The sequence below is a fragment of the Lathyrus oleraceus genome, chromosome 4 (assembly GCF_024323335.1).
Source record: "Lathyrus oleraceus cultivar Zhongwan6 chromosome 4, CAAS_Psat_ZW6_1.0, whole genome shotgun sequence".
In the NCBI taxonomy this organism is placed as follows: Eukaryota; Viridiplantae; Streptophyta; class Magnoliopsida; order Fabales; family Fabaceae; genus Lathyrus; species Lathyrus oleraceus.
The window spans coordinates 253,513,161-253,585,249 of NC_066582.1; the positions used below are offsets into that span (position 1 = coordinate 253,513,161).

Below are 72,089 nucleotides of genomic sequence, written 5' to 3' on the forward strand. Positions count from 1 at the left end.
CTCCATGTACCAATCCAAAGATGCCCCAGATAGGCTATCTTGGAAAAAATACATCCACATTTTCTCGTCATCTGTATATGCCGAGATCTTCCGATAATAAGCCTGCACATGAGTGCGAGGGCAAGAAGTACCGTTGTACTTGTCAAAGGTGGGTGCCTTGAATTTATGGGGAATTCTCAGACCCTCAACCAGCCCCATATTTGTGACGTCGAACCCAAGAGAGTTCTGGCATTCCATCGCTCTTATCTTTTCAGCCAGGGCATCGACCTTTCGATCCATGTCCTCCATTCTACCAACATCACCATCATCCTCACTCAGCATTGTGAACATGTCCTCCTGTCTGTCGACGAGAGGAGCTGGATGACGCACCGGGGCCCGGGTGGCTCTAGCATTAACCTCTGGAGCAAGAGGCTGACCATCAACTCTTATACCCCTGAGTTCTTCTCTTGTAGCATAACCATGAACGAGAGCAGCAGCAACGTTAACAGTCTCAAAACCAGGTGGAGCAACAGGTGAACCACGGTTAGACGCCTGAATAACCGTCTCCTGTCTCTGAACCAAAGCACGGAGCTCCTCCTGACCCTGAGCAACCCCTTGCATCATCGTCATGAATTGGGCCATGTTCGCCCTCATCTCAGCTAATTCAGTCTGAACCTGATCCATGCTTCTTCGCTGATTTAGTCTTGTAGAATACCGGTGTGGTCGCTGATCAGCTATCCTGCCTGACATAGGAACCAGAGTAAGAAGTCGGCACAAGAACACCTGTTATGCAAATGTTATGATTATGATGCTAATGCATATGATGCACATGAAATGTTCATTCCTCAGGCATTCAAAGAGCCTGATTCACCTCAAGAAATGACAACCTGCAACAACACAAAGCAACAGGGAGATACAAAAACATCATACAACTGAGCGAAGAATACAGAGAAAATCTCATCTATAAATGAGCAACTGGATCATGCAACAAAGATCCAAATACCCACAAAGTACAACCAAAAGAATCCCACCCAACAAGCCTGGGGGTGATTCATAACATAAACATCAGGAAATACAAGCTAAGACAAGTTACTTCCAGGAATGAGCGTCTTCAAGTAGTGACACTGGTCTATCAACAGCTCACACTCTGAACATTCTGGTAAGGGAGTGATCTTCTCCTTCAACTGTCTTCTAAGCTCGACAACCTCTGACCCAAGTCGGTCTTCTGATGCAAGTCTCTGGTCGACTTCCTTCTTCAACTGGATATCTTTGTCTCTGAGTTGCTTCTCCAAGTCTCTGATCTTCTTCAGATAACTGGCTTCAGCTCTCTGCAATCTCAAACACTCTCTATGCTCTGCATCTAGCAAGGTCTCCATCTCTGAATAAGATCTCTTCTTGCTCCTCCCCCCACCAACACCTGCACTCTGGGCATCTCTGAGTTGATGAGTCAGATTCAATCTATCGGCTTTAGCTTGATACAATTCCATCTGGGCATCTTGCTCTTTCTCCTTCAGGCGGCGATTCTCCATCAGGGCTTGTTTATACTGCTCAGCTGGCACAGTATCAGCAAGAATCAAGGGTGGTTGCACTTGCAACGGATTCATCCGATCATAGGGCAACAGCAAAGTTTCCACTCTCTTCTTCACCCAATCAGTGTAATCAGGCATAGCAATGGCAAACTTCTTCCCTAAGACAGATCCATCTCTAACACCAATAGACTTCCAAGCTCTCCCAATCTGCTCCAATCTAACAGGGTCAGTACGCTTCTCAAAGTACACACTCTCAGCTATCTCAGCTTCAAGTGGTCTTCTACTCATCACGAACCCTAACTGTCGAAGAGAAAGAACCGGGTTATAATTGATGCAACCCTTGGTTCCCACAAGTGGCACGTTCCGGAATTCTCCACAACTCATACTAACATCTCGCACGTCCATCCGGTATGACTGCCATCTGATATCATATGAAGTGAGAGACATCACCCTCTGAGTCCATCTATAAGTGCTCTGAGCATCAACAAACGGCCCACTGGCTGGTAAGAGAGACATGAACCACCTGAGCAAAAGTGGGAGACAACATCTGATAGCTCCCCCCTTACCATGCCTACTGTGAATGGCATAGTAAGTGTCAGCTAACAGAGTAGGGACTGGATTCCCTCCCATGAAGATGCAGATTGCAGCATAGTCAACAAAATTAGGCATACTGGGAAACAGAACGATCCCATAGATCATGACAGCGAGCTGGGCATGAAAAGCTTCCCACTTCCCCTTCGCTGCTTCCTCTCTAGCAACCCTTAACAGAAACTTCAAAGGTAGACCCACAACATCTCCACTGGTCTTCCAACTATCACTGATCTCTTGGATACTCAGATGCAAGGCCTTGGCAATAACCCTGAAATCAACTTCCTTCGGGACGTCCAAGAAAGGAATCTGATGCTGAATCGGGACACCCAACAGGATGGAGTACTCCTCGAGAGTAGGCGCCAATTGATAGTCCTGGAAAGTAAAACATCGAAGCTCCGGGTCATAGAACTGAAGAAGGGTCTGCAACGGCACCGGGTCAACTACTATCTTCAACAGTGTCAAAAGATCCCCATACTGATCCACGAACCCCCTCAGATGATCACTGGTCACAAGACTGCTCAACTCTATCAACGATGTCAAAGGCTCACGGTGGAAAATGTAGGAACAAGTCTTCCGCTTCGGCTCTGGGACTGTTACCATCTCTATTAATGAATCAAGCTCTGGAATGTACCTGAGAAATGATATGCATGCAGGGATTAGTTTTTCTCTTTTTTTCTTTTTTCATTTTTTTCAACTTTTCTTTTATTTCTTTTCTTTTGAAAAATAAACATGCTATGATGCACATGATGCAGACACGACTGGCAAGCTGTGCATCTCTGAACACAGGATCGAAGCTTCGGCTCGAACTCTGAACAACAATCCTCTGAAACCCAAAGTCAACTGGTCACCTGTAATCTGAACTCAATCTGAGAAACTGAGTCACCAACAGGAACATACTGAGTCACCATCTGTACCTGTTAAAATGATCATTCCCTCCCCACTCACGGGTGTCATCTAGGCCCGGGTAAGGTTGAGAGAAACGCAGGATAAACAACCCTTTCAAGAATATCATCCTGTGCACACCAGATGTATGCACCGATAATACCCCATCAGAGTCTGAACTGCTCGTGATATCGATGTTCCGCTAAGTGGCGTACACCACCCGCTTCCCATGAATCACTCTATTCCTAGGTTTCCTAGATTGCACTCATAGCCTGGGTATTGGGCCTTTTACCTCGAGTAACTCCCACCCCAAACAGAGAAACAAAGCCAGCACAACAAATGAATATGAATGAATGCAAACATTAATGCACACATTGAATGCAAACAGTAAATGAAATGAATACAATAAATATCAGCAGATAGCAACCAAAGCCCTAACCTAGAGAGCGCTAGGAGAGACTCGCTTAGGGAAGAAGGACCAGCACAGGTCAACTTCACTTTCATCCCCAGCAGAGTCGCCATCTGTCGCATTGCGCGAAAAACTGGCGGGAAAACAAGAACAACAGAGCCGCCACCGTGCGTTATTTATCCCAAAAGAGGGAAAGGAAACGCTCAGAGTAAACCTGGAAAGAACATGGTCTCGCGACCAAAGAGAATGGGATCGGGAGTCGGTTATGCGAAGGGAAGGTATTAGCACCCCTACGCATCCGTCGTACTCGACGGGATACACGCGCAATAGGAAGGAAAATGGTTGCTAAAACACCGCTCAAACACACACACTGGCTGAAAGAGACACAAGAAAACAAACCAGACTGACTCGGCAGGATATCGCGTCCTGGGCCTACTTAGTCTATCAGGCATAGACATCAGAGTCAAAGTAGTTCAGACCGGGGAAACGACACATGCTCGCTAGGATGTCGCATCCTATGCATACGTATCTCCTTGGACGAAGGAGAATCAGAGCATTCGTAGCTCGGCTAACACGCACACAAACAGACACAGGCAAAGGCAAACATGGAGCCTGAATGCCAATCACTGGGCTTACATCAGCATCCGAACCAAAACACACACAAGAAGGCAAACGTGGAGCCTGAATGCCAGTCACTGGACTTACATCAGCATCCGAACCAAAACACACACAAGAAGGCAAACATGGAGCCTGAATGCCAATCACTGGGCTTACATCAGCATCCGAACCAAACGAACCCACACTGGAACCCGAACGCCACTCGATGGACTTACATCAACTTCCAAGCACACAACAACACAAAACAAAGACACGGGCGAAGGCAAACATGGAGCCTGAATGCCAATCACTGGGCTTACATCAGCATCCGAACCAAACGAACCCACACTGGAACCCGAACGCCACTCGATGGACTTACATCAACTTCCAAGCACACAACAACACAAAACAAAGACACAGGCGCCCGGAGAGATCTGCCCATCTCCTGCCTACGTACCTCATCTGGTATGAGGATCAGGGCGACGTAGTTCCCCTCTGAAGGGATACAGGACTAGCCTAACCAGATAACAGAGGGAGACACAACTAGGGAGACTAACTCGAGCCTAGATGTTATCATGCAAAATCATCCCTAAGTCAAGGTTTCTAGCTAACTTGCACAGGGAGCAAGCCTATCCTATAACACAAGTAAACAGCAAATCAAGCATTCACAAGTAGCACACACTATATGCACACAAAGGGGCTCAATCAAAGGGTAAGACTGCAAGAGCAAGTCATCTGTACAGGGGTGGTGTTAGCTCTTAACCTTGCCATTGAGGGGCTAAGGTGAAGCTGATGAAAGGAGAGTGAAGATAAGACTTCACAGCTCTTATCCCTGGTCAGGGAGAGCTTCAGATAAAGGAGCGTGGGTTCAGAAAGGAGGAACCCTTCTACACTCGAGACTCTGACACAACTGTACATTGTACAAGATCTTGGGTTTGTGTCCCAATGCATCAACACAGTGGTGTGAGCAGAGGGACGACTCAACAGAATAGCGGGAGATAGATTGCATATCTCTTTGATCCACCAATTGCCTCATTGAGGTCTTTACCTGCTTGGCACAAAAGTAAACAATCACAAACATCGCCTCTTAAGGAGGACTTCAGACAGGTGCCTGGCCAAGTAACAGGCCAGGTCTTCCAGACTACATGGAGACAAGAATGTTATACCTCAGTGCAAATTGCTTATCAAGCAAAGCAAAGCAATATTAGCAACTAATGTACCTGAAATCAATCAAATATCATCAGTATACCAATCACAGAACTAAACAGCAAATGGTTCACAGTTAACTATAAACAGACAAACACAGGCCACTGCACCAAAGTGCAAGCAACTCAAAAGCCAAACATCCTACAAAACAAAACAAGTTAGTGTACAATGGCAAATGACATCTCAATCAAAAGTGAATCCACCTCCTTAAGGTATTTTGCCTCTTAACCTGAAAATCACATTCAAACATGAGATACAAGACCACTAGGACAAGCCTAGGGTCAAAAAGAAGGAAAAAAGTTAAAACAGCAAGTGAAACATGATCAAAATCAACATTAATCAAATACAAAGAGAATCCAATTGGTCTCACATCTAAACTATGCACTAAATTCATTTCATGCACAATTTAAGTCAAACTAGGCAATTGTGAACCATATATGAGCAAACAGAATGATCTCACTCAAACAAATACCTAAACAGCTCAATAAATTCCACAAAAATTCCAACCTAAACAGGACACATTCAATGAGCTACATATCAATTTTCATGCCATTTGGACAACAGGAAGTAGGTCAATGAAAATCATAAAGTCAGCAGCAATCCAAACAAGTCAACACATGGTAGCAAAATGAGCATCAACTTCAATCAAATGCCAAACAGTGAAAACAATTAAGAAATGAATGGGACCAAAGCCAAACTACACCTAAACATGTCATGAATCACTCCATCAAATTTCACATTCATATGATATAGTATGGGCATTTCATGACACATAGAAGTCAAGTAGTCAAGCAAAGACCAAAAAATGCTAAACAGCAATCAAAAATCTCAATTAAACGGAAAATGAATCCATAATTCATACAAAAATTCATGGTGAAACTAGACATATACAAGACACAGCATGCAAAATTTGAGATTATTTGGAAAAGCCTAGGCATGTCAAAGAAAATCATGAAATTGACCTAACCTAGTGTGACACAAATTGTCACACTCAACTTGCACACATCATATCTACCAAACCAGAGATCCAAAATTCACAAATTATACATCAAAATAACCAGCAATGAGTCAAGAATTAGCATGTGAAATTTCATTCAATTTGGATAAGGTATGAGTATTTCATGTTAGAAATGGTGAAACATACAAAAAATGTACACAAGTCAAAGATCAATAAGCAAAGTCAAAAAATCTCCATGCACAACTTGAACTATCATGCCTATAAAATTCTAGACAAAATTATGAAGCTAACAAAAAAACTCCCACTAAATTTGGATTAAAAATGGATTTTATATGATTTTTTGAAGTTTTATGAAATTTTGAAATAATTATTTAAAATGAAAATGGATTAAAATGATTTTAATATGTGACGAGTGGCAGAGTTGTAAATATCACGTCCTAGGCCAAAACGGTGCGTTTGGCATTAATGCGGTGGCCTAATGTGAGTGGACGGATTTGGCGCTAAACAGCGTTTTCAAACTGGCCAGGCATGAACGCGAGCAAACACGGGAAAATCTCCAGAAAATTGATGTTCATGTTCATGTTCATGTGTTCTTCACTTCCAAATTCGGTTTCAATCAAATCTCAACCAAAATTTACAAACGACATATGGATGGAAAGGTCTAAACATGTACATCACAAATATCATCATCAAATCATCCAGACGTTCATGTACAAGGCGAATCGAACGAAAGAAATTTTGACATGCAATCTTTAACTTCAGATTTCTCTCTCAATAATTGATTAAAATTGAAACTACAAGCAACACAGTACTCTACAATGAAAGATCTACAAATGCCCTATCTCAATTTGGCAAACGGTTAGATTCGAATTCCAACCTTGTAAATATGCAGTTATGGAGTTGTTGAATTCGGAGCTCCAAAGTCTGAAACAGATCGCCTATGATGTGTTTATGAGCGTTAGGAAGCAAGATTTCAGCTCGAAACTACTTCAACTCGGAGCAATCTTCAAACTGCCATTGAAGGATGCTGTTGCAACAGTTGGAAATGGCGCGGTTTCTTGCTTCAATTCCTACAAACAGTAATCCACCATCACCTGCAAGTGAAGATTCAATGAAGAAATGGCATCAAAAGATCAAAGATTCTTGAGAAATTGGAAGAAAATGAATGTGAAAAGTGTAGAAAATTTGGAGAATTTTGTGAGATTTTTCTTTTTGGATCTGAAAAAATGAGATGTGATTAGTGAATACAGTTACAATTAGCAATATATACCACTTCCTAATCCAAAATTAATTATGATTAAGCAAATGTATATGATTAGTGTTAAGTGTATTTTTCAAGTTTTGGCCAAAATGCCCTCTCTTAAACCAGCTGATTTTTCTGTCCAAACTTGGTTCAAACAGGTCACAAATGACATTTAGAAAGTGTTGCAAAAAGCCTCATTTCAAAATTCCAAGTATTTCTCAAATTGGACCATTTTGCCCTTGGACTTTAATTAGTGCACTTGAAAATTGACCCTTTTGTGTGAATGCTTTTGGCAAAATGTGATGATGGATTATGAAAGTACACATCAAATGTGATTTTCTCAAAGAAAAACCATCCAATATGGCCACTCCATGTGAAAGTTATGGCACTTTGATTTCGGGCATTTTTGGAAAATGACTGGACCATATCTTGCCAACCACACATGGGAATTTCAAGTTCTTGGACTTTTTGGAATGGTGAGATCAAGATCTTCAACTTTCATGTTGGACAAAATTCCATTTGAAGCTTGTATGATGAAGTTATTTTGGGGAGAAAAACTTTACATTTTGGGCAGCTGAAATTACAGGTCACCTGCCATTTTTGGAAACTTCTTGTCTGACCTCCAAATCTTCAACCTTGGTCTTTGATATGTCAAATGAGACTTTTATGGACATGAATGAGGCCTTTCAAACCATCTCACACCTTCCAATCCATAAAATCAGGCACAGTTGACCACAGTTGACTTTCTAGGGTTTCTGAAGAAATTCAGCTTGACTGTTGAGCTTTGATCATCCAATCTTTGGCCAAACCACTTCACAATGATCCTTAGACCATATGAACTTGATAAATCAACCATAGGGCTTTGTTCCAATGAAAATAGCACATGCTTGCTTGTTTGACTGATTCTCCTGACCAGTGGGACCTAATTTGTCAACTGAGCTTGCACTTGGGCAAATGGACAATGCAATGTTATGCAGTGGACCATGTTATGTTAATGACCTAATATGAAATGAATGTACAAAAGGTAGGGTGCAAATTTGAGGTGCTACACCCTTCTGCAAAATAGAAATAAATTAGACTAGAGAATTCATACTAGCATGGACATTTAATTGAGGATAAGAAAGGAATGTAATGAACAAAAATATATGCTACGAGTTTGACACAAAACTACAAAATTAGAAGGTGGAATTGTGGAAGCATTTTGCAGGAATCTTAATACCTTGAGGGTGTTTTCAGAAACATCATTAAAAAAAGCTTTTAATTCTTCAGTTACTCCACTGAATGGGAAAAATGAGCTTTTGCATTGTCCATTAGCATCATATAATGAAACCTATATAGCATCATAACGTCAGAAAACAATAAAGATAACTGAAAGTGATTTGAATAAATTAATTGCAACTTTAGTGGATATTGAAGGAGAAGTTCAGATCTACCTAAGCTATTACTTTTGAAAACCTATAGTGTAACTTATACCTATAGTATATACCAGGTATCCGTGTTGTCCTTGGAATCCTCGCTCAATTTGAAGGGTTCCATTCGTGCCAACAACTCGCCACAAGATCTATAATGTGCTTAATGCCATGATTAAAGACTTGAATGAAAAATGCATGAATAATGAACATATCTACTGTTTGGGATGTGTAGCACGCGTGCACGTGTGTGTTTGTAAGATGAGGGATCATTTACCACATGCCTTGGGGGATCTGGAGGAGACAACCATTACAAATACTCCTGAGCATCCATTCTCCAAATGACTGATGAAAAACATTCCAAAAATAATTCACATTTCTGTCGAGTATTTGTAAAGTCATTTCTGGAAAATAAAGGCTTACAAGACAGATGATAAATTATCTGGTGGTGGTAAGATCAGATCCACATGCGATGTCATAGTTGAAACTGAAACTACCTCACACCCAACAAGCTGTCGAGAATAAAAGGAGACGGCCATTAAATTATTATAGGATTCAGATGCCAGAAAGTCCCATTTGATTTAGGTTTCAGAGTGGTTCATTCATAGTTAGTAAGAAAGTTTTGATAAAGAGTGGTTCATTCATAATTTAAGATTCAGATGCCAGAAAGTCCCACTTGATTTTACTACACCAATGATAATCAGAGTTTTCTGCAACATAAATTGCATTAGGAAATACAGAAGAACACAAGTTAATGAATAAAATTGTCTGTGAATTAGACAGTAAAATTTTGAATATTACCATTCTTAACCCCGCAATGAAATGCACACCCATATCGAGAATAAAGCCTCCCTGCCAGAAAGAAAAAAATGATAACTTCACATAAGGAACCAAATAATGTTGAGAAAAACAGGATAAAATTGGTATGCAAAATGCTAATAACATAGGAAGTTAATAAAAAATTTCAGAATTTTAAATAGCCAGTGCTAGTATAGCCTGATTTAGGAAATACAGAAAACCATAATGAATGTTAATGAATATAGGCCAGAAGTTCGTAGTACTCCATCGGCGATGTCAAATAAACTAAAAAGAATTCATATCTGAGAAAGAAATCTCAGACTTATTTTGATGAAGTGTGTAAATTTAGGAAACATATTCAATTATTAAATTATAAAGTAGATTTCCCCCCTACATTTTTATGCCAGAATAGTAGAGTTGATTAAGTGATTCAAAGCTACGCCAGATACTCTCCTGTACTAAAACAAATACTAAATGTGTAACTTAATTTCAAAGCACATACAGTAAAACTGCGTCTCCAAGAACTTGAAAAGTATGGGTTTGAACTGTTCATTGATCCTTCTACAATAACTTGGACACTCATCATTTTGCCAATGTCAGCAATTAGCTTCTTGCCCTGCCAAACAAACTACGTAAATGGACAGGCAGATTCATAGGTTAAAATGTCAAAACAGAAACAAAATACCTCAATTAAGGCGGGTTCAAAACGATAATTTTCAGCCACAGACCAAATTATTTGGCCAGGAGCATCAGCAGAAATCGATTTGTACGTAGATAATGCAGTTTCCAGCTCATTTATACCTGCAATATCAGATTAATGTTAATCAAGTTGAGAGTTTAGGATAAGGTAACTGAAACTTTCATATAGTAGGGAAGGAGAGAATATATGTGGATCACCTAATAAAAAGAAAGAGAACGGCAACAATATTAATAGTAAAAGAGAATCTCTACCAAGGGCCAGCAAAAGTTAGAGCTACTACTTACAAGATGCTGCAGGTTTCTCTTCATATCCACAAAATCAGCCACCAACACACACATTACATTCAAATAAAGAGGAAATATAGTCAGAGGCACAAAAAGATTAATAACAAAATTATGATTATCAAATGTTAACCCATAATGCCTACTTTTTCTACATCGAGAAACAAATGGAACAGTTGGTGAAATTTAACCCATAATGCCTAGTCTCCATTGCTAGCATTGCAACACAATAATTATTGTTGAGAATACTCAATAAATGTATGAACCAAGAAAAATGAAACCAAAAATGAACAATAGCGAACGTCAGAAGAGAAACCAAGTAATATGAAGATTAGAAAAATACCTATGGTGTCAAAATCGAACAGTTAACAACGAATTAATAGAAGGAGGAAACATCGTAGATCTAACAGAGGTGGAAGGAGAACGCCTTAGAAGTAGCGAAAATCGTAGCAGTGAGAACCCTAACGTGAAAAAGAACGAAAATAACAGAGAGTGAAATAACAAAACGCGTAGTATGTTATAATTTTAATGTTTACTAAAGGGGACCTTAGAGGGCGCTTGTGGAAAAAAAACGCCCTCTAAAGGGGGCCTAAGAGGGCGCTTATGAAAGCGCTCTCTAAGGCTTTCCAAAAGCGCTTTATAAACTGGAAATGCACATGGACTTATAGAGCGCTTTTTTAAAAGCGCCCTCTAAGGGTAACCTTAGAGGGCGCTTTCTAAAAAGCGCCCTGTAATGTTGTCCCTCTATCTCCTCCTTATTTTTTCGCTTCACCTTAGAGGGCGCTTTATTACAAAAGCGCCCTCTAAAGTGCGCTGTCTATTCCAGTTGTTCGCTCCTTATTTTTTCGCTTCACTTTAGAGTGCGCTTTTGTAATAAAGCCCCCTCTAAGGTGCGCTGTCTATTCCAGTTTTTGGCGTAGTGACGACAATCCTATTTTGTAGTATATGGATATATTTTTTTTAAAAGTTAGCTGATATTTATGCAAAGCATCTATATATATATATATATTATATATATATATATATATATATATATATATTATTATATAATATATATATATATATATATATATATAATATATATATATGTATATTAAAATAACATTTATTGTCCATCAAATTAGTTATAATCATCTACGTTGGTAATGATCACTTAAACTTTTATCTTTAGCTGTATTGTTTTTCTGAATCTGTTTTATATGTCTATGTGTTTACATCATATATGTCGCTTTACATTCATAATTCCTTAGTTGTTGAATTATTTTTCATTGTGCGTTTAAAATATTTTTAATTGTATCATTTTGGAAGTGCATTTAGAACATCTTTTAAATTGTTCATGCATTATTTAATTTTCCATTTCATTATGTTTTAATCGTTTGATGTTTTGTTGTTGTTTGGTTCATGTCGTGTTGAACATATTTGTTGCATTTGGCATGTGTTGTATCTTGTGTATCTGTGATATATTCTTATTATCTGATGTATCTCCTTATTAACTTTATTTGGCGTTATTTTTTCTGGATTATTTTCTGTGTTGCTGGTTTTTTAGCGTTTAGACTCGGTACCACCTATCTTCGTTTGATCTTGTCAAAGGGAGAGAAATGATAACACACATTTTAACTATTTTAATTTACTCTATTTTTATACATTTTAGTATCATTTCACGTACATTTACTATGTTATGCTAAAATGCAATTTTCTTGTAGTGGTAATATGTTTTCTTATAATTCAGATTTATTTGTTTTTGTTGTAAATTTCAAAAAGGTTAGATAAGGAAAATAATTTATAAGGTCTAAAGAAAAGAGATTATGTAAACAATACAAACCTTCAACCAATACTATTTTATGCTCATGCATTCACTCACAAAGTTTGTTTCCACTTTAATTTTAAGTTTCACTTTTTTCCATCCTAATGTTTTCATAATCAATGTTTTCAATTTATAATATTTTTTATTCAGATATACAGTGTGGCACTAGTGTTCTGAATGACTGCCGTAACGGTTTCATGTTGTTCACTAATGTTTCGTGTGGATTAATGTGTTAGACGTGTCTTGAGCATTGAAACTCAATAAATCGATGACAAAGGATTGCTTATGGACATATTAAGATAAAATTGACTTAATATTCCCTTTAGGTTGAGACAAAAAAATTGTGGTAATTTTTAAAACTTTTTTAATATAAAAGTTAAATAAAATAGAGACTTCTCTCCTAGATTTCTAAATCCACCAAGGTAATAGATTACTTTTATTGCAAGAAAATTGTGAACATAAAAAATTGAAAGTAACATCTATTGTTTCCCTTTTCAATTTTATCATTCACAAATTTCTTGGTGTGTTGAAATAATCAAACAAAAGACTATATTCATAACATAATTTTATATATTGTTTTTTATTGAAAGAAGAACATTCCAGTATTATTAGGAATAAATTTCTCAATATTGTCAACCGAAGAAAGAAGTATATTATATATTGTTTTCTTTGACTGACAACATTGGGAAGTTATTCCAAAATATAAGAATGTTCTTTTTACCATTAAACATTGGCAAAAGGTGGAAACAACAACAACAACAACAACAACAACAACAAAAATAAAAACAACAACGAAAACAACAACATTATGTGAGATAGATTGCAAGAACATATAAATAATTTGGTAAAGGTTGGTGTTAGAAGAACAATAACACAAAACTTAAGAATTTTTTTGTCTTACAATCCATCTCAAAAACAAGTATGTTTACGACTATGTATCAGTTATATATGAGTTAGGTTTAGGCTAAAACTTAGTGAACGAATCCTTTTATAGCGAAGTCTAAGTATCAAACGCCTTGGTTATTAAAGAAACTGATCAAATATATTATTTAATAATTAAATAAAAAAAGGAGCCACTTTTGAAGAAATAAAAACATAATTTTCATTTGTTGGGATTCGAAGCATATATCCTAAACTAGTTTACTTGTTGATTTTGTACTTAAGCTGAGGGAAAAGATGATACATTTTTGAAAAAAATATAAAGTGACGCGTCTAGGAGTTATACCTCCGTTTTTAGTTGGGTGAGGTGAAAGTGTTGTCATAAAATGTATTATTTGTAGTAGTGATAGTAAGAAGCCTATATAGCATTAAAGAATGAAAAGTTATCTGAGCAGTCTGACCAGAGGAACAGAAGAAGAGAGAAATTTCTTTGTGAGTAATGGAGTCAAGGTATGAATTTGAAGAAGGGCCATAGAAGAAATAAATGCAACAATTAGAAATGGACTCAAAATAATAACATGATAAAGGTCAATGAATAAAAAAGAAAATGAAGAATACATGCAATGACATAGACATGGATGTTGAAGACAATAGAAATAATAAATAAGTAGGTAGATTTTTCAATCACAACATGAAAAGAAATAATAAGATCAAGTTGAACACTCTGAATGATAACAACAAGAGAAATAGGAGGGAAGCGAATTCGCATACTTTGCAAACACTAGATGATCTGCAAATATATGGCAAGACAAAGGTGCAGCATAACAAGTAAAATAATTCAGGTGGTATTAGAGATGATAGTTTCAAAGCAGGCACCCAAGACACAAAAGAAGATAAGACTTACAGGAGAGAAGAAGATCACAAAATAACCTTGCAAGACGGGCGCAGTGGGCTGAAAAGGGGGACATTAAAACTCAACAAAGGAAGGGTTAACAACAAAGTAAAAAACTGGAAAAAAATAGTGAATAAAGCCAACTGGGATAACAACAAACCTTTGTATATCTATCATAACCATATGTACAAGGTGAATTTTTCACTACCACAAAGAGGAGAAGAATCCTGAGGGGGAAGAGTGTCGAGAATATAATATGTTGTGAAAAGATAAACCAACCAACATCATAAATAGCCTAAAAGTTAGAGAAGGTAAAGATCTAGAAGGTGATTTTAAGAATAAGAACAACAAGAAATCCAACATTCATACAAAATACAACATGAAAACTTACCTTTAAGAGAGATTTAAACATCCTCACGACATTGGAAACAAAATTGTTAAATCTCAAAATACAAACCCTCACCTCCTTCTTTGTAGCTACAACAATAAAGATAAAAATGATTATCACGAGGGAAATACAAAATTCAACGATCATAATAAAAATAAAAAAATGATATACTCGTCCGGACAAGATGCAACGGGTGTACTAGAATGAAGAAGCTCTCAACATCGGTGATATGAAGTAGAAAAAAGAACATAATAATGAAGATAATAAGATCATAGATCCAAATAACACTTATAAGCAAAATAAAAAATAGAATCAAAACATAACATAAGTGACAAATCCGACAACTGACATGCATTACATAAGCATTGGCGCTAACCTCGCTATAACATGGGAATGGAACGTGGGAGTATGTCTTCAGATGGAGAAATGTGATATCAAAGCGAATATGGCATGGAAGCAAAAAGGATATATGAATCCAACAACTAGAGAAGCGCAAGCGATTTTAAATGCGATTATGGTGGCTCAGATGATGCAGCTAAGGAAGATATCCATTCTCACTGGTTGTGTAATGATGGTGAAGAAGGCGAAGGAGAAAAAGGATGGTGATACTCATTTGGACAAGACACACTTAAGGTATTAGTGGAGACAAATTAAATAAACCCTATATGATTTTGAGTTAAGTGGAATATAGCATATAAACTAGGGCCTATACCATCAAGCCCATAACCTTGCCTAAGTAGCTGTAAACAAAAAAAAAATAGAATTGTCTTGGTGGAGCTCAATGTTGTTATAACCAAGGCTATCATGTCCTTTTTCAATAAATAAATATTTTGCTAGGTTTTTTTTACATCATTGTTGTTTCTACCGCTGAGGTTGAATATGTAGTCATCGACAATAGTTGCGCACAAGTCTTATGGCTAAAGCAATATATGTTGAATTACAATTTCAAACTCAGTTTATTCCAATTATATGTGCTAACACTAGCTTTATCACAGTTATTAAGAATCATGTGTTTCATTCACACAATAAACATATATAAATCAAACACCATTTTATAAGAGATGACAATGATGAAAAGGGAAATTTTAGTTTTTAGTATATGGATGATTTTTAAAAAAAGTTAGATAATATTTTTACAAAATATCATTCCAGAAAGCATTTCCACAATATCTGTAGGGAATCGGGGATCTTGGACTCTTCGTGTTATAAATAGATTCAGATTCAGATTCTATCAAATAACTTATAATCATCTCTATTGGTAATGATCACTTCAACTTTTATCTTTAGCTGTATTATTTTTCTGAATATGTTCTATATGTCTATGTGTTTCATCATATGTGTCGCTTTACATTCATAATTTATTAGTTGTTGAATTATTTTTTGTTGTGCATTTAAAATATTTTTAATTGCATCATTTTTATGCGCATTTTGAACGTCTTTTTAATTGTTCATGCATTATTTAATTTTCTATTTCAGTATGTTTTAATCGTTTGATGTTTTGTTGTTGTTTGGTTCATGTTGTATTGAACACATTTGTTGCATTTGGCATCTGTGATATATTCTTCTTATCTCATGTATCTCCTTATTAACTATGTTTAGAGTTATTTTTCTAGATTATTTTCTATGTTGCCGATTATTTAGCGTTTAGACTCATTACCACCTATCTCCTTTTGATCTTGTCAAAGGGAGAGAAGTGACAAAATTCACTTTTACTGTTTTAGTTGACACTATTTTTATAAACTTTAGTGTTTTACTATGTTATGCTCGTTTGTGATTTATATTTCAAGTACCAATCAATCAACAGTGTGCGATGAAAAACGATAAAAATGGTGCATAAGTAGAAGTTTATTTTTTGAATCTTTTATGTTGAGAGGGAGAAAAATGGTATATGACCTTGTTGTTCAAACTTATAATTTAAAAATAGTGAAGGCATTTTTAAACTAACCAGAAACTATTTATATCTTGTAAAATTATTTTTAAACTCAATTTTTACATTGTGAAAGTCGATATTTTGTGGGTTTAAGGTCTGGTGATGCGCAGACAAAAATGGGTGTTACCACTAGTTAATATTTCTACAAATAATAAAAATTCTCGTTATAATTAAATGCTACAATTTATATGAATTAAACTAGTAAATACAAGTCTTTTTCAGTCTCTTGTTATTCATGTTGATTTAAATCCATTATTTTCACTTTTTGCGTAAAATAAACCATTTGAGGCGCCTTGGCTAAACGTAGGAACAATATATAGTGACAGTTATAACTGGTCTATGTGAATTCGACAACCTTTTTATTATAATCGATATAGATATGTACTTGTATCCTATCAAGAAGTTGTAATGTGAATCTAGATATAATTTATGCATTTTATGTTATTTGTGGTATTGTGAAATGTTTTAGGGGGAGAACAAGAAAAAGGAGGAAAGCATTCATCACACTTTGCTTTTGCCCAACTTCAAATCATTTCTAATTGAAAAACTTGCAAGCTTGCCAAGCATCAAAAAGGGGAACACTGAAGTTGCTCGGACTCCTAGGATTTTCCTGTTTATGTTTTATTTCTTGTAAATTTAGTATTTTGGTTTATTTGTCATAATTGAGTCTCCTCGAATTGTTACATAGTCTAGGGTCGAGTTCTTAATCGTTTCTACGCATGCATAAATAAAACCATTTCCTTAAAGTCAACATAATATGAAAGATTGTTCAAATCAGGCCAAGTCTCAATTCAAACAATTTCATTCCGTGAGTTTGAATTGAATCACATAATAGTCAGACTTAAATCATTTAGGTTTTGATTCGAGTCATAAAATACCTTAACTCAAATCAAATCATGGTTTCAAATACCTTGATTTGAATTTAATTTGAATCACATAATTACATCTTTGTGTGGTTGTGGATGGGATTGACTATCCAACGGTGAAAAAAAAAGGAGTTTCTTTTTCCAAGATTGATTTGGTAAAGTTGTGAGGAAGCTACTACAAATGAGGTTTAGGTCTCTATTACCTTCAGACAAATCAAGGCTCAGACAAGGAGAATGGGAGTTAGTTTCCTTGGTGCTATGGTACCCTGGCCCGACAAAGGGAATGAGAGTTAGTTTCCTTGGTGCCGACTATATGGGTCTTTTAAGAGTTTGCTTAGTTGTTGCCCTTTGCAGACTGGTTATTCTTGGTTACTCGCATTCATCCCCTGGATCATGCGACCAGTTGTAGGATCGAGCCAGAAGTAGAGTGTAAGTGTAAGCCTATGTTTCCCCATTGTTGGTCGGTGAAGCATTTGCTCATGGATAATGACACTTATGTTTATAAAGAGGAATATTTTTTTAATGAGGACTCATATCAAAAGAATCCAATGGTATACTTTGTTAACATCCTGATTTATCTTGGAGGCGGAGTCCCCTCGGCCAAGGCCAATCAGAAACGATTTAAGTGCCTGATTGGTGTTCCATTACTTATGAGGATCTCTCTTAGGAGGATCTTCGTATTTACTTTGTTAAGTTTGAAATTTCCTCCATTTTTTATGTTGGTTTTCCCCTTTTTTTTGTGCTTATCTGGATGACAATCGTATTTCTTTGTAGATGTGATGAATTATGAAGTGAGGCTCCAACTATTAAAGCGGGGTATGTAGCCAGTCGGTGTTGCAATAGATCATTTGCTTTCTCCAAAATCCCCTCAGAATGTTGCTCTTTTTATCGCCCTATTGGGTTTGCGAATGGATCCCGACACTGGTCCTCATCCTTCTCATGAGCGTCAGGATCTACTCTTTGATGACGATTGGGCATTTTTGCCAATCTTTCTGGGAAGACTCTAAGGAAGAGTTGAATAGTATGGTTCAGTTTTTTATGAGAGCTTATGTTTCTCTAACTCTATGTGGGTCTAGCCGCTGGAAAGCTCTTTTAATGGACCAGGCATGGCATGAGATGTGTCAATTGGAGATGAGCAACATACTAAAAGAGTTGCAGAAGGTTTCCAGTTCTTTTATACGAGCCTTGGTGAGGTTATAAATTCTTTTAAGAATGTGTTTTAGTAGGTGAAGTATTTTCACTGTACATTGCCTATTTCGAGGGAGCAGTTCCAACTGGATCAGATACTCCAAGATGGGAGGCTGAGATCTCTTCTTGAATAGGTATCCCACTCCCCACTTTTAAATTAATTTATTTTTGGTGTTCTGCATGGAAATCAGCCCAAAACACCTTCTTCAATCCCGCACTAACTAACATGCACCTCACTTTTTCCAAAATGGTTCGATTAAACCTTTCAGCCAAACCCTTTTATTGAGGAGTCCCTGCAATAGTTAAGTGTCTTGTAATACAATACACAACACAATAATTGTCGAAAGCCTCATTGTGAAATTCAAGACCATTGTCGGTCCTCAACCTCTTGGCCTTCCTGCTAGTTTGGTTTTCGACCAGGGTCTTCCAACTCTTGTAATTTTCAAAAGTTTCATCCTTAGCTTTCTGAATGAATACCCATAACTTTCTAGAATAATCATCAACTATGGATAGGAAATACTTTGCACCGGAGTGTGAATGATTCCTGCCAGACCCCCAAAGGTCAGTATGAATTTAATCATGGGATCCATGTGTTCTTTTTTGCCTTTGTTAAACTTCATTCTACAGGATTTACCAAATACACAAGGTTCACAAAACTCTAATTTTTTGACCATGTCACCAAACAATAGATTTTGTTTTGACAATTTGACCAGGTCTCTTTCAATGACATGGCCAAGTCCCTTGTGCCATAGCTCAATCTTTGACACAGGTTTTCTGGATGTCGCATCTGCTGAACCACTTATAATCTCAGCCTCAAGGGTATACAAGCCTTGTTTCTTCACGCCTCTCAATACTTCCTTCGACCCCTTCATTACCCTTAGGGTGCTTTGCTCTCCTTTGAAAATATATCCTTTCTTGTCAAATTCACCAAGATAAATCAAATTTCTCTTATGATTTGGTACATACCTGACATCAGTCAATAGCCTTACTAACTCATCGTGGAGCTTGAATCTCACATATCCAATACCTGCAATTTTGCATGCTTTGTTATTTCCCACGCAACATTGACCCACCATCTTGATCACATAATTCCTCAAACACATCCCAGTCCCATTATCCTTTCCACCATGATTATTTAGTCAATTAGGGCATACTTTTCGTGTATGACGCTCCTTCTTACAATGATAACACTTAATAGAAGGAGCATTACCACCATAATAATTATGTAGAAATTTACCTTCTTCTTCTCAAACCTACTATCTTTCTTCAAGAATTTCCCCTTAACGGACAAACCTTTACCAACTGTCGAAGGCTTTTGCTCATTTTGTTTGTTCAAGTCCTTAGAGTACAAAGCAGATTGAACATCTTCAAAGGTCAACGAATCTCTTCCATACAAGAGAGTTTCTTGGAAGTAAGCATGTTACTTAGGTAAAGAACACAACAACAACAGCACTTGGACTTCATCATCAATCTTGAATTTAATATTTTTGAGATCAAGAATCAACTTGTTGAACATATCGACTTGCTCCCTAAGGCTTTGTCTTCACTCATCTTAAATGAATACAAAGTTTGCTTCAGGTAGAGGCGATTTACCAACGGTTTGGTCATGTACAAACCTTCAAGTTTTATCCACACACCAACTTTTCTCCTTTGAAACCTGTCAGATAACCTTATCACCAAGGCTCAATAGAATGGTGTTATAGGCTTTTTTGACCATCATTGTCTTCTCCTTCTCCGATAAGGCAACATTGATCTTGTTCGCTCCTTTCAACGCTTCAAGCAAACCTTGTTGAATAAGAAGGGTTTGCATCTTTAAGCGCTACAAACCAAAATTATTCACACTGGTGAATTTCACAATCTCATACGTTTTTGACAACATCTTCTTCTACGTGCTCATTGCACCAGTTCATTGTGAAACGATATCGTCAATAAAAGAACAAAGTTGAGGTAAAGATTCAGTTTCTTGAACAAACACATGAAACCCTATTAGGTTTTACAAAAGAGAGAAGAAGGAAGAAGAATAATTAGTTAAAACTATTTTACTATTCACTTTCGTAATAAGGGTTAAAAATTAGAAGTGAATATCAACAACAAACCTCTCTCAACAATCTAAGAGAACTAGCCTATTTCTATACCACTAAGTTAATTTAAGCAACAAGCTAACTTAAAAAGTTGGGCTTAACACAAGGCCCAATTCGACATACTAACTTAAAATACAAGTTAACATATTTTGACAACGTGCTTGAGCAAGCTTCGACTACAAAATGCACAACTCCTGTCGAAATATCAAGCTATCCTTGTCGAGATTAGAGTTTGATCCAGGTTTTCACAAATACATATACAAAAAGATCATACAATAACAAAAACATTTATCAAATATACCTCAACATGCAACAACACTTATCAACATAACTCAACAAATCTATCAACATACTTCAAAAAAATATGTAAACTAAATCACACAACAACATTTATCAACAAAATACAAGAGTTTATCTTAAAAAAATAATAACATACCTCAAAAAAACATCATCATACTTTAAAAAAAACATCTAAAATAACACAAACAACTTTTATGCACAAAATTATACACTTACCTTAACATAAACAACAACTTACTTTAATAAAACACCAACATACCTCAACAACAACTAAAATCATTTACTTATCTCAACAAAAACAACAATACACACTACTACAAATATTACATTTTATGACAACGATTTCACCTCATGTATCAAAAAACCGAGGTATAATTCCTAGACGTGCCATTTTTTTTTTCTTTTAAAAATATACAATCTATTTCGTTGGTTTTAGTTGAAAACTGAGGGATAAACTAATTCAAGGTACATACTTCGATTCACAGTTGCTTAAGTTTTTTCTTTTATTTCATTAAAAGTTGCGTCTTTCTGGATATTTTATTTTTAGTATAAAAATAAGCCATTTTCCCTCAGTTTTGTTTTCTAACAAGGTGAATTTGTTTCTCGGGTATATATAACTTAGCTTATTTCATTCAGTTTCACTTACCGAAAAACAACATAGACAAAATCCTAACAAAAATCCCTAAACAACGAGAGTCCTAAACACATATCATCATCAATACGAAAATAATATGTGTTTCAGGCTCTCGTTTGATACTTTCCAGAATAAAGACCCAAATTATTTCTTTCACTTCTTATTCACATATCTGGTATGTCAAACATCATTACTCGTATTACATTAATGTTTTTATTGTTGTTGTTGTTGTTGTTGTTGTTTTTGCTCTTGTTATTATTGTTGTTGTTGTTGTTTGTTGTTGTTGAGATCCTAAATAATACTCCATTCGTCCCACAATGAGTGACCGAGTTGACCATTTCATATAGATTAAAAAAAGGAATAAAAGAAAGAGAGAAAATGATATTTTTACTAAAATACCCCTAATCAAGTATTGGGAATGATGAAAGTAATATTAATTAGAGGGTATAATTGGAAAAAGTGCATTGGGAGTTGAAATTGGTCATTCATTTTGGCACAATTATTTATTCCAAATTGTTCACTTATTGTGGGACGGAGGGAGTAGAAATTTTAATCTTGTTATTGTTGTTGAGATACGAAACCTTAGATGTTTAATATTGTTTTTTTTATTGAGATAAGTGCGTTATAGGTTTATTGAGTTTGATTTTATAGGTTTATTGAGTTTGATGTTATAGGTTTATTGTTGATATTGTTGTATTGTTTTTGTTATTGTTTAGTAGTTATACTTAGCAAAGTTTAGAAAGCTACATGTTGTTGTTTAGTTATTGTTATTGAGTTTGAGTTTGAGGTTGATATTGAGATTATCTCTTTGAGATTATTTGTACATATCTCATCTTGTTCCACCTAACATGTCAAGAGGACATTATAGCAATAGAAAATATAGTTGAGTTTATTATATCTAATGTCGATTATTTGTTTCACTAACCCTTCTTTAAACATTTGACCTATTAAATTAATTTTGAAAATAATCGTAATAAAACTTATGTTTTATTTGAAAAACATCTTACACGAATCAATGTTTTTCAAGCATTTTGTAAATCATCATTCATCTCACATTCTTTGACGGTTAATATCTCTCTAATGCTTATAGTTTTCGTTCAACTTTCTTCCATAATTGCTCATTTTGCAAAACATCAAATTTTATGCTTTAGATAATAAAGTAGTAGAAAGGAAAGTGTTGAATGAAGAACTTGAAGCATTGAAGAGATTCTAACCATTATAGACCGGGAGATTAATGATGAGTAACAAGATGCTCGAAAATCATTAATTAGTATAATTTGTTCATCAAATATAATTTTTTAGTCGTCGGTTAACTGACGAAATCGAGAAAAAATATGTTATTTTCATATAAAAATTCAAAAAAGGTTTCGCTGGGGATCGAACACATGACCCTTAAATATTACCTGTCGGTGGATGTCCAACCGAAGGGTAATGTGGAACACTTTTCATGTCACCCTTTGTTACTTCGCCTTTGAAACAGAGATAAAACCCTTTTTTTGACTAAGATAAAAGAGGTTTTTTATTATAGTGTATAAAATTTATAATCTCATCTTAATAACAAGAAAAGAATAAACCCTCTGTTGGACAAAGACAATTGATTGACGTAGCATTTGAACAAGAAAAATAAGAAAACAAGTCTAGTATTTTGAACAACAACAACATGATATCATAACTCATAAAATGATTCACGTGTGTACCTTTTCTTAAAAAAAATCCGTAGAAAATGAAGACAAAGATATGAGCTACCTACTTGTTTTGTGACATATTTCCTTAATTAGATTCATACAAGTTTGAGAAGTTATGTTGGAGTTTTGTAAAGTTATGATGGGGTTTTGAGAGATTGGGATAAGGCGAGAGAAGTTAGAGTTTCACTTGCAACATAGTCTGTTTTGTAATGAACTAAGTAACCTTTTATAGATAATATATTCCACATATGTTATTAAAATGAACTGTGGTAAATTGTCCTGATATTTCACCATGGTTGTTAATTTGGATCGTGCTGAAAAGTATTAAATTTTTATTTAAAAATAAAAATTAAGGAAACACACCCTTTTTCTAACAAAAAAACATGAAATTGCATGTATTGGGTTTCGAAGCGTGTCACTCTTAACGTATCACAACGGTTGTTAATGTTGAACGTGGTTATATGTGATTTAAAAATTAAAAAATAAAAGACGCCTAAAGAATATATATTACCTTAGTTGGTTATATGACCATAGTAAGAAATGGTTACAAAATGTGTTTTTTGTAATAGTTATCAATCGAATAGCATATATTTTAACGACGAACTACAACAGAATATCAGAAAATAAAACACTTTCTTTAAAAAACCATGGTCAATTTTTTTTTATAAAACTTCTTAAATTACTTTTGTGTAAACTAAATTAAATTAATCTTTAATTTGGTTGACTAGACTAATTTTCTTAATAATTGAACATATAATATTATCTAAACTAAATAAATTTTTGTCAAAATAAATTAAAAACACAACTCATAAACGACTTATATCTTATAAAATTGATGACCATCATAAATTTTCAATAAATATAATTTATTTAATCCAATTTGTTAAAATAAGTCTTAAATCATATAAAAATATCATTTTTCAATATATATACACAAATATTTTTATTTCAATAATATATTTATATAAACCATATTCCTATTTATCTAGTAAACTAATGACCAAAGTTTTACTCCTTAAAAGGTGAATAAGGGGATGTCAAACATGCGCATTTCTTGCATCTAAATGAGTAGTCTTGATGAGACAAGTAAATTTTTATTTAAATATAGTCAAATAAATTAAAATAACCTTTAATTTTGCTTACTAGATTAACTTTATTAATCATTCAACTTAAATAAAAAACAAAATTTATTTAAAATTTATTAAAATACGGTGGATGAGATAATTCAAGTGATATGTGCAAGATAAATTAAATGAGTGTAAGTTAATGATCCAAAGTTCGATCCTTAATTAATCAAATAGTTTATTGATATTTATAAATCAACAAGTTTTTTTAAATATTAAAATAAATAAAAATTACAACTCCTAGAATATGTTTATCTTATTGGTTACCCAAATATAATTTTAAAAGAAGCAAAAGACAAAAAATTTAATAAATTTTTTGTTTATTGAAAATAAACCATAAATTAAATATATTACTACCACTTTTCTTAAAAAAAATAAATTTCATAAAATTTAAAATAGAAAAAGAAAAAATATATAATTAAAAATAATTATTTTCCATTTAAATAAGGTCTATATTTGGAATAAAAAAGTCTAATAAAGTGTACTATTTTTGGAATTCAACTTCAAAATAATGAATATAAATGAAAAAAAAAAGTAATAATTTATAAGGTTTTAAATGGTATCTCAGAAAAATTATAAATTTATTATTTAAAAAATATTAGATAAGACGAAAAATATAATTAAAAAAGTAAATAAATTTATATTAGTCAATATATTTGAATTAATTTAATTTTGAGATTTTATTAATTATTCAAAAATAATAATTTCCTATAAAAAATATTTGTCCAAAAATCAAGTCCGTAGTAAATGTATTTTATATTTATATAATAAAATATAATTATTTTTGAAATCAACTTCAAATTTATGAATAAAAATTAAAATGTTTCTTATATTATGGGTGTAATAGCTCAACTATTATATTTTGATTGAGCTAGATGAATGTAAATCGTTGATCTAAGATTCAATTATTAAAAAAATAATTTTTTTAACATTCTTTTAAAATAAATAAGTAGTTGATTTATCAAATTGTTTGACTATATATACTCACAGAACCATATAGGAAAAACACTCACAAAAAACACAAAGATGAAACTTAACTCACCAATCTTCTCCTTCCTCTTGCATTTTATTTTTCTTGTTACTTTCATTTTTCCTATTTACTCTTCAAAACCAAACAACCACCAAATAGTCGATCAATCTTTACAGTATGACAAAGAATTTCACAAGATAAATAACACGATAAAAACAAATCTTCAACAAATCAATAAGCCAGCTATTAAAACAATACATGTATGTTAATATAATCTTAAAATATCATTGATATATTTTAGAGTTTATCTGATTCGCGTTCATTTTTTCAGAGCCCTGATGGTGATATCATAGATTGTGTTTTGTTTCGTAACCAACCAGCTTTTGATCTCCCTATATTAAAAGAATATCAATCATTGGTATGTTTTTGTTTTTGTTAATTTAATTTAACAGATTTCAAAAATATGTTTTCAACTTAAGAAACTTAATATATTTTAACTTCGTAATTGAAAATATTTTCTTCCATATTTTTATTTGCAGGATTATCAAGAAAAATTAAAAGGACGCAACCAAATAAATAATTCGAGTGTTTTTCAACCATGGAGTTCATCGGGTGAATTCTGTCCGGAAGGAACAGTACCAATTAGAAGAACAAACGAACAAGAAAGAAGATTTGGAAGAAAAGACATGACCATTCCTAAAAGACTTTATGTATGTAATCACACTCACTCAATGTTTTTCTTTTATAAACATTAAACCTAAAAACTTTTAAACTAAAATAAAAAATGGCTTCTTGTTGCTCTATACTAAACAGGAAGTAATTACATTTGTGCAAGGGCGAGGATACGAGGGAGCAAAGGCTTCCCTAAACGTGTGGGCCCCTCAAGTGGAAAATGCAGAAGAATCCAGCTCAGCTAAAATTTGGGTTCAATCTCCAACAGCTAAAGAAAGTATTGAAGCTGGTTGGCAGGCAAGTTTAATATTACAATCTCTTTCATTTCAACTATTTTAATATGCTTTGGTTCTCCTTCCATATATATATATATATATATATATATATATATATAATTTTGTATTTTAACTATTAACTCAAATTCAAATGTTATTTATGAAGGTATTTCCGAAGCAATATGGAGACCATAATCCTAGATTATTTATTTATTGGACGGTAAGTAAAATGATTGAAGTAAATGATGTGGAAAAATAATTAATATAAAATGAGAGCAAATTTTTAATATTGATAATTGCAGGCAGATGCTTATAAATCCACTGGATGCTACAATTTACAATGCCCAGGTTTTGTTCAATTTAGCAGAACTATTGGACTTGGAGCTGCAATTACTCCGGTGTCCAAACGTTTAGGAACACAATATAGTTTCAACTTAAAGATCGAGCAGGTAATATTCTTTTGAAAATACAAAATTAAATTTAAATTTTTTATTATTTTGAAATATTTGTCATGGAACATTTAGTTTTATTTTGTTTACTTTTGTGCATGAAGGATCAAAAGAATAGGCTGTGGTGGCTTGAATATGGATCTGGAAGTGGACCTTTTGAGAAAGTTGGTTATTGGCCATTCAATCTATTCAAAGAATTAAACAATGAAGCAAATTTAGTTCAATTTGGTGGAGAAGTTTTGGATTTAAACCCAACAGGGGATCATACTGCGACTGACATGGGTAGTGGACAATTTCCTGAACTAGGTTTAGAAGTAGCTGCGTTTATTAGAAATATGCAAGTTGCAGTGGCTCATGATACCTATGTTGACCTTCCAAATCCTCAATATTTAGAAGAGAAACCAGATTGTTATCGTATAAAAGGAGGGTTTGACAAATATCATGGCTCATACATTTTCTATGGTGGACCTGGTAGGAGTGATATTTGTCTTTAAAGAAATATACTATATAATATAAAATAATGAATAAGGATCTAAATATATATTTTCTATATACATGACAGTTTTGGGTGCATATTGCAACAATTCCTTTTATCATCTATCTCTTCATTTGCTTACAATATTGATCTTGACAAAGGAATTCATACAAAAATAAATAAAAAAATTCATTAAAAAAACCAAATAAGTCATTCATATAATTTTATAATTTTATAATTTATTATATATTTTATATTGCACTGCACAAATTGCTGCACTTGGTTTTAAAAAATATGTGTTGATTAGGAATATGTAAGTTGAAGTTATTTCAGACATCCATATTGATCTTTCAGATTCAGAATATTTAGATGAAAAACCATATTGTTATAAGATAAAAGAAGGGTTTAACAGAGAGTTTCGGTCACATAATTTATATGGTGGATTGAGTAGGAATTCGAAATGTCTCTAAAGAAATACTGAATAATATAAAATAAGAAATAAAGAATTAAATATAAATTTTTTGTATAGTAATTCTTTATCGATCATACTATTGTTCAACCAATAATATTATTAGATATTAGGTATTTGTGAGTACATGAATGTCAAATGGTTTAGAGCTATCTTTGATGATGAGGGAGCTCATATGATTCCCTTTTATTGGATGGATAACCCAGAATTAATAATGGGTTTGGACTTCGATAAATTCTTTCTGAATTTCAGAAAGATGTGGTTAACCACTTTGTAATACCCCAAAGTTACATTTCTAGAAAAACAACCAATGTTATTAATAATCGGTGCTGGATACATCAATACAGATATTTAGTAGTGGACAAGATTAAAATTTTACAGGTTCACTCTATAGAATAGCTTTTCTGACTTGCTTTTCTGTTTTTGGTGTAGGTATTTCTTGAATAGTTCTAACTTTATCATGATCTACTTCGATATCTTTCTGGTTGGCAATGAAGCCCAGCAGCTTTCCTGAACGGACACCAAAAGTACACTTAGTAGGATTCAAGTAGGGTTTAAACTTTCTCAAACGATGAAACAGCTTCAACAAATACGCAAGATGATCTTCTTTAGTCTTCGATTTAACAATCATATCATCGACATAGACCTCTATCTCTTAGTGCATCATATCATGTAAAAGAGTAGTCACGGCTCTCTGGTGCAACGTAAAGGAATCACTCTATAGAAGAATGTTCCCCAGGGTGTAATAAATGTTATCTTTTCCATGACCTCGGGTGCCATCTTGAGCTGATTATAACCGGAGAAACCATCTGTAAAGGAGAAGACATTGAATTTAGCTGTATTGTCTACCAACATGTCAATGCGTGGTAGAGGAAAATCATCCTTTGGGCAAGCTTTATTTAAATCTCTATAATCAACACAAATCCGAACTTTGCCACCTTTCTTTGGAACAAGCAAAATGTTGGCCACCTATTGAGGATACTCAAAGGTAACAAGGAAAGCAACATCAATCTGCTTCTGAACCCCCTTTTTGATCTTAACAACCATATCAGGATGAGTTCTTCTCAAGTTCTGTGTAACTTGCGGACATTCTGGCTTCAATGGTAATCTATGCTCCCCAATATGAGTATCAAGACCTGGCATATGTTGATAAGATCAAGAAAACACAATCATATATTCTCTAAGAAGCTCTACCATCCTCTTCTTAACATCTGGACAAAGCAGTGCCCCAATCTTGACTTTTTTCTTGTTCTCTTCAAAACCAAAATCAATTACTTCCAATGGCTGTTTATGAGGCTGAATGGTATTTTCCTTGTGCTTAAGGAAACGAGAAATCTCACCGAGAATCTCTTCAACATCCTTTTCTTCCACTTTAAACACAGGGAATTCAAAGTTGGGAGAGGGCATATATTCATTGTTTTTAATGGGTTTAACAATCAATCTGCACAATTATTTTATGCTTGATTTTAGAATATGAACAAATAAACACACAATTATGATGAAGATATAAAAATTGATTATTATCTTGGTTTTATATGTTACCATTTTTCAGAAAAAGAAAAAAGCAAAAACATAATATGGATGAAGAAAATAACATTTTATTAATGATGATAAAATTTGAAACAAAGCCCACATATATTTGCTTTCACCTTGGGCATAGTGAAAGTATTTTTGAAAATAACAAAAACATATTACTTTGACAAGTGAACAATAGAGGGAAGATCAACAACAGTCCAATTATGGCACATCAATCCGTGTGTCACAAAGTTTGGCGCTTCTTGTTCTTGATCATCTTCCAGGATTAAAGTAGTAGACTTCTCTCTATAGTGGATGAAGCTAGCACTGTGAAAAACTTCTTGAATATGCTTCAAATCCCTATGGGTTGTACCAGGCGAGAAGCCTAAACCAACTTTATTTTTGTTTTCAGCAAGTTCAACAACTTGACCTCATCCAACAGATTGACCATTCTCCACAGCTTGTTGGGCGTCTTTCAAAGAAGTCATGGATGCCCCATTCTTCTTAACAGTAATATCAACAATAGAAAGAGTTTGGAATAGAGTTCCCACAACTTAGTCATCATCAATATACGAGAGTGAAGAGAGATGAGTCACCAACATGGCCAGTTTGCCACCCATAATTACTAACTTCCCATTTTCACATATTTTAACTTACGATGGAAGGTTGATGTCATTGCCCCAACTTCGTGAATCCATGGAAGACCTAGGAGACAACTGTGGACGGGATGAATGTCCATCACTTGAAATGTAATCTGAAATGAGCACAAACCTATCTTTAACGGGAGATCAACTTCTTCAATCACAGTCTTCTTCGAGCCATCAAAGGATTTCACAATAACCCACTAAACCTCATCAGAGCACCTTGATAAGAGAGCTTATACAGAGTATATTTTGGCATAACATTCATAGAAGAGCCAGTGTCAACCAGCACATTGGACAAAGCATCTTCTTGACAATTCATGGAAATACGCAAAGCCAAATTATGATTCCTCCCTTGCTCAGGAAATTCGTCATCACTAAAGCTCAGATTGTTACACGCAGTAATGTTGGCCACAATGCCATCAAATTGACCAACTATTACATCATGATCTACATAGGCTTTCTCCAAGACCTTCTACAAAGCCTCTTTGTGAGCTTCGGAATTCATCAACAAAGATAAAACATATATTTTGATAGGGTATGCAATAATTGATCGACCAAATTAAATTCACTTCTCTTAATCAACTTCAGAACTTCATCATGATCATATTTTTGGTTTACACCGTTGGACTGGACAAACTGCATAACATGAGTTTCCACCTGAGCTTTCTTACCCACTGAAGTATCTTCAATTCTTTTAGGAGACACAGAAGCAAATACTCGACCACTTCGGGTTACACCGCTCACCTCAACAATATTCAGAACAAAAGGAAGGGAAGGGATGGGAACTTCCTTTCCATCTTTCAACATCGTAGCATTGTATTTGAAAGGAATAACTTTATTATATTCATAGGGTGTATGACCCGCCAGACGAATAACCAAAGGAGAAACGACAACCATTTGACTATTGTAAGCAAGCACAAATGGTTCTGGGATATCGGAATGGGGAACTATGACATTCACACCATGCTCATCTTCATCCCTATCTCTGGTAATATGAATAAGATTTTCATCCAGCATCTCTTATAAATCTCTTTTTACCACAGTACACCCTCAAGGGTTTCTTGAACTGATACGGCAAGAAACATGATCGTGCTCATAATGACTCAACTCACACAAAGTTGCATGCATCTAGACCAAGGATCTTCTGATTAGATTAACATCAAAGACACGACATTTTCCAGGACATCCTTCAACCATATTCACAGTTACACCACCGTGTTTAGGCAACTGATTGGCTTGCGCATTAGGCCCTGAGTCTTCAAAAGACAAAATACCGCTTCACACTAGTCTTTACACCTCAACTTTCAAAGAAAAACAGTTCTCAGTGTCATTATTGGGTGCACCTTGATGGAATTCACAATGGTGATTAGATTTTTACCACCATGGAAGTTCCTCCAGAATAGATGTTAGAGTCCTAGTCTGTAACAAATTCTTTTGTATCAAAGCAGGATATAATTCTGCGTAGGTAATAAGAATTGGATCAAATTACGCTTGTCTTTGGACACGGTTCTGTTGATGGGTACTTTGTTGAAAACATGGTTGATAATTTGGTGCTACTTGAACAGCTGGAGAAGGATTAATAATCATGCTGATGAGGTTGATTGCTTCTCGGAGATCTCCTATGCTTTTCTTGCGAAATAACATTAATATTATGTTCCTTCTTTTTGTACAAACCATTCCCATATCTCTTGTAACTGTCAGATGAACCACTCTCTTTTACCAACCGTCACTCACGATTTCCCTCTTCTAGTCCCATCCCCATGTTTACCATCTTAGTAAAATCACTAAAAGCGCTTGCAACTATCCTGTCATAGTAAAACGTACTCAAAGTCTTCAATACAATATATGTCATCTCTTTCTCTTATAATGGAGGACTTGCCTGTACGACAACCTCACGCCATCTTTATGCATACTCTTTGAAAGTTTCCTTATCCTTTTGGGATATAGCACGGAGTTGATCTCGGTTCGGCGCCATATCAACATTTTACTTGTATTGACAAATAAAACTTCTCCTAAATATTTGAAATTACAGATATGGATGATATCAAGTCCCATGTACCACTTCAAAGCAGCACCAGTCAAACTATCTTGAAAGTAATGAATCAACAACTGATGGTTATCAATTTGAGTTGACATCTTGCAAGCATACATCACCAAGTGACTCAAAGGACAAGAGCTTCCTTTGTATTTCTCGAAATCAGGCACTTTAAAATTGTGAGGGATCTCTACATTAGGAACTATGCAAAGATCATGAGCATTCTTTCTGAATAAATATTTTCCCCTCAGAGCTTTAATCTCATTTTACATTGCTTGAAATTGATCTTGAAATTCATCCATCCTTTCATAGACACTAACATTTTCACTCTGATCAGCATGGAAAATAGGTTCTTCCATATAGTATCGTGGACCGCGTGAGGTGGTACAGACATAATAAGTTGAACAACGGGAGCTTCAACAGCTGGTTGATATCGTTATGGCACAAAGTTAGGTGGAATACCCCAAGGGAAACCAGAAGGCATTTGGTATTGCGGAGCACTGACCGGAGCCACAAAAATGGGCGTATAAGTGATTTCATAAATCACACTCCTCTGAAGTGGAGTCTGGGGAGGTGGAGGTTGATTCTAAGCAGCCACCAGAGCTTTTATCATAGTAGTGAACCTTTCAAATCTATCCCTCAAAGTAGTCACTTCCTTATGGAGTTCATGATTCTCTTGCTCTAAATGATCCATCTTCTTATGTTGATTAGCACGAGTATTGTACTGATGAGACAACTTGTCTAAATGAAGACCAAGAAAAGGAAGAAATAAGACACCTGAAAAACTTACTCAAAGAAAGACCAAGATGCAACATGATGTTTGATATGCAAATTTTCAAGGAACTTCAAGATATAAAGCAAATTGCAAACATCATAAAGGAAATAACACATTTTGAAATACTGAAAATCTCATTTTATTAATAATGTGAAGGATTACAATCTGAAATACAATCTCAACAATCCTAAAACATAAGAGGAAAGAAAGTTAGTTTTATGGAATCATATTCGGTGATGACCCAACTCCAAGTTGATACTTCTTGTGAAGTCTTTGATCGCTCTTTCATAGTTTCTCTTCATGGCAGCCTTCTCCATTACGAGTTGATCTACAATGCCTTTCGAAACAGCGGAAGTAGGAAGATGAATAGATGATGAAATGTTAGAGGAAAATAAATCATCTTGGTTCCTTGAACTCCTCATAGCATGTTGCTCAAGCAACTCTATCAAGTCATCATTTTCCTTCAGATGCGTCTGCAATTCTATCTTCTTGAGGTTTGAAGCGTGAAACTTGTCTTCCTAAGCATTCTTCTCTTGCTTCATCCTATCCAAAGCTTCTCGAAACTCCTTTATACCTTCAATATGAACATTGGGTGATTCGACAACTACTAAAGACATAGGCATCTCATAAGCATAAGGCATCTTGATTTAATTTGCTCTCTTCTTCATCCAACTAGTGTAAGGCTCAAAATCTACACAAATGATCCTTGAAGAAAACTTGTAGAGGGCATCACAAATGATATTGTGAAAAATGAATCATCCTCAATTATTGAAAATTGAAGAAGTTATGAACCTTGAAAGTTGAGAAAAGGTCACTTGAAAATAGGCCAAATTTCACTAAGTCCACAAATGACCTATAATGTCTTCAAAGTTTTGATGACCCTCCAAGAATAATTGGCTCTTAGTATGTAAAGAGAAGTTGTAGAGTATACTGACAAGAGTCATATGCAAAAAGAATTGTTCAAAAATATTGAGAATTGACGGAGTTGTAATCCTTCGAACTTTGACTTCAAATGTTGACTTTTTGGTCAAGCCTCTTAGAATAACTTGTGCATTTGGACTTTCCCTACATTTCAAAGTACATGGATGATATGAACTCAAAATAAGGTATCCTTGAATGTATTTTTATTAGATTGCTCAAAGTTTGAGGTAACTTGTTAAAGAAGGAATGGAAATAAACACATGAACCTTTGACTTTTTTTGAGAAATAAGGCACAAAACTTTGAAATAATCTTGGTCAAACTGAGATTTGAAGGTGCTTGAGAACCTTAGAGATCATGTATTGAGAGATAAAATCCTTGATAATCAATGGTTGAGCATACTTTGACTTGAGGAATCAACAAAACCCTAATTGAGGAGCCATGCTTGATACTCTTGATGACAATCCCTACTTTGCACCATAAGCTTAAAGAAAATAAGACATATTTGTGCTATTTTGATTAGTGGTTAGATAAGTAATGAACATCTAAACATAAAGGTAAAACACCAAGAAAGAGGTGTTTGATGATCCCTGCAAAAGGCAAACCCAAAAATGAGAAGGAGAGGACCAAGATGTGACCTTGTTTGTATGCAAGGATGCAAAATGATATATGGGATCTTAGGGTTAAAATTTAGGGTATGCCGGCTGGTTATGGACAAAGGCTAGAATGAGTTTTTTTTGGTTTTTCTTGTGGAAAAGTATGCGTGCATCCTGATGAATGCAAACGCGTGGAATTTTTTTTTATATATGCAAAAAATGTAATTGCATGCCACGTAGGAATGCAATGAAATACAATGTATGGGTGTATGGATCCGAGATAACACAGGTAACATTAGAATAACCTATTTAGGAAGTCTCCCTATAATGGGATAGTTCTAATATTTCTACCAATAAATCGCTCACAAGGTTGGCTTTACTGTGTTTGGATAGGTTTTTAGAGCAAGGGACCTTGGCCGGGTCTACATTTTGCAACGACTGAGTCGGTTTATGAGGATATTTATGAAAAATGTCAAATCTAGGTGTAATATTTGTGCTATTCATTCAAGTTGTGCACCCCAGGGGAAAACACTATGTGTCACACCTCAAAAAAATGAGAACACGACCTAGCGAAGCACAATCGCACGCTCGCAATGATGGACTGAACATACTCGCCACCGAACTTTATTTATTCCTAAAAAGGAAAGGGGAAATATCGATAAAACCCAAGAAAGAATGAAAGTGATTATAGTCTTCGCAACCAATATCAAGGTTCGGGAGTCGATTACGCAAGGGGAAGGTATTAGCACCCATCACGTTTGTTGTACTCAACGGGGACCATTAGGTTAGTTGTGCGCGTTAGTGTTAGTTTGAAATGTTAGGCTTCTCGAGTTATTAAGTGGGAAAGAAAGAATAGAAGAGAGAAGAGTGTTTTTGGATTTTGCAACGAATGGGATTAAACCTAAGTTTTTTATTAATGGGCTTGACAAGATTTACAAATATTGCTCCTACGTATCTCCGGGTGCAATAGAGAACTCAAGACTTACGTAGTTCTGGGTAGAAAAGTGTTTCTTTGTTGGTCGACTTTAGCAAAAGCTACTTTGTATCAATCGACGAAAATATCGTTGGACTACCCAAAACAAGTGGAGGATGGGATGTTTGCATCACGATCGAATGGATTTATAAATCAACATTTATGGGAAATGTCGCAAGCTTACTCACACGTTCAAATGGACGAAACATAGCTTGACATCATCTTGAAATAAAATACCTTTCGTGTGAGAAAAGGGTTTAAGGGTCAATCAGACGGCGGAGAGAAAAGAATTTGATTGGTTTGATGTATTTTGAGTAATGGCGAGAACTTGGATGGGCGAGATATCCATCTCGAATCCTAGTCTCAGGAGTGTGTGGCATCCACCACGTTCCATTTACATCTTAATTGCAAAAGTGTTTGATATTTTTATGTGTTTTTGAGATTTGATTGAGAGAAGGGTTTGACGAAACAACATTGATAGTTTTGAATGATGGCGAGAGTTAAGATGGGCGAGATATCCATCTCGAATCTTAGTCTCAGGAGCTCGTGGTTTTCATCATGTTCTGTTTCCATCTTTATTGAAAAGTGTTAAATAGGAATTAAGTATTTTTGAGTTTTATTGTGAAAATGGTTTGACGTTGGATTAAGCATTTGATAAGCGATTGGGTAATGTTTGAATGGAATGGTTTGAAAGAAATGGAATAGATAGAAATGAATGGATTTGTTTATTGAGAAAATACTCGATGTTGGATCGAGTTTTTGTTTTTTGATCTTTTTGAAAAGAAGTTGATTTTATTCTTGTGTTAGTAACTAGCTAACCAATCAAGCAATAAAGAAATAAAAACAGTAAAATTATTACACGTCATGGGAATAGGGGTACATTTTACCGAATGGAGATTCAAAATAATGAAACAATTAAATCGGGCCCAATCAACGAACAAGCAATGCATGAGTGTAGGTGCAAGGGAACCGTCTCATTGTAAGAAGGCTTAAGAGTAAGCCAAGTGAAGAAAATATCAAACATAAATTATATTTGTAACACATTCAACAATTAAATTAAAATAAGTAAAATTGGGACGTGTACATATTAAAATTGGGATGCGGGGATGCGAATCAAAGTCACATAACGTAAAGACGTACAAGGAGAATGAAAATTGAGGAACAAACAAAATCCGGATAATGTGCTCAAAGCTAGTTTGCGCATATTGACAATAATTGGAATCTCATATGCAATTCTTCAAAACTCGGCGAAATACTATCAATATATCGATAAAAATAATCATGGATAAACAACATGAGAATTGCTAAATATATAGATTAAAACTTGATGCTTAATTAATGAAAATAAATCAAACACAATCATTAAAATCAACAATTTTTGGAAAAGTGAGAATAAAATATAAAAGGATTAGAAATGAAAAAATAAACAAAAAATGCTAAAAATAATGAAATAAATAAAAAATGAGTCACACAAGTGTTAAACCTATAACCTAGCAAGAAGCATTAGATGTCTCTACGACTAGGCCATGGATGATTACTCAAACATTTAATAAATCCATTAACATATGAATTAAGAAGAGAAGTATAAAATAAATGAAACTAAGAAGTATCGGTAATAAGGATCAAAACCCTGACCCTGAGACTATCAAACAACACATTTACCATCGGGTTAGCAATCCAATTATGACCAAAAATAGCACTCAATAATGTAATATATATATATATATATATAATATATATATATATATATATATATATATATATATATATATATATATATATATATATATATATATAATATATATGCGCTGAATTAAATATTATAAAAAACAACAACAACAATAATCCAGTAGCAGTATATTCATCCAAAATAAATATCGGTCCCGGATTACTATTTTTTCAAAGGACATATCATTATCAATCTCTACCAAATGAAACCTATCAATTCCAAATAAAAAGAAATGAAAATAGAAAAATCAAACATTTCCATTCAAAAACTTCAAAATTGAAATGCTTCCACTATAATATATTCAAACGAATATAAACAGAAACTATGAAATCACCTCATCAGCTCCTCATTCCAAAAGATTGCAAAACTAAACATCAACCTAAAACCAAATAACACGTATGACTTTCACACGTCTTTTCCAAACCAAACGCAAATGCGTAGAAAATGAAACAAACCAAAGATAACTAACAAAACATTACCGGCACACCCAACACAATCTTAACTTAAAAATAACAATGAAAAATAAACTTTAAAAAAAAGACAAACTCACGCGAAATTGTTTGGCACGTCCAACAAAACAACAAAGAAAAGTATGGTGGAGCAAGGAGTGGAATTTGGGTGTCACCGTTTTATTGTAGTTGAAGAGTTTTTTTTTGAAAAAAAACAAAAGAAGAAAAAAAACTATGGCGGTTGTTCGCTAGTTCTAAGGAAAAGCTTGAGGGTGAGGTTGAGAATGTGGAAGATTTGGAGTTTTTTTGTTATTGTTTCTGGCAAAAAAGTAAAAACTTGCATATGGGAGGAGATTCAGTTTTTTAGAGAGGGAAATGAGGTATCCAAAACGTGAGAGAGATGAGGTAAGTCATGGTTTGTCATTTTTGGAGAGGGGGTGTTGATTCCAATTGAGAGAATATTTTGTGAATGGAAAGAATAGAGTGAGTGTGGCCGCTAGTGGGTGGAATGAGGGAGTATTTCTGAATATGATAACAATTTTTCTTAACTTTTTCAAAAGCCAGCTGGTCACGTGTTGACTTAATTGGCAAAAGAAATCCAATGAAAATTCATATTAATAACTTTTCATTTATTTATGTATTTTAGCAACAAGATTTAATAAATTAATTAAAAAAATCAACAAAATTAAACTAAATATCTAAATGATCCTAATTAAATAGATTCATTATTTTGACTGAAAAATAAAACTAAAATCATTAAAAACGAAATAAAAGTCGGATGCAAAAATTCTCAAAAAAATAAAATAAATGCACCACAATGATCAGCACAAAAATAAATGACCTGGAAACATACAGGTTTTTCTCAAATTTTGAAATGGAAAATGCCCGGTTAAAACACTCAGACGGATCAAAACGTGACCAATAAATGACCGAAAAAATAAATCGAGCATACCAGATTAAACTACATAAAACATAGATTAATAAAACTGATGTCTGGAAGCTTGATTTTAAAAAATTTCGTCCACTAATTTGACGCACATCCGTCGATTAATTCAACCGGTTTGCCTATAGATCCGAAAAATTATTTCGATTGATATTCTAGGTACTATATGGTATGAAATGCATGTTATGCTATGTGGATATGCAATAGCTATGATGAATGTAATGGATCGATGATTCAGGGTCAAAATCGGGGTGTGATAGTTGCCCCTATTTAAGTATCTTCAACTAGAGAATATGAAGCATGACACTCTTCATATGAGCATAGTGGGAGATAATTAAATACTAAGAAGACCCGAATTTTGATCTTGAAATGAAAATTATACGATATGATATGATACGTGACTCTTTTTTTGTGATTTTATCTTCTAGGGATATAAAGAACCCTAACAGGAGATTTTATCCAAGACATACAAAATTGTGGGGAATGACGGACACCAAGATACTGGTGGCCCACTTGGAACAGACAAAATAAGGTTAGAAATTATATGGGGTTAACAATCCTTCTAGAGAGTCAGACACGCACTGGGGATTACTCAAAGTGAAAGTTGACAAACGACTCTTAGAATACAAGATATTTCGTCAGCAAGGTCACACACGACCTAACGACAACTTGAATATTTTAAGAAAAATTCCAACAACAGGTTCATACATGACCTGATAACACTAGAATATCAAGGAAAATTTAACCAACAGGTTGATACATGATCTGACAATTGGAGGTTTCAAAGAAAATTTTAGCAACAAGTCCATACATAACATGACTACAGTGAAATAATCAAAGAAAAAGGTTCTTCAAAATAGGTTCAGACATGACCTGGTAATACTGGAATAAAAAATTCAGCAACAAGTTCATACATGACCTAACAATGCTGGGGAATATCAAAAGGGTTCCGACAGCAGGTTCAAACATGACATGACAACATTATAAAAGTCAAAGAGAGTATATCAATAGGTTCATACATAAACTGATGACAACTTGAATATTTTTGACAAATCTGGAGTTTTCTCACAAGAAAATCACCCGATCAAAAATTCTGGAAATTATTGTCAACGAAAGAGTCAAAGCGACGACTTTCTAGGAAATACTAGGACCAACATGGTAAGAAAAACTCTATGTAGGTGCCAACAACAATTGGACTTATACCATAAGCATAGGTTACAACCAACTTCAAACGGATTGGTGCCAGTTACAACTGGGCTTCAAGGGTGTTAGTGACAACCAGACTTAAGATACCAATTACAATTGGATTTTTTAAACAAAATGCTAGTTACAACTAGATTCGAAAAGATACTAGTGACAATTGGATTTTAAAATTTGAGTGTCAGTTACAACTGAACTTAATAGGTAATGCCAATAACAATTGGACTTCAAGGGTTCCAATAAACATTGAACTTGCAAATAAAGCTGGTTTACAACCAGACTTAAGGTACCATCTACAAATGGATTTGACAGATATTGGTGACAACCAAACTTAAGATACCAATTACAATTGGATTTAGAAATAGGATGCCAGTTACAACTGGACTTGACAAAAGATGCTGGTGACAACCAGACTTTAAAGCAGTACCGGTTACAACTGGATTTGAAAGACGTATGCTGATAACAATCAGACTTAACAAAAGATGCTAGTGACAACTGGACATAGAGGTCAAGGGATAACAATCAACAGCGAGACCTGAGATTATGCAATTGAGCACGAAGTATACTTCGGGATATGCATGATTTGATTTTGCTTATATGCATGATGTATGAATCATCATGATATGTAAATGCTGAGAATATGCATACTGGAAATTTAGAGAAGGCTTCAATGGAGGTACTGAATCCTTAACACCAACAACTCAACCAAAGAAGTGATGATAGATGCATCAAAGGAGGATCTATCAAGCTGAACAGTCATAATTGGCCTGATAATCCTTTCGAAGAATGAAGAATTCGTGCTCTTTGGAGATATATATTGATTAACTAGGAAAAGTCTTGCAAATTAAGACTTATGGGGAAAAAACAAAAGATTTCCTTTTCATATTTCCACATGTCAAAGCAAAAATTGTGTTTCTCAATATGTTGAAAATTTCTTTTTAAGTTCAAAAGTTCATTATTAACAAATAAATGGAATTTTGCGTAACAAAGAAAATCAGAGAACGGCAGCAAATGATAGAAATTGATAGGCAAACTTGTATTTATTCAAGAATGGTAGCACAAAAATGGTGTAGCTCCATGGAATGTTACAATTTTAAAAATGGCAATGGAGAAAAGGTTTACATTGAATTACAATGACTACTATTATCCCTAATAAAAATGACTCTACAAAACCTCGCTTCTGAAGGGAGCAGTTAGATCGATCTTCTGCCTTTGGCTCTTTTGTGTTGATCAGTGATAACGGTGCGGTCTATGCCTTTTGTCCCTAATTTTTTCCGGGACCACCCTTTTGGGTTTTCATTCCACCGGGATACCCATTTTCCCCTAAGTCGCCCTTTTAGGTTTTCAACTTAGCGAGCTACCATTTTTTTTATTATCCCTAACTTTTGCCTGGACCGCCCTTTCGGGTTTTAGTCCACCGGGATACCCATTTTTGCCTAAGTCTCCCTTTCAGGTTTTCAACTTAGCGAGCTACCATTTTTTTATTATCCCTAACTTTTGCCTGGACCACCATTTACAATGTATGGGCCTTCATAATTTGGAGTCCACTTTCCACGTGAATCTTTGTGCACTGGAAAGATCTTCTTGAGTACGAGATATCTTTACTTGAACTCTCGAGGACGTACCTTCTTGTCAAACGCTTTCTTGATCCGTTGTTGGTACAATTATCCATGGCATAGAGCGGTCATATGCTTCTCAGCAATGAGGTTAAGTTGATCATAGTTGTTCTGGATCTTAGTTTGAACCGTTGTCAGTGATGATCTTGTTTGGGATTCCATAGCAGCAGATAATCTCCTTCTTGATGAAGCGAGCGACCATTTGTCTTGTCACATTGGTGTAGGAAGCAGCCTCTACCCATTTAGTAAAGTAATCTATGACCACTAGGATGAAGCGATGACCATTGGAAACTTTAGGCTCTATAGCACCAATCATGTTGATGCCCCACATTGACAAAGGCCAAGGCGATGTCAAAACATTCAGTAGTGTTGGAGGTACATGCACTTTGTCAGCATAAATCTGAAATTTATGACATTTCCTAGCATAACTGAAACAATCAGACTCCATGGTCAACCAATATAACCAGCTCTCAAAATCTTCTTGGCCATGGAATGTCCATTAACATGGGTTCCAAAGGACCCTTCATGAATCTCCTTGATTAACAGGTCTGCTTCGTGTCTATCCACGCATCTGAGCAGAACCATGCCATGGTTTCTCTTATAAAGCACATCATTGCTCAAAAATAATTTGGATGACAACCTCCTTAGAGTTTTCTTATCCAACAATGTAGCATCTTCTCGATACTCTTGACTTAGTAGGTAACGCTTGATGTTATGAAACCATGGTTTGCCATCGGTTTCTTATTCAATCAGTTGATAGTAGGTAGGCTCGTCTCTTAGCTATATTCGAATAACCGGAGCTTCATTATAAAATTTGACTTGGTACATTGATGCTAATGTTGCCAGAGCATCAACCACTTGATTTTCTGCTCTTGGGACGTGATGGAAAGTGATACCATCAAAGTACTCCAACAGCTTTACAACATGAGCACGATTAGGGATCAACTTTGCATCATGGGTCTCCCATTCACCTTTGACCTGATAGATCACCAAGGATGAGTCCCCATACACCTCAATGATCTTGTTTCGGAGATCAATTACGACTCAAATACCAAGGATACAAGCTTCATACTCTGCAATATTGTTTGTACAATCAAAGCACAAACTTATTGTGAAAGGGGTAAAGCCACCATTTGGATTCATCAAAACAACTCCCACACCATGACCACTATAATTGGAGGAACCATCGAATGCGAGCTTCCATCGAGATCCTGGTTTTGGTCCTTCATATAGGTCTGGGATCTCACAATCCTTTATCACCATTATATCCTCATCGGGGAAATCAAACTTCAATGGTTGATAGTCTTCAACTGGTTGGTGAGAGAGGTACTCTGCTAACACACTTCCCTTGATTTCCTTCTGGGTCACATATTTGATGTCGTACTCAGACAAAAGTATCTACCAACGAGCAATTCTTCCAATCAAGGCAGGTTTCTCAAAGATGTACTTTATTGGATCCTATTTTGAGATCAATAAATTAGTATGGCAAACCATATATTACCTCAAACGACGAGCGGCCCATGCTAGCGCGCAACAAGTTTTCTCCAAAAGTGAATATTGACTTTCACAATCGATAAACTTTTTACTCAAATAGTAAATAGCATCTTCTTTCCAACTAGTTTCGTCATGTTGCCCCAGCACGCATCCCATTGACTCTTCAAGCACAATTAAATACATGATTAATGGCTTTTTGGGGACAAGTGGAATCAGAATATGAGGCTCTTGCAAGTATTGACGGATCTTCTCAAAAGCTTTTTGACAATCAGAATTCCATTCAATTGCTTGATCTTTTCAAAGCATTTTGAAGATAGGCTCACACGTGACTGTCATATGTGAGATGAACCTTGATATGTAATTCAAACGTCCAAGGAAACCTCTAACTTCTCGCTCGGTGCATGGAACAAGCATTTCTTGTATAGCTCGAACCTTGTCAGGGTCCACCTCAATTCCTTGTTGACTAACGATGAAACCAAGAAACTTCCCTTAGCGGACACCAAATGTGCATTTTGCAAGGTTTAATCGTAGTCTAAACTTTTTGAGGCGTTCAAGCAGCTTCTTCAGATGGTCCATATATATCTTCCTCATTATAAATTTAGCGATCATGTCATTGACATAGACATCTATCTCCTTGTGCATCATATCATGGAAAAGAGTGACCATGGCTCTTTCGCAGGTTTCCCCGGAATTTTTAAGACCGAAAGGCATCACCTTGTAGAAAAAAATGCCCCAAGGGGTAAGAAAAGTGGTCTTCTCCATGTCATATAGAGCCATCTTGATTTGATTGTATCCAGAAAATCCATCCATAAAAGAGAAAATAGAAAAACTTACAGTGTTGTCCATGAGAGTATCAATGTGTGGTAGAGGGAAATCATCCTTCAAACTAGCTTTGTTTAGATCCCTATAATCAACACACATCCTTACCTTTCCATCCTTCTTAGGCACATGTACAATATTAGCTACCCATTGTGGGTACTTTGCCACTGCGAGAAAACTGACATCAAATTTTCATTTGACTTCTTCATGAATCTTCAGAGCCATATCTTGTCTTGTTCTTCATAGTTTATGTCTTACTGGAAGGAAGTCTGGCAGAAGCGAAGCTTGTGTACAACGATGTCGGTGTCCAGGCCTAGCATATCCTGGTATGACCATGCGAATACATCCATATATTCTTGTAGTAGCTTGACCAATCTCTCTTTGACGCTCACTTCAAGTGTGGTCCCGACCTTGACTTCTTTCTTCTCTTCCTCTGTGCCAAGGTTAATTATTTCCACCAGTTCTTTATGTGGCTGAAGGGCTTTGAACTCATGCTCGAGCAGCCTTGTCAATTCGTCGTGGATGTAACAATCTTCCTCGCCCTCTTCTTCTGCTTGGTAGATAAGGGAGTTAAAGTTATGAGAGGGAGTAGAGTCATTGGATTCAACGAGGTTATCATTTATTCTGCATGTTTGAATGATTGATTTTTTTTAGTAAAGTAAAATAAAATAAAATATGCACAAATGGAAAAAGTTTTTGGTTTTGAAAAGATTGCCATTTTCTTAAAAAGAAAGCAAATAAATGAAAAATAAGAATTTAACAAAATGTCTTTTATTCACTGATAATGATTATTTGAAAATGGAAAGGGGCCCTACAACATGATCCATTAGCCTTGGACAGAGCTAAGGATTTGAAAGGGAAAAAATAACAATTATTACTTTAACAACAGAAAAATCTCAGGGATCTCAATCGCCCTCCAATTGTTCAAAGTTGTCTCACACCGGTAAACCAAACATGGCGTATCTTCACCTTCGGTGTTGTCTTCAATTGCACTGACCTGATCTCCATGGATGAATCTCGTTCTGAGGATTACTTCCTGGATACTTCGATTGTTGTCCTTTGCAGGGACTCAGGCTCCTTTTGCAACGAAAGGCACATATCCTAGACCAAAGCGATCATGCTTCTAACGAACATCAATAAGTTGACCCCGACCTTCCAGGTTTCCTCCTTTAATGCTAGACTTTACACTTTTCAGAGAAGCGAAAGATGAACAAGCTTTCCCAACAGGGTCATTCATCTGCACAAAAGTGGCATTGGATATTTCAAGAGCTTGGAAAGAAGTTTCCAAAGCATCCTCATCAACCTCGATATATCTGAAGGATGAAAGGTGATTGACTATAAAGTCCTCGTCCCCATAAATGATGATCAACTGATTGTCCACTATAAACTTCATTTTCTGATGTAAAGTGGAGGTAACTGCCCTTGCAACATGAATCCAGGGATGGCCTAATAAGCAGCTATACGCCGGACTAATATCCATGACTTTGAAAGTAATTGGGAATATATGAGGTCTAATCAATATAGGAAGTTATACCTCTCCAATCACGGTTCTCCGGGAACCATCAAAAGCTTTCACTATCAAGGCACTAGGCTTCATGGTTGATCCTTGATAAGAGAACCTAGGAAGTGTCCTCTTTGACATCACATTTAAGGAAGATCCAGTATCAACCAAAACTCTTCCCAAGGCATCATCTTCAGGTAGTTCCTCTCCACTAAAGCTTAAAGTATTGCAAGTTGTGATGTTTGCAACCACCCCATCAAATGGGTCTATTGTTATGCTTTGTGTTACATGAGCTTGGGCAAGCACCTTCAACAAAGCTTCCCTATGGGCTTGGGAGTTCAATAGCAGAGACAAAATAGAAATCTTAGATGGTGTTTGATGCAACTGATTAACAACCTTGTAATCACTTCTCTTGATTAACTTCAAGAATTCAACAACATCTTTAGACTGGACAACTTCGGGTTCTTTAGCAGGAGCTATAAATGTGGATTCCTTGGCTGGTACTTGAGGAATCACATTGAATTCAGGCATATAAATTCGACCACCACGGTTCATTATGCTCATTCCTGCAATATTGGTAACATCTTCATTCACATCTTCTAAAACTTTACCATCTTCACTTCCTTCAAAGATCTTATCCACATCGGTAATCTCATATTTCCAAGGCACAATCTTGGTACTATCATATGGAAGCGGCGTAGGCATACAGATCTCAACATGTGACAAATGATTATCCGCAGACACAACTGTCCTACTATAGTAAGGGATTTCAACCAGTTCAGGTAAATTGAAACAAGGTTCAATTACTGACACATCTTCATTTTTTGCAACACTGGAGATTTGCAGTACTCCTTGGTTCATCAAGTCTTGAATATTATCACGTACCACCTGATATCCCCTTGGATGTATGGCACATTATTCACAACTGTCATGACAAACATTAATCAGGCCATCTTCCACCAATCGGGCATGGAATGCTTCCAAAGGAATTTTAACATTATCAACCTTCTCAACCACAACACCATCAGAGGCATCCTCAATCGCATTCACTGCAGGGTTTCCATGGAGATGAAGAGGATTATCCTTCACGTTTGATCCCATATCTCTAAAAGACAAAATATTGCTATCAATCAGCTCACGAACCCTATGTTTCAAAGCATAGCAACCCTCCAGGTCATGCCCGGAGGCACCCTCATGAAAAGGAAAGTGTGCATTAGGGTTGTACCATGGAGGAAAATGATCAAGAGGAGGCCCCATAGGTCTAGGAACCACTAAACCTTTTTGCAACAAAGAGGGATAAAGCTCAGTATATGACATTGGGATTAGATTGAAGGTTGTCGTATCCCCCTGTCTCTGGTTTTGATTCAGAGTATTTTGTCTTAGAGCTTGAGCTCTCAGCTATTGATAGGCAGGAGCTACTGGTGCTTGTTGATAAACTGGGGGAGCAGGAGCACGTTGTTGAGCTGGAGCTGGTCGATAAATATGAGCTGGTTGATAAGCCTGAGCTGGTTGATAAGCCTGAGCTGGTTGTTGATTGAAATCGGGCATCACATCGGCTATGTACGGTTGTGGAGCATACTAAGCGGGATATACAAACTACTGATATGGAAAATATTGTTGAACATACTGATGTTGTGAATAATTTTGTTGATGTCTTCTTCTTGGAGGAGCTCTTCCTTGGCCAATAAACACCGCATTGGTCCCACCTTCCTTATTTTTCGGAAACCCTCCAGAGAACTTCTTCGGATTAGCACTCGAAGTTCCAAAAATAGCTACAAATTTACCATTTCTTAAACTGCATTCAACGCGAGCTCCTATGGCAACAAGCTCGGAGAAACCCAAGGAAGCACTTCCAACCATCTTCTCATAGAATTGGGGTTGGATAGTGTCAATGAATAGTTCAGCAAGCTCTTTTTCGGAAAGAGGTGGTTTAACTTGAGAAGCCAGTTCTCTCCATCTCTAAGCATATTCCTTGAAAGACTCTTTGTCGCGCTGGAAAATGCTTTGCAGGTGTCTTCTATCAGGCTCCATGTCCATGTTGTATTTGTAATGTTTAATGAACACGTCTAATAGGTCTTAGAAGATCTGATCCTACTCTAATCCAGACTCAAATACCATTTGGAAGGAGCTTCGCTCAAGCTATCTTGAAAATAATGGATCATCAGCTTGTCATCCTCCACGTGAGCGGCCATCTTACGGTAATACATAATGAGATGTCTCTTTGGGAAAGTATGCCCCTTGTATTTTTCAAAATCCGGAGTTTTGAACTTACCTGGAATCACCAACCTAGATACAAGACACATTTCTTTGGCAGCAGAATGAAAGATGTGGTCTCCTTCCAAAGCTCGGAACTTTTTCTCAAGGAGTTGCATGTTCTCCTTCACTTCTCCGAAGTCTTCAAATCTCACTTCATCACCACTAACAGTTGATTCAGCAGTCTGATATAGGTCATGTTGATTTCAAAATATGGAACAGGCCTAACATAGGTAGCTGGTGGAGCAACAGTGTGAAGATCGGGCATGTATCGCTACAAACTGGCAATGACATAACTTGTTGGACAGATTGCCCCATATCATGCACTACCTCTTCTCGAGGGATGAAGTTGTAGGAAAACCCATATGGAGGTAGGGTTGAAGGTATAGACCTCTGATGTTGGACTTCAACTGCTGGGGCCGTGATCTTTGAAATCACGGTCGCTTGTGGAGCTTCAAATCTGAAAGTCAAAGCTTTGAGCATTTATCTCATCTAGGACATGACCCCCTTGATTTTGTCTAATTTAGCTCTAACTCGAGCGCTTTCTTTCTCTTGTTCTGCCATTCTTAGTCTAGCTTGGGTGCTAGTGTTGTACGGATGTTGAAGATTCAGCATGAAACTGGAGGAAGAAAGGATAAAGTGAGACTTTATTTTGGAAATGTATGGATGCATTTTTGTTTGCAAAAATCTTGGTTAGTTTCAGTTATTTGTTTCAAAAATGTCACAACATTTATTCACAAGTATTCAAAGCAATAAAGCAATAAAACACAATAAAATGAATCCCAACAGTGATTTTTTTCATTAGTTTAGAACAAGGTTTAGATACAAGCAAATGCCTACGGCATACGGGCCTTCCGAACTGTATCAAGGCCGGTGACCATCCCCTCCAACATCATCTTACAAAATTTAATGAAATTAAAAACTTGATGCAGAGTGTTCTCTGGACATATGCACCAATCAACTTCTTGCAATTTCCCAGGTAACTCTTGCATAATGGAGTTTTCAAATCTGGATAGCCTCAGAAATTTTCCCTTCCACTCAGCATAAAGTCCTTGAAGATCTTGAATGATGCGCAAGTCTGCAGCCTTGGTCACCTCCATGTCTCTATAGAGGTTTCTCCAGTATCTGCACTCATTTGTCAACAACATATAAGCAACATCCTGATCCATACTCTCAAGTGTTTGAATCCTGATATCGGCTTGCTCCAACTGATAGTTCAAACGTGTACAAGCTCTTTCCAACTCTTCGGTCCTCAACTTCTCACGATCCAAAGCATCCTTGTATCTCTGAATGGTGTTCTCAAGTTCACGAGTGTGGATCTCAAAAATAAAGCATGCTTCCCTCTTCATCTCAAGGGTCAACTCAAAGTTTTATTGAGCTTTTGAATATGGAGTAGAGCTTGATCCAACTCTTCATTCTTCGTCTTGAACACAAATTTAGTACCTTGGAGTGCTTGTCCAAACTTTTCTCTCCTTGCGTCAGACTCCCTAGCCTTTTTGTTGGAATCTTAAAGTTCTTGATCCTTCTTCTGCTGACTATCTTTCAAGTTTCCATTCTCCACCGAGACTCGGCCGAGCATAACCCTTAAGTCAGTATTCTCCAATTCCATCTCCTTAATCCGGGAATTAAGCTTCTCCACATCTTCAAGTAATATAGGTTCTGGATTAGGAACCAAAGGATAGATGGAAGGATAAAATGGAAAAAGGAGTTTAACCATTTGAACCCTCTCTGTCACCCAATAGGTATAAGGCTCTCGAGCAATGACATTTCTTTTACCCAATTCTTTATCCTTTCTGATAATTGCTTGCCATGATCTCTTGATCTTCTTCACCATGGGGTGACCTACTTCAGTGTTGTGCAAGATAAAGGCTCTAAACCTTAAGCTCTTAGAAGGTCATTCATGGGGTAACCGTGTTGCCTCAAGGATAACATGGGGTTGTAATTGATGCAACCCCTGGTTCCTATCAAAGGTACACTGGGGAAGTCCCCAATGCTGACAATAACATCCTCGGTTTCTCAATCCCTGATATACCACTTAATATGACCGGAGGTGAGAGAATCTAACTTCTGAGAGGGCTTGAGTTCTTTTGAGACAAAGGGGCCTTCCCCTGGCATATGAGATATAAATCAGGCGTGTAACAATTGTGCACAACACAAGATAGTTCCTCCCTTTTCTCATGACGCTCATGGAGAGCATAATGAAGGTCATCTAGGAGAAGCGGTATAGGGTTACCAGAGAAAAAGATCCTCACAGCCAGATGGTCCACAAAATGGTCAATATTTAGGAAGAGAATTATCCCATATACCAACATAGCTAACACGACATATAAAGCTTTCTAATTCCTATCTTTCTCCATCTTCAAAGCTCGATCTTCTATGAACTTTCTAGAAAAACCATTGAAGACCCCTTTCACATCCCAATTTGCTACAACTTCAGAAACCTTCAAACCCAAAGCTAAAGTTATCCTCTTGGGAGGAATACCTTCATCAAACATAGGAAATGGATTATGATCCCTCAAATTTCGCCCAATAATCCTATCGAATTCCTCCAAGGTGGGAGCTAATTGGAAATCAAAAAATTTGAAACAACGTAGAGGTGGATCATAGAACTGAGCAATAGTCACAACAGTCATCATGTCCATCTTCTCATCCAAGATGCTCAAAATTCTTCCATAGTCTTTCATGAAGCTGATGAGTTTGACCGGCGTCACTTTGGCACTCAACTTCTACAGGTTGCCAAGGTCCACTTTCTTGTATTTAAACTGAAAAGTGCTTCTTTTCTCAGGATTCATTTTGCTAACAAGTCTTGAATTCCTGAAACAATGTGAAACAAACTAAGAGTTTTGCTTTTTATGCGTATACAATGAATGGATGGATGCACTGTTTTTAGTACAGTTTCAAAGGTCTGAGGTATGGATGAACCTAATTGCTTTAAAAAAAAGGGTTATCACCAGGTATGGTCTAAGGTTTTTGTCACAAAGGACCCCCAGAGCCACTAATTCACGAGAATGTTTAACGCTTATGGAAAATGCTTTCCGGTCATCAACTCCATCAAGGGAATTAATTCTGGGTGAGGTTCTCGTACCGACCCTTTCGAGGTATTTACCTCGGGAGTCCGTACTACGCAACCATCGAGTTCGGTTCTAGACAAGATACTCAGAGTCATGGATTCACAAGACTGTTTGTGGCTTACGGCAAATGTTTGTCGGGCATCAACTATATCCAGAGAATCTATTATGAGTGAGGTTTTTGTATCGATTCTTATGAAGTATTCACCTCGAGAATCCATACTACGCAACCATCATTCCTAGTTGGCCAAAGGTTCAATGTTCTAAAAGATCCTTAGAGTCATGGACCCGTTTGAAACATTGAAGATTACAAAGTATTCACCTCGGACGATAATATTTGCAAAAGTATCTACTCTAATTGAGGTTCTCATACCGAATCTTACGAAGTATTCACCTCGGGAGTCTATACTACTCAACCACTGAGAAAATACTCGACGTTGGATCGAGTTTTTATTTTTTGATCTTTTGGGAAAGAATTTGATTTTATTCTTGTGTTAGTAACTAGCTAAACAATCAAACAATAAAGAAATAAAAATAGTAAAATTATTACACGTCATGGGAATGGGGATACATTTTACCAGATGGGGATTCCAAATAATGAAACATTAAATCGGGCCCAATCAACGAACAAGCAATGCATGAGTGTAGGTGCAAGGGAACCATCTCATTGTAAGAAGACCCAAGAGTAAGCCATGTGAAGAAAATATCAAACATAAATTATATTTTCAAAACATTCAAAAATTAAATTGAAAGAAGTAAAATTGAGACGTGTATGAATTAAAATCGGGATGCGAGGATGCGAATCAAAGTCACATAACGCAAAGATGTGCAAGGCGAATGAAAATTGAGGAACAAACAAAATCTAGGTAATGAGATCAAAGTCGGTTTGCGCATATTGACAATAATTGGAATGTCATATGCAATTCATCACAACGCTGTGAAATACTTGTAGCGGGGTATTCGTTACCATTAGAGATATTGACTAAATCCAAGGTAAACCATACAAGTCAAGTCGCCACCGCACTTCTATTTATCCAAAGGAATGGTTAGAAAGAGAACAAAACTCTAAAAATTTTATCGAATAAAAAACTAGTAAAAATGTCAGAGATCGGGGTAAGGGGGTTGGTTATGCAATGGGAAGGTTTTAAGCACCCAAAACATCCTAGGTACTCCTAGGGAGCCCTTTTCACACTTGTTGTAAGGTTGGTATTTTGTGAAAATTTGTTTGTGCAAACATGATTGAAGAGATGAGAAGAGAATATACAAGTTATTTACATTTTTGTGATTGGATGGATAAACCCATTGCCTACGTACCATCTTGAAAAAGATTAGGATCAAAGCCTCGTAGTTCGGGGTAAAAATCTCAAAAATGAGTTGGTGAATTGATTGGTCCAAAAGCCTTAAGGTCTTTTGTTATCCAAGGGAGAAAACTCAACCTAAAATCACAAACCCACCATGTGAGGATAGCTTCAACATGCTAGTGAGGGGTTAACCCTATAATAAGCATGGAAGACTCATTGTCCATCACTAAGGATATAGGTGAGTATTACATCTACCTCAAGGATAACTCAAACCTAATAGCTAAAGGTTATGAAAAAAGTTTGATTAAGAAAGTGGCCATTGGAACCACAAAAGTATTTGAATGAGTTATATTTATCAATGAAAAGTATTTACAAAATATGGTCAAAATTGACTTAAAGATTCAGTTCAAAATAAGTGTTATGAAAAGAAAGTTTAAAAATCAAAAGCATAAGGCTTAGGTTTCTAATGTTTGAAAACAAGTGTTAAATGTTTGCACAAAAGTTTTGGCTTGGGTTAGAGTGGAAAGAAGAAGAGAAGGGCTAATCCTAAACATGCAAGAGATGAAGGATAAGAAACAAGACCACAAATGGAGTTCCTCTCTTGAGATCATATTGATGATCCAAGTAGCTCCCATCCTTTGGAATATGCAAGCAAAATAAGTGTAAGCTTAAGCAATCAACATAATCAAACAAGCTCTTAGAAGATCCCCAATGTCTCTTGTATCTTTGACTTTGGAGGAACATGGCAATGGCTCTTCAATTTAGCTCAAATAGGATTCACCTAGCACAAAAGCATACAACATCAAAAAGTTCCATGAAGCAAATCAAGAATGGACAAGATTGAGTTTAGAGGTTTGCTCCTTCTAACCCATCTTCCACATTAAGGTCCTTTTTCTCCAATTTTTGCATAGGGAATATCCTAAAAACTAAGTCCATTTGTCCATTTTTGCATTTGGTCCACAACAATCAAAACAAAACACAAGCACAATGATATATACACAATTATGTGCTCAAGCGAGCAAAAGGCAAATTGCATTAACATAAACATGTGCTCAAATGAGCAAAGGAAAAAGCAAATGAATAATATGTACAAGAATAGTAAATTGCATAAATGTAAAGTGCAAGAATTAAATGTTAATGGTTAATGGTTAGTATTTGAGTTAGTGTGCCATAAGGCAATTTAGCGCTATGTTAAGCAATCGTAATTGGACTTATGTAGAAGTCACAACTATCTGAGGCCGGTCAATAATAATGTAGGCAACAACACAAGTTAGAGATTTTGATTAGTGAATCAAACTCCAACAACTTGCCATGCCAAAAAGAAGATGAGAAATGATCTTGTATTGATTTAGGTTCTTTGCATGATTTAGGAAGCAACCTATCCTTATTGCAAAGCTATTCACTTGATCCATGATCAAGATGAATTAGATTTGAATCAAGGAAGAATAAACCTCCATGTATCAATGCTAACCACCAATCTTTAACTCATTGATAAAAAGAAGAAGAAGAAGAAATAAAGTTCATTAATAGAAATGGAATGAGATAATCAACAAGCATTGACCAAAGATAAAGAAGATCAAGGTCAAACAATAGAAAATAGAAGCAAAATGAAGATTGGAAGTCAAGAAACAAATAAATTTTTTTTGGCATTTTTTAATATTAAAATAAAATTTGAATTAAAATAATAAAGAAAGGTCAAACTTCAAACTCACTTCAAATCAACTTTGAAAAGTCCCAAGTTCGACATGGTCAAACAAAGTTTGACAAAAAATTTCAGCATTTTTAGAAGTCGGAAACTATTTTAAATCAATTAAAAATGCATAAAAATAACCTAATTGAACTAAAATCTCAAATAAATCTCAAATCAATTAATAAATTGATGAGAATATTTTTTATAGATCTATCATCATTTAAATAGGTTGGAAAATATTTTTGCATTTTTTGGATATCAAAAACTATTTTAAATGAATTAAAAATAAGCAGGAGAGGGAAAATTACTAAAAAATATCAAATGATAAAATAAAAAAAAATTCAAAATCATTTTTAGAAAGTAGAAATTAAAAGGAGAAAAATGAAATTGGTCCCATAATTTTTGGACCAATAATGAGAGAGATATGAATTTTTAAAGAGAAAGGAATTAAAAGAAATAAAAGAATTAAAAGTCAGAAAAATAGAAAATAGTAAATTATGTGGACCTTCTGATGGAGATTCATTAATTGACGTGGATGGGAAGGCTCACACCGATCAAAATGCAAACCCACGAAGGTGTGAAAAAACAAAACGAGCATACCAAATTAAACTACGCGCAATGTAGATAAATAAAATAGACAGTTGCAGACCCAAACCTAGAAACATTGTTCAATGATTTTACGTGCGGTTTAAGAAACCGATTCAACCGATCTATCTATAAAATAAAATTTTTATTATGGATAAAACAAAATAAAGTTGGTTATTTAATAATCTAAAATTCTCGAACAAAATTGGGGTATATGACGAATGCCCTTCAACCCTTTTTGAAGGAATTGAAGGTGTTAAGGATTCTAAGATAAACATGTTAACAGAGGAGTTCAAAAAATTTCGTATGGAACACGGAGAATCCGCGGATTCAAAGCAGACTAGTCTCCTCCACTTAATCAAAAAATTAAACAACTTAGGAAAGTCATTTTTTAACAAAGATTGTTCTAACAAAATATTAAGCTCTATATGTTGGGAATGATAACCAAGTATTACTGCCATAAAATAATCTAATGATCTTAGTACTTTGGACATCACAAAATTGTTTGGTAAACTTGTTGAACATGAAAATGAGCTGAAACGACTCACAATAGTGAAGTGAAGTCAAATAAGAAAGAAAAAGGTAACGAAGAGAAAATGTATCTTTATTTGAAAGCTCTGTCATCTAGAGTGAAGAAATCAAAGGAAGTAAGTGATAATTTTCAAGAAGAAACTCATAAACAAGAGGATATGGGTTTACTCGTTAGATGCTACAATAGATACTTGAAAAGAAACAGATTCAACCGGTTTGTCTGTAAAATAAATTTTTTATTATGGACAAAACAAAATTAAGCTGGTTGTTTAATAATTTAAAATTCTCGAACAAAATTGGGGTATATGACGAATGCCCTTCAACCCTTTTTGAAGGAATTGAAGGCATTAAGGATTCTAAGATTAACATGTCAACAGAGGAGTTCAAAATTTTTCGTTTGGAACACGGAGAATCCGCGGATTCAAAGCAGACTCGTTTCGTCCACTTAATCAACAAACTAAACAACTTTGGAAAGTTATTTTTAAAAAAAGATTGTTCTAACAAAATATTATGCTCTATGAGTAGGGAATGATAACCAAGTATTACTACCATAAAATAATCTAATGATCTTAGTACTTTGGACATCACAAAATTGTTTGGTAAACTTCTTGAACATGAAAATGAGCTGAAACGACTCACAATAGTGAAGTGCAGTCAAATAAGAAAGAGAAAGGTAAAGAAGAGAAAATGTATGTTTATTTGAAAGCTCTGTCATCTAGAGTGAAGAAATCAAAGGAAGTAAGTAATAATTTTTAAGAAGAAGCTCCTAAACAAGAGGTGATGGGTTTACTCGTTAGATGCTACAATAGATACTTGAAACGAAACCGATTCAACCGGTCTGTCTGTAAAATAAATTTTTTATTATGGACAAAACAAAATTAAGCTGGTTGTTTAATAATTTAAAATTCTCGAACAAAATTGGGGTATATGACGAATGCCCTTCAACCCTTTATGAAGTAATTGAAGGCATTAAGGATTCTAAGATGAACATGTTAACAGAGGAGTTCAAAATTTTTCGTATGGAACACGGAGAATCCGCGGATTTAAAACAGACTCGTTTCGTCCACTTAATCAACAAACTAAACAACTTAGGAAAGTCATTTTTTAAAAAAGATTGTTCTAACAAAATATTAAGCTATATGTGTAGGGAATGATAACCAAGTATTACTGCCATAAAATAATCTAATGATCTTAGTACTTTGGACATCACAAAATTGTTTGGTAAACTTGTTGAACATGAAAATAAGCTGAAACGACTCACAATAGTGAAGTGCAGTCAAATAAGAAAGAGAAAGGTAAAGAAGAGAAAATGTATCTTTATTTGAAAGCTCCGTCATCTAGAGTGAAGAAATCAAAGGAAGTAAGTGATAATTTTCAAGAAGAAGCTCCTAAAAAAGAGGTGATGGGTTTACTCGTTAGATGCTACAATAGATACTTGAAAAGAAACCGATTCAACCGGTCTGTCTGTAAAATAAATTTTTTATTATGGACAAAACAAAATTAAGCTGGTTGTTTAATAATTTAAAATTCTCGAACAAAATTGGGGTATATGACGAATTCCCTTCAACCCTTTTTGAAGGAATTGAAGGCGTTAAGGATTCTAAGATAACACATGTTAACAGAGGAGTTCAAAATTTTTCGTATGGAACACGGAGAATCCGCGGATTCAAAGCAGACTCGTTTCCTCCACTTAATCAACAAACTAAACAACTTAGGAAAGTCATTTTTTAACAAAGATTGTTCTAACAAAATATTAAGCTCTATGTGTAGGAAATGATAACCAAGTATTACTGCCATAAAATAATCTAATGATCTTAGAACTTTGGACATCACAAAATTGTTTGGTAAACTTGTTGAACATGAAAATAAGCTGAAACGACTCACAATAGTGAAGTGCAGTCAAATAAGAAAGAGAAAGGTAAAGAAGAGAAAATGTATCTTTATTTGAAAGCTCCGTCATCTAGAGTGAAGAAATCAAAGGAAGTAAGTGATAATTTTCAAGAAGAAGCTCCTAAACAAGAGGAGATGGGTTTACTCGTTAGATGCTACAATAGATACTTGAAACGAAACCGATTCAACCGGTCTGTCTGTAAAATAAATTTTTTATTATGGACAAAACAAAATTAAGCTGGTTGTTTAATAATTTAAAATTCTCGAACAAAATTGGGGTATATGATGAATGCCCTTCAACCCTTTTTGAAGGAATTGAAGGTGTTAAAGATTCTAAGATAAACATGTTAACAGAGGAGTTCAAAAATTTTCGTATGGAACACGGAGAATCCGCGGATTCAAAGCAAACTCGTTTCCTCCACTTAATCAACAAACTAAACAACTTAGGAAAGTCATTTTTTAACAAAGATTGTTCTACCAAAATATTAGGCTCTATGTGTAGGGAATGATAACCAAGTATTACTGCCATAAAATAATCTAATGATCTTAGTACTTTTGACATCACAAAATTGTTTGGTAAACTTGTTGAACATGAAAATGAGCTGAAACGACTCACAATAGTGAAGTGAAGTCAAATAAGAAAGAGAAAGGTAAAGAAGAGAAAATGTATTTGTATTTGAAAGCTTCGTTATCTAGAGTGAAGAAATCAAAGGAAGTAAGTGATAATTTTCAAGAAGAAGCTCCTAAACAAGAGGAGATGGGTTTACTCGTTAGATGCTACAATAGATACTTGAAAAGAAACTGATTCAACCGGTCTGTCTGTAAAATAAATTTTTTATTATGGACAAAACAAAATTAAGCTGGTTGTTTAATAATTTAAAATTCTCGAACAAAATTGGGGTATATGACGAATGCCCTTCAACCCTTTTTGAAGGAATTGAAGGCGTTAAGGATTCTAAGATAAACATGTTAACAAAGGAGTTCAAACTTTTTCGTATGGAACACGGAGAATCCCCAGATTCCAAACAGACTCGTTTCGTCCACTTAATCAACAAACTAAACAACTTAGGAAAGTCATTTTTTAACAAAGATTGTTCTAACAAAATATTAAGCTCTATGTGTAGGGAATGATAACCAAGTATTACTGCCATAAAATAATCTAATGATCTTAGTACTTTGGACATCACAAAATTGTTTGGTAAACTTGTTGAACATAAAAATGAGCTGAATCAACTCACAATAGTGAAGTGAAGTCAAATAAGAAAGAGAAAGGTAAAGAAGAGAAAATGTATTTGTATTTGAAAGCTTCATTATCTAGAGTGAAGAAATCAAAGGAAGTAAGTGATAATTTTCAAGAAGAAGCTCCTAAACAAGAGGAGATGGGTTTACTCGTTAGACCCTACAATAGATACTTGAAAAGAAACCGATTCAACCGGTCTGTCTGTAAAATAAAATTTTTATTATGGACAAAATAAAATTAAGCTGGTTGTTTAATAATTTAAAATTCTCGAACAAAATTAGGGTATATGAAGAATTCCCTTCAACCCTTTTTGAAGGAGTTGAAGGCGTTAAGGATTCTAAGATAAACATGTTAATAAAGGAGTTCAAACTTTTTCGTATGGAAAACTGAGAATCCCCATATTCCAAGCAGACTCGTTTCGTCCACTTAATCAACAAACTAAACAACTTAGGAAATTAATTTTTTAACAAAGATTATTCTAACTAAATATCAAGCTTTATGAGTAGGGAATGATAACCAAGTGTTATTGCCATAAAATAATCTAATGATCTTAGTACTTTGGACATCACAAAATTGTTTGGTAAACTTGTTGAACATGAAAATGAGCTGAAACGACTCACAATAGTGAAGTGAACTCAAATAAGAAAGAGAAAGGTAAAGAAGAGAAAATGTATCTTTATTTGAAAGCTTCGTCATCTAGAGAGAAGAAATCAAAGGAAGTAAGTGATAATTTTCACGAAGAAGCTCCTAAAGAAGAGGAGATGGGTTTATTCGTTAGACGCTACAATCGATACTTGAAAAGAAACAAGCTCAAGCATTTCGACAAAGTTTTGGTAAACTTAAAAAATACTCACCCGCCTAAAGGAGAACATAAGAAAAAGGGTGATGATATAGAGAATTTTCAAAATCTTTTAATGATATGTATGCGGATTCGATAAACTCTTATAAGAAAATTTCTCTCCAAAAGAAAATGATTTTGAAACTTGAAAAGGAGATAAATTATTTTAAAAACGCTCTAGATTCCTTTAAGTAAGCACATACATGTTTAGTTGATGAGAGTTTTAATATTCCTAACACTTTTGTTAAAAATGTAGAAAAAGTAGATTGTGTTACTTGTCCAAATTTAAAAATTAAAATTGAAAATCTCAAAGGACAATTAACACATGTTATTTCACTATCTTCTACTCTTTCTAATTCTTCAAGTAATGGAGGTATCTATTTAAAAAAAACCTCTTGTTTCTAGAAGAAATAGAAAAATTATTTCATATAAAGGTATGCCAGTATTGCGGTGATAAGGGTCACATTAGGCCTCTTTGTCACATTAGGGATGTTAAAGTTCCTAGAAGTAAAATGACATGTATACCTAAGTTCTCCTAAATTAACCTTAAAGGACCCACTAGTTGGGTACCTAAGTTGCCTATTTGATTATCTGCAAGAAAGTCATGTCTCCGCGAAAAGGTTATGGTTTCTAGATAGCGGATGTTCAAGACACATGACGGGAGACACTTCAATATTCATCAAGTTCAATGAGAAAGAAACTGGTCACGTCACATATGGGCACAACACAATAGGTAAAAATTGAGGAGAAGGTGTTGTGGGATTTTCCTCCACAATCACCATATAAGGTGTGCTTTTAGTTAAATGGCTTAAATACAATTTGCTTAGCGTTAGCCAATTATGTGATAAATGGTACTTTATGGTTTTCGATATCTTAAGATGTTTAATTGAAAATAAGGCAAGTAAAGCATCAGCCCTTCGAACATTAGATTGAGGTTTCGGCGGAGCCGAGAAGACACGACCGTTACGGGTCAGGCCACTAACGTCGGCAATATTAACAACAGAGGTAGAGGGTAGGGGCACCTCTTTCCCATCCTCTAATGCTACAACATTGTAGCGATAAGGAATTGCTTTCTTAAAAGAGTATGGCATAGGGCCAGCTGGTTTGATGATCAAAGAAGGAGAAGCCTTTTGCATGCTACCATCATACTTGATAATAACAAGCTCAGGGATCCGAAATACCGGAGAAATTACGTTGACTTCATCAGCATCTTCATCAACATTTCTATTCTGAGGTATATCAATGACTCCTTCATCCAACATCTCTTGAACATCTTTGCGGACCTGGCGACATCCTCTTTGATTGACAGTACAAACTCGGCATCTATCATGGTCGTGCTCGTAATGACTGTACTCACACAGCAGTCTATGCATCTCGACCAGAGATTGTCGAATATGACTGACATATTTGACTTTGTATTTACCAGGGCAACCCTGGACCATGTTGATAGACTTCCCATGCTCGGGCAATGGGTTCTTCTTCACATTAGGACCTACGTCCTCAAAACACAGAATACCACATCTCACAAGGTCTTGAACCTTGGTCTTCAGTGGGTAGCAGTTTTCCACGTCATGTCCGGGAGCACCGGAATGATAAACACAATGTAATTTGGGCTTATACAACCACTGAGGGTTGGTAGGTATAGCCGGTGGGTCTCGTGGAGTAATCAACTTCCTCTTTACCGAAGAGGGATATAATTCTGCATATGTCATGGGAATAGGATCGAAGGTGACCCTCTTCCTCTCGTAGCTTGTACTGGCTTGATTACTGTTTCGAGGCTGGTAGGCCTGCTGTTGAGGACGGTGTTATTGTTGTTGATATTGCGGATGTTGTTGTTGCTGATGATTGTTGTGATGCTGATACTGCTGATTATCTCTGAAAACAGGTGCTATGTGAGCCACATGGTGCTGGTTACCGGTAGGACGCACGGTCTTCCTCCTCAGAGAGGGTCTTCTTGGTTTAACATGGGAGGTCACAACATGTGCCTCACCATCTTTCTTCTTTCCAAACGTCCCATACCGTTTGGCAGAAGAGCTTTCTTCTCTGGTCAGGCGTCCTTCCCTGACTCCCTCTTCCAGACGCATCCCCATGTTCACCATCTCGGTGAAGTCAGAAGGAGCATTGGCGATCATCCGCTCATAATAAAAAGAACTCAAGGTCTTCAGAAAGATCTTGGTCATCTCTTTCTCCTCCAGCCGGGGCACAATATGTGTTGCTACCTCTCGCCACCTCTGGGCGTATTCTTTAAAAGTTTCCTTATCCTTCTGGGACATGGCTCTCAATTGATCCCTATCGGGAGCCATATCCACGTTATATTTGTATTGCTTGACGAAGGCCTCGCCAAGGTCATTGAAGGATTGGATCTTCGCGCTCTCCAATCCCATATACCATCTTAGGGCAGCACCGGACAAACTGTCCTGGAAGTAGTGAATGAGAAGTTGGTCATTGTCGGTCTGAGTCGACATTTTCCTGGCATACATGACCAGGTGGCTGAGAGGGCAAGTATTTCCCTTGTACTTTTCAAAGTCAAGTACCTTGAACGTTACAGGGATTTTCACATTAGGGACCAAACAGAGTTCAGCAGCAGACTTTCCGAAAAGGTCTTTTCCTCGAAGAGTTTTCAATTCCTTGCGGAGATCAAGAAACTGATCGTTCATAGCATCCATCTTTTCATAGACATCTGGGCCCTCAGACGGCTCAGAATGATAGATGGTGTCGTCTACTCTGGGCATAGTATGCACGACAGGAGGAGGAACAACTAGGACCGAGCTAGATGTCGGCAGAGAAGCAAAGGTCGGTGCAGGACCCTCAGGCATGAAGTTGGGAGGCATCCCCTACGGAAACCCGGCTGGCATGGCTGTTGGTGCGAAGTGGGTGCTGGCCGCAGGCACGGTTGATGAGTCAATCTCAAAGATGAATGTCCTCTGGGGAGGAGTTCAAGGTGTCGGAGACGACTGGCTCTGGGCAGCCATGAATGACTCCATCAGGGCAGTCAACCTGGCTACTTCCTCCTTAAGCTCACGATTCTCTTGTTCCAAATGATCCATTAGTCTTGATGCGTTGGCTCGGGTGTAGTACCGGTGAGTCAACTTGTCTTCAAAATAAATGAAGAACACAGAGTTAGACCAGAGAACAAGAAGCCTGGAGCAAAACCTGCTTATGCACATGATGCATGCAATGCTTGTGCATATGATTTGTTGTTTTATTTATCAGAGGAACTTTAGAGTTCTATTTGCAAGTATTGGAACATTTATCACATATGGAAATATTATAACATTAACATTTGGAAATATTTTTACACCAAAGAAGTACAGTATTGGTAACCAAATACAATACAAGAGAGAAGGAAAAAGATCATCCTATGGAACCCTAGAAACAATCATCTAAAGCTCTGGAGACTGGGAGATAAGATGCACAAAGCCTCTTCACCTCCCTCTCATAGGCTGCCTCCATGTTTGCATTCTCTTTGGCGAGTCGATCGTACTTCCTCTTCCAAAACTTGGAAGACTGAGGAAGTAGAGAAGTCCATGCATCATCAGGATCATCAATAACTTGGTGCTCGAGGAGCTCTATCAAAGCATCCTTCTCCCTGATCTGCTGAAGCAACTCCTCTCGTTCATGGATCCAAGCATACGAACGATCCTCGTCTCTCAACTCCTCTACTCCTTGGTCATGGAGGGTTGAAGGCCCAGCCACAACCATAGGTGTAGGTCTCGGATACTCGTAAGGCATGAGGTACTCGGAAGCTCTCCTCCTAACCCAAGAGGTGTAGGGTTCCAAAGCGACACAGTTCTTCAGACCCAGCTCCTTCCTTCCTTTCCTATGGATCTTGCGCCAAGCGCGGACCGTCCTGCCCTTCAAGCCTTAGGGATCTTTACCCTCCTGAAAGAACACACCCTCTAACAGAATATTATTAGGTTTATCCTTTAGGGGGAACCCAAGCTGACGATGTGCCAAAATAGGGTCGTAGTTAATCCCACCACATGTACCAAGAAGAGGCAGATTGGAGAATTCACCATAAGAGTCGATAATCTGCACACCATCATATTAACGGTTGTGCCAAAAGATATCATCATTAGTGAGAGACATAAGTCTCGTAGACCACCGTAGACATCATTTGTTCTCCTTGAAGGCGATCGTCTATGGCAAGTGCGAAATAAACCACTTGTACAACAGAGGCAAACAACACACAATGGTACCACCACCCTTTGCATTCCTCATATGCAAAGAAAAGTAAGTGTCACCCAACAGAGTCAGAACGGGATTAAGAGTAGAGAAAATCCTAATGGCGTTCACATCCACAAACTTGTCAATGTTGGGGAATAACACTAGCCCATAGATGAGAAGTACAAATATGGCCTTAAAGGTGTCCTCACTCATGGCCTTCCCATACATAGTAGCTTGAGTAATGAGGAACTCAGAAGGGAGACCTTGAATTCCACCTTTGGTAGTCATATGAGCACCAACCAGAGATTCATCTATATGCAACATATCAGCTATCTCTTGAGAATTAGGAATACTCTCTAAGCCACTAAACGGCAACTGGTCTAGAATAGGTATACCCACAAGGTAAGCATACTCCTCAAGTGTGGGCAAAAGCTAAAAATCCGAAAATGTGAAGCAACGGTACAAGGGATCATAGAACTGCACCAATACACTCATCAATCCTTCGTCTACTTGAGTAGTCAGAACAGATAGAAGCTTCCCAAAACGAGCCTTGAAACCCAAGGGATCTAATACATAGGATGTCAAATTCCTTAGCTCTTTCAAGTTGGGTTGTCTGAAACTGTACTTCTTTGTATTCCTTCTTTGTCTTTCCATGTCTGAAAATTTGCAAATAGACCTCTTAAGTTCCTTGAAAATTTTCTTATCATTTGATGATATGGATGCAAATGGGTGCATGAATGCATGAATGCAACAATCACACTCAAGGATCAAGCAAAGCACACCAAACAAAGGTCATGGGATGGATCATGTCATCCTTAATATCAATCATCCATTTTGGTGGATTATGGTTTACACCTTATCAACACCCAAGTTCCATTGATATTAAGGATATAATAACGGATCAACCATGAATCAAGGGTTTGTTTCAAGTCATGAGCATGGAGTCTCGGTTAAGAACCACCCAAAGGGAGTGTACTAGGGTTTAAACCTGCCAGACATGTTCTACAAGAGGTTCCCATAGTCATCATTCCATCTTTCGGATATTATCGGATAAACGACTACTCGTATTCCAAAAATATTCTCAAGAGAGACTCTTATGAGTGTAGTATCGTGTAACAAACGTGTCAAATCTTACACTTGAACGACTTTCGCACTACATCCTAAGAATAGGCCAAGATGGGCTTGGTAAACTAAGGTCCTTGGCTTCTAAGGTCTATACTGGAAAGAGTAATGTCTAACCACAACTACTTGTGTGACATTAGTGATCCCAACATGACCTCCACCAAGTGAATGGGCTTGCAAGTCAACTTGCTAAGGAATAACTCCACACAAGTCAACAAGACTATGTCATTCTCCTATCCTAAGTGCACTCGAGTTCGGGTATAGAACTCATATCACAAAGATCACCAAGCATACAAGGAATTAATATTCAAGCAATTTAATCATTACATACAATACAGTAATCCCAAATTGCACAAAAATATGTCACAAAAAATAATATACACAACAATACAACAAATATGAAAGGTAGGCAAAACCCACTAGGCAAACTTCCCATTAAAGATATTGACTAAATCCAAGGTAAAGCATACAAGTCGAGTCGCCACCGCACTTCTATTTATCCAAAGGAATGGTTAGAAAGCGAACAAAAATCTAAAAAGTTTTATCGAATCAAAAACTAGTAAAAATGTCAGAGATCAGGGTAAGGGGGTTGGTTATGCAATGGGAAGGTTTTAAGCACCCAAAACATCCTAGGTACTCCTAGGGAGCCCTTTTCATATTTTGTTGTAAGGTTGGTATTTTGTGAAAATTTGTTTGTGCAAACATGATTGAAGAGATGAGAAGAGAATATACAAGTTATTTACATTTTGTGTTTGGATGGATAAACCCATTGCCTACGTAACATCTTAAAAAAAGATTAGGATCAAAACCTCGTAGTTCGGGGTAAAAATATCAAAAATGAGTTGGTGAATTGATTGGTCCAAAAGCCTTAAGGTCTTTTGTTATCCAAGGGAGAAAACTCAACCTAAAACCACAAATCCACCATGTGAGGATAGCTTCAACATGCTAGTAAGGGGTTAACCCTATAATAAGCATGGAAGACTCATTGTCCATCACTAAGGAGATAGGTGAGTATTACATCTACCTCAAGGATAACTCAAACCAAATAGCTAAAGGTTATGAAAAGTTTTGATTAAGGAAGTGGCCATGGAAACCACAAAAAACATTTGAATGGGTTATATTTACCAATGAGAAGTATTTACAAAATATGGTCAAAATTGATTTAGGATTCAATTCAAAATAAGTGTTATGAAAAAAAGGTTTGAAAATCAAAAGCATAAGGCTTAGGTTTCTAATGTTGGAAAACAAATGTTAATGTTTGCACAAAAGGTTTTGGCTTGGGTTAGAGTGGAGGGAAGAAGAAGAATGGCTAAAGTCCTAATCATACAAGAGATGAGGGATAACAAACAAGACCACAAATGGAGTTCCTTTCTTGAGATCATATTGATGATCCAAGTAGCTCCCATCCTTTGGAATATGCAAGAAAAATAAGTGTAAGCTCAAGAAATCAACATAATCAAACAAGCTCTTAGAAGATCCCCAATGCCTCTTGTATCTTTCACTTTGGATGAACATGGCAATAATTCTTCAAGTTGAGTTCTCATAGAATCCCCTAGCACAAAAGCACACACACATCAAAGAGTTTTATGAAGCAAATCAAGAATGGACAAGAGTGAGTTTAGAGGTTTGGTCCTTCTAATCCATCTTCAACATTAGGATCCTTTTACTCCAATTTGCATAGGGAAAGTCCTAGAGACTAAGTCCATTTGTCCATTTCTTTGCATTTGGTCCACAACAAATCAAAACAAAACACAAGCACAATAATATATACACAATTATGTGCTCAAGTGAGCAAAAGGCAAATTGCATTAACATAAACATGTGCTCAAGTGAGCAAAGAGCAAAACAAATGAATAATATGTACACGAATAGTAAATTGCATAAATGTAAAGTGCAAGAATTAAATGTTAATAGTTAATGGTTAGTGTTAATAGTTAGTGTGCCATAAGGCAAATTTAGCGCTATGTTAAGCAATCGTAATTAGACTTATGTAGAAGTCACAACTATCTGAGGCCGATCAATAATAATGTAGGCAACAACACAAGTTAGAGGTCTTGATTAGTGAATCAAACTCCAACAACTTGTCATGCCAAAAGAAGAAGATGAGAAATGATCTTGTATTGATTTAGGTCCTTTGCATGATTTAAGAAGCAATATATCCTCAATGCAAAGCCATTCACTTGATCCATGATCAAGATGAACTAGATTTGAATCAAGGAAGATTAAACCTCCATGTATCAATGCTAACCACCAATCTTTAACTCATTGATCAAAAAGAAAAAAGAAGAAGAAGAAGAAGAAGAAGAAGAAGAAGAATATGAAGAATTAAAGTGCATTAATGGAAATGGTATGAGATAATCAACAAGTATTGACCAAAGATAGGGAAGATCAAGGTCAAACAATAGAAAACAAAAGCAAAATCAAGATTAGAAGTCAAGAAACAAATAAAATATTTTTGGCATTTTTAATATTCAAAATAAAACTTGAATTAAAATAATAAAGAAAGGTCAAACTTCAAACTCACTTCAAATCAACTTTGAAAAGTCCAAGTGAATTATCCCAAGTTCAACATGGTCAAACAAAGTTTGACAAAAAAATTCAGCATTTTTAACAGTCAGAAACTATTTTAAATCAATTAAAAATGCATAAAAATAACCTAATTGAACTAAAATCTCAAATAAATCTCAAATCAATTAATAAATTGATGAGAATATTTTTCATAGATCTATCATCATTCAAAGAGGTTGGAAAAATATTTTTGTATTTTTTGAATATCAAAAACTATTTTAAATGAATTAAAAATAACCAGAAAAGAGAAAATTACTAAAAAATATCAAATGATAAAATAAAAAATATTAAAAATCATTTTTAGAAAGTAGAAATTAAAAGAAAAATGAAATTGGTCCAATAATTTTTGGACCAATAATGAGAGAGATATGAATTTTAGAAATAAAATGGAATTAAAAGAAATAAAAGAAATTAAAATCAGAAAATGAAAAATGAGAAAAAGCATGAGCCATTGGATCTGAGCTCATTAATTGAGCTGGCAGATCAAAGAGTCCACAAGCGCGCGCCTAACATGTTCCTTAGTCAATGCATCACATCTGGCATTACGGAAAGTCATAACATGGCACGGCTGAGACTCAATCTGGAAAATATAATGGACGATCCTGATTGCATCTGGAGACCATACGGTGGCCAGCGCCACCGTCTTCTCCGACCAACTTTCGGCCAAACCAAAATTTGCAGAAATGAAAATGGTAACCAAATGGCACGATCCAGGCATCATTCGAAAGTTGGTGTGATGTACATCACCCCTGTACCACTCAATTCCATTCTAGATCTCTAGATTGAGAGAAATCAGAAGTGGAAATTTTGTGGTGTTCAAGTGAACTTAATGATTTTCAAAAATTAAAAGCATAGCAATGTTGCCTCTATGCAGAGGACTTCAGATCACACAAAAACAAAGCAAATAGATCAATATACAAGCTGGTTCGAAGCAAATAACAGTTGAAGTAAACCTTTGAATTTCAAGGATTTGAGTCAAGATCTTTGGATTCTTTTGCAAACAGTTAGCACTATGGATCAAGTAGAGAAGATTTAGGAACTTTGAGATCTGAAGATTGATCAAGGAAATCAAAATTCAAATATAAAAAATTGGAAGAGAAATGAGATAGTTCCTTTAGTGATGGCTAGGATTTCAATTCAGCAGCAATTGGGGCGCCTTCAGGTTGAGAAATTATGAAGCCAAGGCCTTGTATTTATAGCTGAAGCAATGCTGAATGCAAGAATCAAAACTTGCATGAATGGAAAGGGCCTCCATGCATGGGCCTGTACAGGCGTATGGAGGGCCCAATTCCAACTGGAAATGAAAGCTTATGCATGATGTAAGTAGAATGGACGTGCAGATTGGATTGTTTCAGCTCATGCATGGCAATTGAATTGATTTTCCGAAAATGCACTATTACATCGAAGTCTTCGAAAATGCCATGTCCAAAATGGAAATGCAACCTTATGTGTAATGGTTGGAAAGCTTATTGCATAAGGAACAAATGTTATGTTGATCAAAACTCCATTTGGGCCTTGGAAATTAGTGAAAATTGAACTTGAAGTGTAGGGTACAAAACATGCATATGTGGAATTTTCAAAATTGGCCAAAGTTCAAGCCCTTCTGTCTCAGTGATACAAGCTCCAAATGACAAAACCTCCAACATCAAAGTTGTAGATCTTTTCAAGAAACTCAATTTGGATTTAAATTTTGCATCATTTTTATTTTTTATGAAGAAGTTATGGGCACTTGAAGTTGGACTTTTTTACATTGCAATGCCTTTGGTCCAAAGTGACCTATAATAATTTGCATTATCACATGTATTTCTTTTGAGATTTTGAAATTTTTCTCAACATAAAATTTGAAGTAGACATCTTAAGCTTTCCAATAATTTTATACCATCTCAAAATCCTAAAAAATGAACGAGTTATATTCTTGGGAAGTTGACCCAAAATTAGGGTTTCAGTCAAAATGACCTATAATGTCTTGGAGTGGATGATGACCTTATAAGATTAAAATCAAATTTTGATGAACATGAATGTTTTTCATATGGTCCTTAAGAACATTTTTTCTCTTGGGGTCATCTCCATTTGACCAATCCATAAAAAGTTAGGTCTCAGTGCATTTCTAAATAGTTAGATGAATTGACTGATCAACTTCTCAAGTCCAAAACTCATATCTTGATGAATTGATGATTGAGGGCACTAAAATAAGTTCAAATATGCATGGAATGATGTATTAAAGAACTTCCCTTGATTTTTTTTGACCATGGGTTGAGGTTGTTTCATGAGCAAGGCACAATTGATGGACAGATGAATTAGGGTTTCCTTGGGAAACAAGCCTCAAACCCTTTTGTAAGACCCCAATTTTGTCCCTAAGATCCCTCATGGCATCATAACATTGCACTTGCATTGCCTCAAGTATCATTAGCATCTTGGTTCCCTTGGCGTTTGGGTGGGACTTCTTGAGAGTGGTTTGAGATCACCAAGCATGCTTGAATTGTATATCATTGCTTTTCTTATTTTGTTTACTAACCAAAAGCACAAAAATATGTCACTAACATCCTTTGTTTGTAGCTTGAGCAATCACAAGGTCAAAAACTTCAAAGAGATCATTGGTACAAAGATATGGCCAAGAGGAGATGAAAGCAAGCATGGTAATGGTTCCCAAAGCTCTCACCCATCAGATATGCCTCCCTAGCATCTCAACTCATCATTTTGGTCAAAGCAAGTCAAAGGGTTTGGGGTTTGTTCCCCAAAGAAACCCTAATTCATTTGTGCACCATAATGCCTTGCTCTTGAAGTAACTTCAGCCCATGGTCAAATACAATCAAGGGAAGTTATTTAATTCTTCATTTCATACATATTTGAACTTATTTGTGTGTCCTAAATCATCAGTTCATCAAGATTTGAGTCATGGACTTGAGAAGTTGATCAGTCAATTCATCTGACTATTTTGAAATGCACTGAGACCTAACTTTTTATGTGTTGGTCAAATGGAGATAATTCCAAAAGCAAAAATGTTCTTAAGGACAATATGAACAACTTTCATGTTCATAAAAAATGTTTTGAAGCTTGGAAGGTCATCATCCATTCCAAGACATTATAGGTCATTTTGACTGAAACCCTAATTTTAGGTCAACTTCCCAAGGACATAACTCATTCATTTTTTATGATTTAGAGGTGGGATCAAAGGAATTGGAAAGCTTAAGATGTCTACATCAAATGTTATGTTGAACATAATTTCAAAATCTCAAAGGAAATACATTTGATAATGCAAGACATTATAGGTCCTTTTGGACCAAATGCATTGTAAGGCAAAAAAGTCCAACTTCAAGTGCCCATAACTCTTTCATCAAAAATCCAAATGATTCAAATTTTAAGTCCATTTTTATTTTCTTGAGAACATCTACAACTTTGATGTTAAAGGTTTTTTAATTTAAGGCTTTCATCATCAAAATAGAGGGGCTTGAACATTGGCCAAATTTGGAAACCTTGCCTTGACATGTTTTGCACATTACACTTTAAACTCAAAATTCACCAATTTCCACACTTCAAATGGATTTTTTCCCAACATAACAATTGTTCCTTACATCAAGACCTTTCCAACCATTACCCACATGCTTATGTTTGGATTTTCTAATTGGCATTTTCGAAGAGGTGAATGTTTAGGTTCAATTATGGAATTCACATCATAACTTCATGCACAAGCCAATGCAACTCTAATCACACGTCCAAACCATTGGTATTTGAGTTCAGCTTGCATTTTCACCCATTTTTGGGCTTTGCACGCGCTTGTACAGACCCATGCATGAAGAGTCCAAGTTCCATGCACACGAATTTTCTCCTTGCTTGCATCAGTCTTGGCTATAAATAGCATGCTTCATTCTCTTTAAAAACCAACCTAATGGCGCCTGAAGCTCTGCACAAGTGAAATCCCTACCTCCATTAAAGGAATTCTGAGTTTTTCATTTCAATTTGACAGTTCAGATTTCAACTTCATTTGTTGATCTCTGAATTTAAATTCCTAAGCCTTGCTTCCTTGTTACCTCAAGAACACATTGCACAAAAGATTTAGAGTGGATCAAGACCTGTAAAGCTGCACTTCAAAGGTTGTTGTTCAAACTTATTTGCTTCGAATATCTCATTTCTTTGATCTATTTTCCTGGCCAAAGTGTTTTCTGAAGTCCTCACTTGATAGGCAAGCTAGTGGTAGCTTCAATTTTGTTTTTCTTTGATCTGCATTTTTCATACCTGAATCTTCCACCTCAGATTTCTCAACCTATAGGAATCTTGAGTGTGATTCAAGGTTACAGGGGTGATGTACATCACCCCAGCTTCATTTTGGTATAAGGATCGTGCAAAATGGTTAAGGTTTGAAAACCTGCAAATCTGGTCGGAATTTGGAAGCTCACCGGAGAAAAAGGTGGCTCCGGTGGCCGTCCATTGCCAGTTTCAATTTGGATCGTTGGATCTCATCTCCAGATTCAATCTCAGCCTTTGGATGTGATGACCTTTTTTAATTCTTTGTGTGACACGTTTGACCAAGGTTCACCATGAGCCCGCGCTTCAGGACCATCAGATTGGCCACGTCAATTAATGAACGTGATCCAACGCTTCCTGATTTTCCATATTTTTAATTTCTGATTTTATTTTCTTTAATTCCTTTTTATTTCAAAAATTCATAACTCTCTCATTTTTAATCCAAAAAATATGGGACCAATTGCATTAGTTTCCAAATAATTTCTAGTTTCTTAAAATGATTTTTAATATTTTTTATTTTGTCATTTGATATTTTTTAATGAATTTTCTCTTTTCTGGTTGTTTTTAATTCATTTTAAATAGTTTTTGATATTCAAAAAATACAAAAATATTTTCCTAACCTATTTGAATGATGATGAATCTATGAAAAATATTCTCATCAATTTTTTGATTGATTTGAGATTCATTTGAGATTTTAGTTCAATTAGGTTATTTTTATTCATTTTTAATTGATTAAAAATAGTTTCTGACTTTTAAAAATGCTGATTTTTTTTGTCAAACTTTGTTTGACCTTGTTGAACTTGGGATAAATTACTTGGACCTTTCAAGGTTGATTTGAAGTAATTTTGAAGTTTGACCTTTCTTTTATTTTTAATTCAAGTTTGATTTTAAATATTTAAAAATGCCAAAAAATATTTTGTTCATTTCTTGACTTCCAATCTTCATCCCACTTCTGTTTTTGATTGTTTGACTTTGACTTTCAATGTTATTGGTCAACATATGATGATTGGTACATTGTACTTCATTTAATGCATTTGTATTTTTGCCATTTTTATTTCCATTATCCATCTCCTTCTTCTCCTCCTTCTTTTTTTTCTTTTTCATCAATGAGTTGAAGGTTGATAAGTTAGGATTGATTAGGGAGACTTAATCTTCCTTGATCCAAATCTAATTCATCTTGATCAATTGATCAAGTGAATGGATTTGCATTAAGGATAGGTTGTTTTCTAAATCATGCAAAAGGCTTAAACCAATACAAGATCAATTCTCTTCTTCTTTTTGGCATGGCAAGTTGTTGGAACTTGGTTCACTAATCAAGACTTCTAACTTGTGTTGTTGCCTACATTATTATTGACCGACCTCAGATAGTTGTGACTTCTATATAAGTCCAATTACGATTGCTTAACATAGCGCTAAATTTGCCTTATGGCACACTAACTATTAACCACTAACAATTAACATTTATTTTATACACTTTACTTTTATGCAATTTACCATTCTTGCACACATTATTCATTTGCTTTTTCCTTTTGCTCATTGGAGCACATGTTTATGTTAATGCCATTTGCCTTTTGCCCACATGGGTATATAATTGTGTATATATCTTTTGTGATTGTGTTTGTCTGTTTGTTGTGAACCAAAATGCAAAGAATTGGACAAAATGGACTTAGACTTTAGGACCTTACCCAAGCAAAATGGAATTTGAAGAGCAACTAAGCCTCAT

General features: G+C 35.7%; 1 protein-coding gene across 1 annotated transcript; it reads left to right on the forward strand.

Annotated features, from left to right (window-relative positions):
• Positions 1–25,340: 25,340 nt before the first annotated feature.
• On the forward strand, positions 25,341–27,280 carry LOC127074928 (uncharacterized). The gene is made up of 7 exons (XM_051016347.1): positions 25,341–25,583; positions 25,655–25,741; positions 25,863–26,033; positions 26,137–26,292; positions 26,437–26,490; positions 26,573–26,719; positions 26,824–27,280. The coding sequence occupies exons 1-7, from the start codon at positions 25,380–25,382 to the stop codon at positions 27,211–27,213; spliced, it is 1,209 nt and encodes a 402-aa protein (XP_050872304.1). The 5' UTR covers positions 25,341–25,379; the 3' UTR covers positions 27,214–27,280.
• The last annotated feature ends 44,809 nt before the right edge of the window (positions 27,281–72,089 follow it).

Coding starts and splice junctions, on each gene's coding strand:
- LOC127074928 (XM_051016347.1), top strand. CDS start 25,380: ATGAAACTTAACTCACCAATCTTCTCCTTCCTCTTGCATTTTATTTTT. Junction 25,742..25,862: donor TAAAAGAATATCAATCATTG/GTATGTTTTTGT, acceptor TTTTATTTGCAG/GATTATCAAGAAAAATTAAA. Junction 26,720..26,823: donor TCAACTTAAAGATCGAGCAG/GTAATATTCTTT, acceptor TTGTGCATGAAG/GATCAAAAGAATAGGCTGTG.